The sequence below is a fragment of the Triticum urartu genome, chromosome 1 (genome assembly GCF_003073215.2).
Source record: "Triticum urartu cultivar G1812 chromosome 1, Tu2.1, whole genome shotgun sequence".
In the NCBI taxonomy this organism is placed as follows: Eukaryota; Viridiplantae; Streptophyta; class Magnoliopsida; order Poales; family Poaceae; genus Triticum; species Triticum urartu.
The window spans coordinates 25,770,518-25,842,606 of NC_053022.1; the positions used below are offsets into that span (position 1 = coordinate 25,770,518).

The window sequence follows — 72,089 nt, forward strand, 5'->3', positions numbered from 1 at the left end:
ATTTATTATTCCCTTTATATTCGACGAGAAGCCAGTCGGGACGTTCATACTGAGCAGGCATTCAAAGAAGATTTCTTTCTCTTCTTTCGTAAGAGCGTAACTGGCAGGACCTTCATACTGCTTCGGAGGCATGCCGTCTTTTTCGTGCAAACGTTGCAGGTCCTCCCATACCTCAGGTGTATCTTTTGTCTTCCCATACACGCCCAAGAAGCCTAGCAGGTTCATGCAAAGGTTCTTCGTCACGTGCATCATGTCGATTGAAGAGCGGACCTCTCGGTCTTTCCAGTAGGGTAGGTACCAAAATATAGATTTCTTCTTCCACATGGGTGCGTGTTCCTCAGCGTCATTCGGAACAGCTAGTCCGCCGGGACCCTTTCCAAAGATTACGTGTAAATCATTGACCATAGCAAGTATGTGATCACCGATACGCATGGCGGGCTTCTTCCGGTGATCTGCCTCGCCTTTGAAAAGCTTGCCTTTCTTTCGACATTGATGGTTGGTCGGAAGAAATGGACGATGGCCCAGGTACACATTCTTCCTGAATTTGTCTAGGTATATACTTTCAGTTTCATCTAAACAGTGCGTGCATGCGTGGTATCCCTTGTTTGTCTGTCCTGAAAGGTTACTAAGAGCGGGCCAATCGTTAATGGTTACAAACAGCAACGCGTGCAGGTTAAATTCCTCCTGTTTGTGCTCATCCCATGTACGTACACCATTTTCATTCCACAGCTATAAAAGTTCTTTAACTAATGGCCTTAGGTACACATCAATGTCGTTGCCGGGTTGCTTAGGGCCTTGGATGAGAACTGGCATCATAATGAACTTCCGCTTCATGCACATCCAAGGAGGAAGGTTATACATACATAGAGTCATGGGCTAGGTGCTGTGATTGCTGCTCTGCTCCCCGAAAGGATTAATGCCATCCACGCTTAAACCAAACCATACGTTCCTTGGGTCACTTGCAAACTCAGGCCAGTACTTTCTCTTTATTTTTCTCCACTGCGACCCGTCAGCGGGTGCTCTCAACTTCCTGTCTTTCTTACGGTCCTCACTGTGCCATCGCATCAACTTGGCATGCTCTTCGTTTCTGAACAGACATTTCAACCGCGGTATTATAGGAGCATACCACATCACCTTCGCAGGAACCCTCTTCCTGGGGGGCTCGCTGTCAACATCACCAGGGTCATCTCGTCTGATCTTATACCGCAATGCACCGCATACCGGGCATGCGTTCAGATACTTGTACGCACTGCGGTAGAGGATGCAGTCATTAGGGCATGCATGTATCTTCTGCACCTCCAATCCTAGAGAGCATACGACCTTCTTTGTTGCGTATGTACTATCGGGCAATTCGTTATCCTTTGGAAGCTTCTTCTTCAATATTTTTAGTAGCTTCTCAAATCCTTTGTCAGGCACAGCATTCTCGGCCTTCCACTGCAGGAATTCCAGTACGGTACGGAGCTTTGTGTTGCCATCTTCGCAATTGGGGTACAACCCTTTTTTGTGATCCTATAACATGCGATCGAACTTCAGCTTCTCCTTTTGACTTTCGCATTGTGTCCTTGCATCGACAATGACCCGGCGGAGATCATCATCATCGGGCACATCGTCTGATTCCTCATGATCTTCAGCAGCTTCCCCCGTTGCAGCATCATTGGGCACATTGTCTGGTTCCTCTTGATCTTCAGCAGCTTCCCCCGTTGCAGCATCACCGTATTCAGGGGGCACATAGTTGTCATCATCCTCTTCTTCTTCATCGTCTTCCATCATAACCCCTATTTCTCCGTGCCTCGTCCAAACATTATAGTGTGGCATGAAACCATTGTAAAGCAGGTGGGTGTGAAGGATTTTCCGGTCAGAGTAAGACTTCGTATTCCCACATTTAGGGCATGGACAACACATAAAATCATTCTGCTTGTTTGCCTCAGCCACTTCGAGAAAATCATGCACGCCCTTAATGTACTCGGAGGTGTGTCTGTCACCGTACATCCATTGCCGGTTCATCTGCGTGCATTATATATAATTAAGTGTGTCAAAAACCATTACAAAACATCATGAATAGATAATTAAGTGACCAAATTAATAGAAGTTCATCGTCACATTAAAACCAAAGTACATACATAGTTCTCATCTAACAACATATAGCTCTCCAGAGCATCTAATTAATTAAACCATACATTGAAACTATGTAAAACATTTCAATGCGAAAACAAATGCGATCATAATCGCAACCAAGATAACAATTGATCCAACAGCATAATGATACCAAGCCTCGGTATGAATGGCATATTTTCTAATCTTTCTAATCTTCAATCACATTGCATCCATCTTGATCTTGTGATCATCGACGACATCCGCAACATGCAACTCCAATATCATCTTCTCCTCCTCAATTTGTTTCCTTCAAGTAATTGTTTTCTTCTTCAACTAAATTTAACCTCTCGACAATAGGGTCGGTTGGAATTTCCGGTTCAACTACCTCCTACATAAATAAAATCTATGTCACGTTGGTCGGCATAATTGTCATAAACAATAAATGAACCAAATAGTTATAAAAAGATAATATATACCACATCCGAATCATAGACAGGACGAGGGCCGACAGGGGCGGATACCAAAACCATCGCACTATATATTAACAAGCAATAAAATAGTAAGAAAATTAGACAAGTATCTAACTAAAGTAAGAATTTTTTTCTTTCAGAAAGAAGATAAGAACAAGAGGCTCACCACGATGGTGCCGACGACGAGATCGGCGCGGGCGATCGATGGCGGTGAAGACGGGAATGGGACATGACGGGCTGCTAAACCTAGACAAATCTCGAGGAAAATGGAGCTTTGAGGTCGAGCTTCGAGAGGAGAAGGCTTAACTAGTGTGGCTCGGGCATTTCATCGAACACCTCATGTGCATAGGAGGTGAGCTAGAGCACCACAAAGCCCCCCTCGCCAGCCAGAGAAAAATAGAGCACTGGAATGCTCTGCTCGCGGGCGAGGGGTGTATATAGGCACCTCATTGGTCCCGGTTCGTGACATGAACCGGGACTAAAGGACAGCCTGTGGTCCCGGTTCAAGCCACCAACCGGGACCAATGGTGGTGGGCCAGGAGCGAGGCCCATTGGTCCCGGTTCGTCCCACCAATCGGGATCAAAGGGGCCAGACGAACCAGGACCAATGCCCCCACGAGGCCCGGCACGCCCCTGGCCTCACAAACCGGGACCAATGCCCCCATGGGTCCCGGTTCTGGACTGAACCGGGACTAATGGGCTAACCCGGCCTGAACCAAAGCCCTCTTTTCTACTAGTGATTATTTGAGATTGATTGTCAACATGGCATCATCTTGCAGGATGATAGAATTAAAACCATAAATATTTGGTTTGTGCAAAACTACTCAAATGAGCTATGGGCACTGGAGCATTACATCGAGTTGTCAATGGTAACACATCCATGATAAGTTACATGGTTCTGTCAAAAGGGAGATGTGATACTTCCGTGTAGCGATTTTACCCATATCATTCACCATGACAATGAAGACAATATGATCAAGGAGTTGACATGCGAGTCAAATGATCTCATCATCACTGAATATGACTTACCTTATTTCCGAGAGAAAAAGGACAACGCTCGAGACAGCAGACACACTTTCTCAAAGGTCTCTAAGAAGTTAATCCACATTTTCTTGCTGCGTGCATGCCTCGTTAGTCAGTATTTATATCTTCTAGTGGTGTCACGTGAAAATACCAAAGCAGTCATTATAGATACAACCAATGACCGCTCTATTGAAATTGATGTCACTTAAAGTTTCATAAATAGTGTCATGTGAGTAACCGGAGCAGCCATCATAGATGCAAATGGAGGGAGATGTAATTGCAGTATCAAAGGTTTCAGATAGCCACTCATGATAATGAATTGTGCAATGATTTTGTAGGAAAATAGTATAAGTACATCAAAACCAATCTAAAATTCTTTTGTTTCCAAACGGATTCTAATAGAATGGGGGTAAAATTTTCACTTTCATGCTCGTATGTCCGCCTAACCTATGCAATCTTTTCTATATAATAATCAAATCTAGTCTGCATGACTCACTTGATTTTTGATAAATGAAATACTTGGTTGCTTAAAATACATTGGCTGTAGAAAAGCGAGTTATTTGTTGATGATGCAAAAGCATGGATGGTAGCTCTACGCGATATATATTTTATGTGTGGTTTTGTGATCTCTACTTTATTTGTTATGCCTAATCCTACCTTGTAACTTCATTCCGGTTCTTGTTCTAGCATGGGCTCTATTATAATGAGCAGGGAAAGAACGCGTTCATAAGCATCTTGTTCTCTTTAGACAAGAAAGAAAACGGTATGCTCTGAACATGTTTGAATGCAATTGGAAGACCTACTTATGTGGGGTTTGACCTGGTAACGGAAATCATAGCCTGGAATCCTTTGATCGGTCAAGGATTTTACCAAGAACATATGAACAATTAAACTTGATAATATTTCCACTCATCCAGTCAGTCTTAATTCCAGACTATTATTTTTGTTGATAGTTAGTTTTGATTTTGTTTTAGTTCCATCAACAAGCTTGATGGTTTACTTTAAACCTTATATGGTTTATTTTAACAGAATATATGTTGCAAAGAGTTGGTAATTGCAAGCAATAAGAAAATGAGCCCACGACATGGCGAATCACATGCAAATGTTTTCGTCATGGTTTACCGTCGAAGTCACAACACCATAGTGGCCGCCCGACCAGATAGATAACACATGCAACCTTCAAAAGCCAGCGGTCACAAGGGTAGTATGAATTCTAACCAGATTGTGCAGGAAGAAGACAAAACTGTCAAGGGCTCACACTCATCTCATGTTAAGACTCGGCCAGCCAAGCAAATGGACAATTTTTAGCTTCAGCATAGTGCAGGAAGCTTTCAGCAAAGAATAGCAGGGTGATACCTCCTGCATGTAAGTTCGAGACAGCAGAAGTTCAGACTGGAACAAGATCCAATTTTGATCTAGTTAATCTATCGTGAACTCTGAAATTAAATGTTCTCATCCACCAACAACCTGCGTCGAACAAAATCAAAGGGTTTGAAGAATGAAGACACACCAGAATAAGCTGCTTGGCTGACCTAACACTAAAGGAAGCCCATCCCGCTCCAACAGACAATGTTTGAACTTTGAACAATATTGATTTGACTCCTGAGTCCTGATTCCCCGATGTAAGCACTATGTAGTAGCAAAGTACTCCCTCTATTGTATAATACTTGTCGTGATTTTAGATCAAATTTCAACTAAAACCACGATAAGTATTTTGGAATGGAGGGAGTAACAATTAGTAGTACACTGCAGTAAGATCTCACAAATTTTACAAGCAATGCTCAGATTGGACCTGGCTTTCTTTTCCGATTGGACCTGGATTTAAATTTTACAAGCAATGCTCAGATTGAACATCTCCAAATCCAACACCGGGGATGCTACGAGTGAATAAGATGGTGCCTTCAAGAAGGGGTGCGACATTGTGACGCCACCGCCATCCGATCCGAAGAACAGGACCTAGAGTTTCCCCCCAATGCTTGAAGAGGGGCACAGATAAAAGGCCATGACAGCGCCTCCATGAAGGGAAAGGACACTCACGAGTGCCAGCGCTGCCAGCATCGGCAAGCTGAGCATGGATTTCACCCGACCTGAGTCCGAGCAATCCCATAGCCGCCAACTCAGGATCCGAAGATGAGGAATACAAGCCACCGATCAACCGCCATCCCGGTAGGGAGGTGGTGGGGCTGCACCTGCTGCTGAAAGAACACAAGCTTTGAAAATGACATGCCATGAGCGTGGAGGGTAGGATGGTGGCTGGCGCCACCGACGAGCTGGAGTTGAAAGGGAGAGCAGATCCAAGCTGTCGAAGGCAGAGCCGCCAGAACACCAGCAACCCGAAGACGCTGGAAGGAGACGCAACACCCAAAGTGTCGGGGCCGAAATCACGCCGGTAGGGACGCCAACAAGCAAAAGAATGGCATCATGTAAGACGTTTTAATGTAATAATGTAAGACGTTTTAATGTAATAATGTAAGACATTTTGTTTTTGCACTGCAAAAACATCTTACATTAAGTTAGAGGTTGTAGGATCGATTGCAGCACTATGCTAATTATACTACAAAGTTATGCATTTAGGTTACAATTAATGACGGTCATGGATGATCCATCAGCACACGGAGAAGAAAAAGGGTTGCACAACAAAACAATGGCATCGCCGGTCCTAGAAGACAACAACAGAGTTCGATGGAGTTCTTTTCCTATCAGAAGGGTTGTCAAGAAGCATGCCACCTTCGCTAATTGGCGGTTTACTCCTCTGCGATAACTGAGCATCATTCACTCGTGTTCGACAGTTCCTTGTCGACAAAGCATCAATCAAACTCTCTACCTATGGTCTGAAACAAATTGGCCTCTGCAAACTAGTGTGACCAACTTGCTCTGTTCTGTAATATCCTCTCTACATAGCGTCCAAGCTGAGGCGAGATAGATCCGCAGCACCCTGGACACATTTCTTGTAAGACACGTCTTCAGTGGTGCCGTCGTTCCGCACCAAAATGAAACACCTTGTGCCTGGGCGACTGGGATGATGTCCGATCTGCAAACAGCACACCGTCACTTAATCACAGGGTCACTATTATAAGATGTTTTGGATATTTCAATATAAATTACATACGGACTGAAATAAGTGAACAAACACACTTAAATGTGTCTGTATACATCCGATTCAGAAAAAAGTTGCAACATCTTATAATAGTGAACGGAGGCAGTAGAATTCAAGAGTAGCCATATTGCACTGCAAAATAGTCCAGTTGACTAGCACAGATTAAGTGGACAGCTCATTTGCACATTTGCATGTCACCACCAAGAATATTAGCACGTATACCAAACGAAAAAACAGATGCACACAAAGATGTAAGAAAACTAATCCTGTAATTTTTGGAAACAATAGAAATCCTGTTAATACAGCCATCTGTAGTTGTCCACATTCATATCAGTGGAATTGTAGAATTATGAAGCTATGAGAAAAACAGAAACACATTTATATTACCTTTATATTTCTTATTCCAGCACCAATCTTTTCACGCCCTCTGGGATGAAATCTCAGGGCCTCAATCACATGTGATTTATCTAGCTCCACGGCATATGCATTTAATTGGTACCTTCATGCGAGTAAAACGTGCTATCATATAAGAAAGTAATTAAGATAAAACTTCAAACGGGATAAAAACTAATATACACAATACAATTCCATGGATAGTGATAGGGGGAATTACTTTCATAGCATTTTCTGCAAGCAAGTGTGCATATCAATAATATTGTCCCATATACCAACTGTAGCACCAAGAGAGTTCTGTTCCACAGATATGGTGCTACCATTTAAGACAGCGCCAACCGACACTTCCCGAACTTCAGGGCCATGTAGGAAGTCATAGATGTTCTCATTTGGTATGAGTGCATGCTCCTTGAGAAAAATTTAAACATTAGCATCGAACTGAACATATGTATACATCAAGTATAGTAAGGAGAAAATATATTTTTATCCATTTATCACTTGGCCAAGATTGACTCACTGGTTTCAGAATAATCCAGAGACAGGCTGTTCAAAGCCCACAGCTTTATCTCGGACAAGTATCTGGGAAAATATATGTGGCACTATGCTCTCGTTAACTAAATGCATGACACTAGAAGTGGGGTAGAGGGTGATTTCTATGTGAAGGCCTCAATTTGTTTGAGCTGTTTTTCATTTTTGGGAGTACAAAGAAATGCCTTCAAGAAATTATGTGCCTAAATTTGGCAGCAATTATAATACTCACCTTCCCAGAATACATAATCTTTAAAGGACCCGACGTCCCAGTAGAAGGCTCCTTGCCCCAGGCCATTGCATCTACAGTACCACAGAGATAGTCCACTGAAGATTGCTTTGCAGCATTTATAAAACTATGCGCAGGCCTCTACAGAAAATAACATCAAATGAGAATTTGTTCACCACACTTTAAAAAGACAACTCTTGTAGTAAACAGTCACTCAGAGTAGCATAAATTACTCACGGAAAAACATGCTTCAGAAAATGGAGATGAGATTGCTAATCGAGTCCGCTGTTGCTTTAAACCTTGACTGCTTAGTCCATGTAACTGCCCACTTACAGACAAGCAATCTGCCATGACCAGCAAGTGTTTGCGATGAATGTTCCTTCCAATATCATCAGTTTTTGATCTTAAAGACTGTACAAGGAATGAGGAAACATCAAATGCTAAAGTCGAAATTATCACGGGCAATCAGGCTTAAAAAAATTGACCCAAATGTTTACGGAGAAGTCAAAATCAAAACAGAGAGAAGTAAATATATACTTCAACAAAATATTTCCACGCTGAGTCTGTGCCATATGAGCAGAAAATATCATATACACTCCCTGTCCGGCTCCATTCCCAGTCAATCAACGCCATAATTGCAACGCAAGACTTTTGTAGAGTAGCCCAAAATATCCCACTCTTGTTGCAATGCTCAGACATAACAACTTTCACAACAGGTTCACCGTCTTCATGACACTGGATCTCCACATCCTTAAATTCCAAAAATCCTGCAAAAGAAAACAAGTAGTGCACATCATATATTATCTGCATATTGTTTACTGAAGGAATCAAGGAACTATGTATTCTTTGATAAAAGTCACATAAGGGGTCCTCCGTCCCTGAAACCACCGGCCCCATCCCCCGCGTCCCTTTCCGAGGCGACACGGGGGAACCCTAGCCGCCCCCGCCGCCGGCCTTCAATTCCTCCACCCTCCCCCCCCCTCGCCGCCGCCGAGAGCCACCGCTGGGCAAAGCCCAGGCAGTGCCGGCGGCGGCGGGGCTTCTCCCCTGGCGCGGCTTCCCTTCTTCCTCGCGGCGGCTTAGTCACTCCCGGTGGGCTTGGTGGAGCGGCGCTTCGAAGCTCTGGCGGCGGCTCGCTTTGCGGCAGGTTGGAGGGCTTGTCCTTGTCTGGTGGTGCCGCCTAGACAGCGGCTGCGGCCTAGGGCTCTTGACCCCAGATTGGATCTGGGTGGTGCTCGGGCCTGGCCGTGGTTGCCTGTCAGGCATGGTGGCGGCGAGTCTCGCGACCTCTGGGCATCGTGGAGGTGCCGGCGGCGGCGTGTGCTCAGCCTGGTGATGGCGGCGGCCGTGCACGGGAGTTGGATTCTTCCGAACAGATCTGGGTGAAAACTTGCTTTCGGCTACTGCCAAGGCCGGCGATGGCGGCGCTATCTGCATCGTTCCCTTCTTGAAGGCATCGCCGTGAAGAAGTTCAAGGCCACTCTCTGCTACCTCCGGGGGAAACCCTAGACCGGATGATGGCGGCGCTCTAGTGTCGTTCCCCCCTTCGGGCGTCATTCTTGGAGGTACACACGTGATCGAGGGACCAGAGGAAGGATTCTTTGGTGGAGCGGTGTGTCATCTCACTCATTGATGGCGGCGGATCACGGCGGCATGGTGCTATGGTGACTCGGCGTCCGATGCGCATAGATGGACTCGCGCAGGAGGGTGACGCGGTCTGGCGTCGTGGTGGCGTCGACGGCAACTAGACCGGACAAGGTAGATGCATCAGTACAGCTCTGAAGATGGATTGGTGGTAGGTGGCTGCGGCGGCCTCATACCCGGCAGGCGTCCTGGTTGAGGAGTGTGCCGGACCGGTGGGTGCCCCATACCCGGCAGGCGTCCTGGATGGCTTTAGTCTTATTGTTGTATTACTTTGTAAGGTCTTGTGTGAACAATTAATAAAGTGGCTGCATGCATCGTCCAGATACAGAGGCAGGGGGTCTTCCTCCTTTTCTAAAAAAAACATAAGGGGTCCTCGGATTTGTGATAACATCAGAACTCAGAAGACTGGAATCATACAAGTTGCACCTAAAACAATTTTACATTTGTACCATGAAACATAGAAAAATAAAATTATATAATTTAGAACTTGATCTAGGAATTATTAAGGATTCCATGGCATGAATATATAGAGAACATATTTCGAAAAATCTATCGAACAATAATAACCTTTCACTGGTATGGCCAGGAGGCTTGGAATCACCCTTTTCTTGATACTGTCCAATTGAGACATGGAGTTCGATTCATCCTGTGTTACCACCACAGTGATGCAACAAGTCTGCTTGCTGACGCACGCATTGCCAGCAGAACATTTGCTGCAGGGTAGAAGTATGTTATATGTCAAAATATATATTGCAGAAGCACAAAGGGAAAAGTAAAGTAGGTAATTGCATAATGTACCACACTTAAGACCTAAGCGCTACATAATCTACAATGCATCTCATGTTGCCTTGCCTGATATGTTTATTGAAATACTGATGTGTCAATATCACTTGGGCAGGCAATCCAATAATTGGACATAGCTACTTGAGGCCTTGAGATGAATGAATCAAGCAAAAAGAATTACGATCTATTTGCCATCTACTTTATCCTCCCAATCCCTATTCTAACCCCTCTCCCACACAGCTGCCTGACCATCTTCACAGCGGTATTTACTGTTCATGACAACTATCATTTTTACAAAGAAATGAAGCATGCACTAAAAAATGATGCTGCTGACATGCAATTAAGCATGAGATACACCAAAATGTTTATCCTTATTGGTAAACATCACACATATGTTGCCATGAATATTAGTGATTAGTGATATCTACCTCACTGAGGGAGGGCAAAAAGTACAGAGTTGAGTATTTAAGGAAGAGGGATGATACTGTACGTATCTTCATTTTCAGGTTAGGGAGAACATAGAAGCAGTTGTAGTGTGGTTAGGCAACAGGAAACAGAGAAACATACAGATACTCATTTTAGGCCTCCTTTGGTTCATAGAGTAGGAAAATTATAGAAATAGAAAAATCATAGGAAATGAGATGACATGCATCTCAAATCCTATGAGTAGGAATAGGAAAGGAGATGTCCTTTGTTTCACATCATAGGATTTTTTTCATTGAGTCTAGGCTAATGTTTATTTTCCTATGAAATGTGGAGGATAGGAAGATTTCCTCCATAGGAATAATATTCCATTCCTACAAACCAAAGAGCTCTATAGGATTTTTTTCTTATAAAAATCCTACCCTATGAAATTCCTATAAAATTCCTCCAAACATGACTTTTTTTTACGGGAAGACAAAGTTTCTGTCTTTCTGAACTTACCCCTTTGAGATATAAACATCAGGCATCACATTGTTTGGCTTGTTTCTCGTGGCATTGTATTGTTCTGTAAGCTCTTCTACAACAAGTGCTAGTCCCAATCTTTTTCTCGTCATAAATTCCTGCATGTGCAATTGTGCGTACAAGTTTAAATATTGAAGACATCGGCTTATTTTATCCCTCATAAAATAGGAAATGCGGTCATTTTGCTTCAAAATAATACCGAAAAAGGCTTTCACCCTGCTTTATATTATAAAGCAAATGCCCAAGCCAACATCCAACAAGGTTCAAACACACACACACACACAAGGTCCAGACAGACAAGTAGTCAAAGGGTTAATGCTGAGGGCACAGCTCAACAAGCCCTGAAAAAACACAAAAGAGCGCACGCGCCGGGTGCGACACAGCATCTAGTCGGGCTCCGGGGGTGGCGGAGGGAGCGGAGGCGCCAAGCGGAAGGCCATCGATCGAAGGTCGGCGAGGAGGGTGCTGATGACGTCCCGGTCCTGGGGGCGGCTAAGCTGCCGCCAGAGCTGCAAATAACCACACATTTTAAAAATGGAGTCAGTAGCACACCGAAGAGGCACCTTCTGTATGACAAGCTTATTGCGTATGGTCCATAGCGTCCAGGCAAGGACCCCAATGCAAAGCCATCTAATATGCCTGTAGCGAGGGGGGAGGCCTGAATTTTCGCAAGCAGATCAGGGAAGTTGGTGTTGCACCATTGGCCCCCAACCGTTTCGCGGAAACAGGACCAAAGGAACTGTGCCGTGTAGCACGAGAAGAAGATGTGGTTGGCATCCTCTACCGTGCCGCACATGGGGCACATCCCATCTCCAGGTCCATGACGCTTAAGGACCTCTACGCCGGACGGGAGGCGACCGCGGATCCATTGCCACAGGAAGATCATGATCTTCAGGGGTAGGCGGATGTCCCAGATCAAACTGAAGGGCTCGGGGGCCATCGATGGGGCGATAGCCGCGTAGAGGGATTTGGTGGAGAAGCAGCTGGAGGGTTCCAGACGCCAAGAGATGGTGTCCGGGGTGTCGGTGACGTCCATAGGGAGAAGGGCGATGTCCTGGAGGAGGACATCCCAAGCTGCAACCTCAGGGGGGCCAAAGGGGCGGCGGAAAGCGAGGCGCCCTAAGTCAATAAGGGCCGCCTCGACAGATACCCGAGGGTTAACAGCGATGTCGAAGAGCACTGGAAAACGCGCGGCCAGGGGGGTGTCGCCAAGCCACCTATCAAACCAGAACAGGGTCGAGTACCCAGTGCCCACCGAAATGGATGTGCCAATGCGAAGCACGGGCAGCAGCTGGACGACGGCCTGCCAAAACTAGGAGCCGCCTGAGCGCTGACAGAATGCGAGAGGCTGTCCACGAAGGTACTTGTTCTGGATGATAGTAAGCCAGAGACCTCCCTCTCCATTGGCAATGCGCCAGAGCCAACGGGTCAGGAGGGCAATGTTCATGCGTCGGGAGGACAAGATCCCAAGACCGCCCTGGTCCTTGGGTTTGCAGATATCTGGCCAGCTGACCATGTGGTATTTCTGCTTACCCCCCTCCCCAGCCCAGAAGAATCTGGATTGGTATTTGGCGATCTCCTGGTGAAGGGTTTCATGGAGGCTATAGAAGCTCATGAGGAACCAAAGGAGGCTAGCAAGCGAAGAATTGATAAGGATGACGCGAGCAGCCTTCGACAGCCAGCGCCCTTTCCAGGGCTCAACGCGATGTTGCATACGGGTCACCGTGGGGTGAAGATCGGCCATGGTGAGGCGCGAATCACTAATGGGGATCCCCAGATAGGTCGTGGGGAAAGAACCCAGCCGACAATTTAGTCAGTCAGCAATAGCCTGTGCTTCCTCCAAGGGGTAACCGAGAACCATCACTTCGCTCTTATCGAAGTTGATGGTTAGACCCGACATTTGTTGGAAGCACAGGAGGAGGAACTTCAGGTTAGTAATATCTAGAGCGGATCCCTCCACCATTATAATGGTATCATCCGCATATTGAAGGATGGAGACCCCTTCCCCTCCAACTAGGTGGGGGACTAAGCCGCGGATATGACCAGCGGCCTTGGCCTTATCCAGGATGGATGCCAGGGCATCGACCACCATGTTGAACAAGAACGGCGAGAAAGGGTCACCCTGACGGACCCCACAGAGGGTGGGGAAGTAGGGCCCAATGTCTCCGTTGATGTTCACCGCGGTCCGGCCACAGGAGACAAGCTGCATGATGCAAGTCACCCAACGGTCGTCGAAGCCCTTGCGAAGCAACACTTCCCGCAAGAATGGCCAGTGTACCGTGTCGTATGCTTTGTGAAAGTCTAGCTTTAGGAAGACCGCGCGATGGCGTTTCAGCCGAACCTCGTGGAGGACTTCGTGGAATACTAACACCCCATCAAGAATAAATCAGCCTTGTATGAAGGCGGATTGGTTCGGATGGCTAATCGTGTCAGCGAGGAGGGTCACCCTATTGGCGTACCCTTTGGCCAGGATCCGGAAAATCACATTAATCACTATGATTGGGCGAAACTAGCGAATGTCAGAAGCGCCCGGGACCTTGGGGATGAGGGTCACAATCCCATAATTGAGGCGCCCAAGGTCCATGGAGCCCGAATAAAATTCTCAAACAGGGCCATGACCTCCGGCTTGATGGTAGGCCAGAACGTCTTGAAGAACGTCACGGGCAGGCCATCCGGACCCGGGGCCGAGGAGGGGTTCATCCCCTTAATGGCTGCGAGGACCTCGTCCTCATCAAAAGGGGCGACTAATGCCGCATTGGCCTCAGCCGAGACCAATTGCGTACCCGACCAAGTGTCGGGGGCGAGACTGGTCCCACCCCGCGGGGTGGGGGTGATTAAATAGGGCTTTATAGAAGCCGTCTACATGGGTATGGATGGCCGAGGGGAGAACGATAGGCATGCCGCCATCCCACAGGCAGTGGATGGAATTGCGACGACGCCGGCCGTTCGCCACCGCCTGGAAATAGGCGGTGTTGGCATCACCCCGAAGCACCCACCGTTGGGTACCGCGCAAGTGCCACTAGGCCTCTTCATCGGTGTAGATGGTGGAGAGCTGGTCTTCAAGGTCGTATTGCAACATCCACTCATCTGGGGAGATCCCGGTCGAGTCGGCGCGGGCGTCCAGGGCTTGGATAGCCGACAGTAGGGCCTTTTTGCGATCTCTAAGGTCCCAGCCAAGGTTAGCCCCCCAACCCTTCATGAATTGGCGGGCGAGCTTGGCGCAGAAGTGCCACGAGTCCACAACAGACATGGAGCGATGGGGTGCAGAGCGAGCGGAAATCCAGCGAGCGACGACAGCCTCCCGGAAGCTGGCCTGATTGAGCCAGAAGGGCTCAAACCGGAATCGCGGCGGGGTGGAAGACCGCTCGTCGGCGGTGGAGAGGAGGGGGACATGGTCAGACCCGATCCGGGTGACAGCCCGGAGCGAGGCCAGGGGGCAGCGTAATTCCCATTCCGGGGAAACTAGGACACGATCCAAGATGGATTGTGTCGGGTCAATCTGCCAGTTCGTCCAGGTGAACCTGGCCCCCGTCCGATCAAGCTCGCGGAGCCCCAGCTCTACGATCCAATCATTGAATAACTGCATCCGGGGGAAGTTAATCCGATCATTATTCTTCTCATCCGGGGATCGGATGAGGTTAAAGTCTCCGCCCACGAGAACTAGGAGGAGGGAGTTAGAGATCTTCAGCTGTAGCTCTGCTAAGAAGGCCGGGGAGCGGCGGTGGTCCGCCGGTCCGTATACAATTATGACCTCCCATTAGAAGTTCAGGGCACGCTCGAAGATCTCCATACTAATGAAGAATTTGCCCCGGTCCATGCTACCCACCTCAAAGGTGTTGGGGAACGTTGTAGAAAACAAAAAATTTCCTATGGTTTCACCAAGATCCATCTATGAGTTCATCTAGCAACGAGTGATCAGATTGCATCTACATACCTTTGTAGATCACGCGCGGAAGCGTTCAAAGAACGGGGATGAGGAAGTCGTACTCGACGTGATCCAAATCACCGGAGATCCTAGCGCCGAACGGACGGCACCTCCGCGTTCAACACACGTACGGTCAGCGTGACGTCTCCTCCATCTTGATCCAGCAAGGGGGAAGGAGAGGTTGATGAAGATCCAGCAGCACGACAGCGTGGTGGTGGATGCAGGGGTCACCGCAGCAGGGCTTCGCCGTTCTACTGCGAGAGGGAGAGGTGTAGCAGGGGAGAGGGAGGCGCCAAGACTCAAGGGTGCGGCTGCCCCTCCCTCCCCCCTTTATATAGGCCCCCTAGGGGGTGCGCCGGCCCTAGGGGGGGCGGCGGCCAAGGGGTGGAGCGCCCCCCACCCTAGGGTTCCCAACCCTAGGCGCATGAGGTGGGCCAAGGGGGGCACACCAGCCCACTATGGGCTGGTTCCCCTCCCCACTTAGCCCATGGGGCCCTCCGGGATGGGTGGCCCCACCCGGTGGACCCCCGGGACCCTTCCGGTGGTCCCGGTACAATACCGGTGACCCCTGAAACTCTCCCGATGGCTGAAACTGCACTTCCTATATATAATTCTTCACCCCCGGACCATTCCGGAACTCCTCGTGACGTCCAGGATCTCATCCAGGACTCCGAACAACTTTCGGGTTACTGCATATTCATATCTCTACAACCCTAGCGTCACCGAACCTTAAGTGTGTAGACCCTACGGGTTCGGGAGACATGTAGACATGACCGAGATGGCTCTCCGGTCAATAACCAACAGTGGGATCTGGATACCCATGTTGGCTCCCACATGCTCCTCGATGATCTCATCGGATGAACCACGATGTCAAGGATTCAAGCAACCCCGTATACAATTCCCTTTGTCAATCGGTACGTTACTTGCCCGAGATTCGATCGTCGGTATCCCAATACCTCGTTCAATCTCGTTACCAGCAAGTCACTTTACTCGTACCGTAATGCATGATCCCGTGACCAGACACTTGGTCACTTTGAGCTCATTATGATGATGCATTACCGAGTGGGCCCAGAGATACCTCTTCGTCATACGGAGTGACAAATCCCAGTCTTGATCCGTGTCAACCCAACAGACACTTTCGGAGATACCCGTAGTATACCTTTATAGTCACCCAGTTACGTTGTGACGTTTGGTACACCCAAAGCATTCCTACGGTATCCGGGAGATACATGATCTCATGGTCTAAGGAAAAGATACTTGACATTTGGAAAAACTCTAGCAAACGAACTATACGACCTTGTGCTATGTTTAGGATTGGGTCTTGTCCATCACATCATTCTCCTAATGATGTGATCTCGTTATCAATGACATCCAATGTCCATACTCAGGAAATCATGACTATCTGTTGATCAACGAGCTAGTCAACTAGAGGCTTACTAGGGACATGTTGGTGTCTATGTATTCACACATGTATTACGATTTCCGGATAACACAATTATAGCATGAATAAAAGACAATTATCATGAACAAGGAAATATAATAATAATCCTTTTATTATTTCCTCTAGGGCATATTTCCAACATTCTCCCACTTGCACTAGAGTCAATAATCTAGTTACATTGTGATGAATCGAACACCCATGGAATTCTGGTGTTGATCATGTTTTGCTCTAGGGAGAGGTTTAGTCAACGGATCTGCTACATTCAGGTCCGTATGTACTTTACAAATATCTATGTCTCCATCTTGAACATTTTCACGAATGGAGTTGAAGCGACGCTTGATGTGCCTGGTCTTCTTGTGAAACCTGGGCTCCTTGGCAAGTGCAATAGCTCCAGTGTTGTCACAGAAGAGTTTGATCGGCCCCGACGCATTGGGTATGACTCCTAGGTCGGTGATGAACTCCTTCACCCAAATTGCTTCATGCGCTGCCTCCGAGGCTGCCATGTACTCCGCTTCACATGTAGATCCCGCCACGACGCTCTGCTTGCAACTGCACCAGCTTACTGCCCACCATTCAAAATATACACGTATCCGGTTTGTGACTTAGATTCATCCAGATTTGTGTCGAAGCTAGCGTCGATGTAACCCTTTACGACGAGCTCTTCGTCACCTCCATAAATGAGAAACATTTCCTTAGTCCTTTTCAGGTACTTCAGGATATTCTTGACCGCTGTCCAGTGTTCCTTGCCGGGATTACTTTGGTACCTACCTACCAAACTTACGGCAAGGTTTATATCAGGTCTGGTACACAGCATGGCATACATAATAGAACCTATGGCTGAGGCATAGGGGATGACACTCATCTCTTCTATATCTTCTGCCGTGGTCGGACATTGAGCTGAGCTCAATTTCACACCTTGCAACACAGGCAAGAACCCCTTCTTAGACTGATCCATATTGAACTTCTTCAATATCTTATCAAGGTATGTGCTTTGTGAAAGACCTATGAGGCGTCTTGATCTATCTCTGTAGATCTTGATGCCTAATATATAAGCAGCTTCTCCAAGGTCCTTCATTGAAAAACTCTTATTCAAGTAGGCCTTAATGCTGTCCAAAAGCTCTATATCATTTCCCATCAAAATTATGTCATCTACATATAATATGAGAAATGTTACAGAGCTCTCACTCACTTTCTTGTAAACGCAGGCTTCTCCATAAGTCTGCATAAACCCAAACGCTTTGATCATCTCATCAAAGCGAATGTTCCAACTCCGAGATGCTTGCACCAGCCCATAAATCGAGCGTTGGAGCTTGCACACCTTGTCAGCATTCTTAGGATCGACAAAACCTTCCGGCTGCATTATATACAATTCTTCCTTAAGGAAACCATTAAGGAATGCCGTTTTGACGTCCATTTGCCATATCTCATAATCATAGAATGCGGCAATTGCTAACATGATTCGGACGGACTTCAGCTTCGCTACCGGTGAGAAAGTCTCATCGTAGTCAACCCCTTGAACTTGTCGATAACCCTTAGCGACAAGCCGAGCTTTATAGATGGTCACATTACCATCCGCATCTGTCTTCTTCTTAAAGATCCATTTATTTTCTATGGCTCGCCGCTCAATGGGCAAGTCAGTCAAAGTCCATACTTCGTTTTCATACATGGATCCTATCTCGGATTTCATGGCTTCCAGCCATTTGTCAGAATCCGGGCCCGCCATCGCTTCTTCATAGTTCGAAGGTTCACCGTTGTCTAACAACATGATTTCCAAGACAGGGTTGCCGTACCATTTTGGTGCGGAACGTGTCCTTGTGGACCTTCGAATTTCAGTAGGAGCTTGATCAGAAGTATCTTGATCATCATCATTAACTTCCTCTCTAATTGGTGCAGGCACCACAGGAACATTTTCCTGAGTTGCGCCACTTTCCGGTTCAAGAGGTAATACTTCATCAAGTTTTACTTTCCTCCCACTTACTTCTTTCGAGAGAAACTCCTTCTCTAGAAAGGATCCATTCTTGGCAACAAAGATCTTGCCTTCGGATCTGAGGTAGAAGGTATACCCAATAGTTTTTTTAGGCTATCCTATGAAGACGCATTTTACCCATGAGGCATGGTTCGCACGTGTCAAATGATTCGTAATCAAGAGACTCTAAAAGTCCATCTGCATGGAGCTTCTTCATGTGTTTGACACCTATGTGACCAAGGCGGTAGTGCCACAAGTATGTGGGACTATCATTATCAACCTTACATCTTTTGGTACTCACACTATGAATATGTGTAGCATTACGCTCGAGATTCATTAAGAATAAACCATTCACCATCGGAGCATGACCATAAAACATATCTCTCATATAAATAGAACAACCATTATTCTCGGATTTAAATGAGTATCCATCTCATATTAAACGAGATCCTGATACAATGTTCATGCTCAAACTTGGCACTAAATAACAATTATTGAGGTTCAAAACTAATCCCGTAGGTAAATGTAGAGATAGCGTGCTGACGGCGATCACATCGACCTTGGAACCATTCCCGACGCGCATCGTCACCTCGTCCTTCGCCAGTCTCCGCTTATTCCGCAGCTCCTGCTTTGAATTACAAATGTGAGCAACCGCACCGGTATCAAATAACCAGGAGCTACTACGAGTACTGGTAAGGTACACATCAATTACATGTATATCACATATACCTTTCGTGATGCCGGCCTTCTTGTCCGCTAAGTATTTGGGGCAGTTCCGCTTCCAGTGACCACTTCCCTTGCAATAAAAACACTCAGTCTCGGGCTTGGGTCCATTCTTTGGCTTCTTCCCGGCAGCTTGCTTGCCGGGCGCGGCAACTCCCTTGCCGTCCTTCTTGAAGTTCTTCTTACCCTTGCCTTTCTTGAACTTAGTGGTTTTATTCACCATCAACACTTGATGTTCCTTTTTGACTTCTACCTCTGCTGATTTCAGCATTGCAAATACTTCAGGAATGGTCTTTTCCATCCCCTGCATATTGAAGTTCATCACAAAGCTCTTGTAGCTCGGTGGAAGCGACTGAAGGATTCTGTCAATGACCGCGTCATCCGGGAGATTAACTCCCAGCTGAGTCAAGCGGTTATGTAACCCAGACATAGTGAGTATGTGCTCACTGACAGAACTGTTTTCCTCCATCTTACAGCTGAAGAACTTGTCGGAGACTTCATATCTCTCGACCCGGGCATGAGCTTGAAAAACCATTTTCAGCTCTTCGAACATCTCATATGCTCCGTGTCTCTTAAAACGCTTTTGGAGCCCCGGGTCTAAGCTGTAAAGCATGCCGCACTGAACGAGGGAGTAATCATCGGTACGTGTCTGCCAAGCGTTCATAACGTCTTGTTCTGCAAGGAGAGCAAGTGCTTCACCTAGCGGTGCTTGTAGGACATAATCTTTCTTGGCAGCTATGAGGATGATCCTCAGGTTCCGGACCCAGTCCGTATAGTTGCTGCCATCGTCTTTCAGCTTGGTTTTCTCTAGGAACGCGTTGAAGTTGAGGACAACGTTGGCCATTTGATCTACAATACATGTTGTAAAGATTTTAGACTAAGTTCATGATAATTAAGTTCATCTAAATCAAATTATTCAATGAACTCCCACTCAGATAGACATCCCTCCAGTCATCTAAGTATAACATGATCCGAGTTAACTAGGCCGTGTCCGGTCATCACGTGAGACGGACTAGTCAACATCGGTGAACATCTTCATGTTGATCGTATCTTCTATACGACTCATGCTCGACCTTTCGGTCTTCTGTGTTCCGAGGCCATGTCTGTACATGCTAGGCTCGTCAAGTCAACCTAAGTGTTTGCATGTGTAAATCTGTCTTACACCCGTTGTATGTGAACGTTGGAATCTATCACACCCGATCATCACGTGGTGCTTCGAAACAACGAACTGTCGCAACGGTGCACAGTTAGGGGGAACACTTTCTTGAAATTATTATGAGGGATCATCTTATTTACTACCGTCGTTCTAAGTAAACAAGATGCAAAAACATGATAAACATCACATGCAATCAAATAATAATAGTGACATGATATGGCCAATATCACATAGCTCCTTTGATCTCCATCTTGGGGCTCCATGATCATCTTGTCACCGGCATGACAACATGATTTCCATCATCATGATCTCCATCATCGTGTCTCCATGAAGTTGCTCGCCAACTATTACTTCTACTACTATGGCTAACACATTTAGCAATAAAGTAAAGTAATTTACATGGCGTTTCTCAATGACACGCAGGTCATACACAAATAAAGACAACTCCTATGGCTCCTGCCGGTTGTCATACTCATCGACATGCAAGTTGTGATTCCTATTACAATAGCATGAACATCTCATACATCACATATATATCATTCATCATTCATCACAACTTTGGCCATGTCACATCACAAAACACTTGCTGCAAAAACAAGTTAGACGTCCTCGAATTGTTGTTGCAAGTTTTACGTGGCTGCAATAGGGTTCTAGCAAGAACGTTTTCTTACCTACGTGAAAGCCACAACGTGATTTGTCAACTTCTATTTACCCTTCATAAGGACCCTTTTCATCGAATCCGCTCCAACTAAAGTGGGAGAGACAGACACCCGCCAGCCACCTTATGCAACTAGTGCATGTTAGTCGGTGGAACCGGTCTCACGTAAGCGTACGTGTAAGGTTGGTCCGGGCCGCTTCATCCCACAATACTGCTGAAGCAAAATAAGACTAGTAGCGGCAAGAAAGTTGACAACGTCTACGCCCACAACAAATTGTGTTCTACTCGTGCAAAGAGAACTATGCATAAACCTAGCTCATGATGCCACTGTTGGGGAACGTTGTAGAAAACAAAAATTTTCCTACGGTTTCACCAAGATCCATCTATGAGTTCATCTAGCAACGAGTGATCGGATTGCATCTACATACCTTTGTAGATCACGCGCGGAAGCGTTCAAAGAACGGGGATGAGGAAGTCGTACTCGACGTGATCCAAATCACCGGAGATCCTAGCGCCGAACGGACGGCACCTCCGCGTTCAACACACGTACGGTCAGCGTGACGTCTCCTCCTTCTTGATCCAGCAAGGGGGAAGGAGAGGTTGATGAAGATCCAGCAGCACGACGTCGTGGTGGTGGATGCAGGGGTCACCGCAGCAGAGCTTCGCCGTTCTACTACGAGGGGGAGAGGGGTAGCAGGGGAGAGGGAGGCGCAAAGACTCAAGGGTGCGGCTGCCCCTCCCTCCCCCTTTATATAGGCCCCCTAGGGGGTGCGCCGGCCCTAGGAGATGGGATCTCCTAGGGGGGGCGGCGGCCAAGGGGTGGAGTGCCCCCCAAGCCAGGTGGGACGCCCCCTACCCTAGGGTTCCCAACCCTAGGCGCATGGGGTGGGCCAAGGGGGGCGCACCAGCCCACTATGGGCTGGTTCCCCTCCCCACTTAGCCCATGGGGCCCTCTGGGATGGGTGGCCCCACCCGATGGACCCCCGGGACCCTTCCGGTGGTCCCGGTACAATACCGGCGACCCCCGAAACTCTCCCGATGGCCGAAACTGCACTTCCTATATATAATTCTTCACCTCCGGACCATTTCGGAACTCCTCGTGACGTCCAGGATCTTATCCGGGACTCCGAACAACTTTCGGGTTACTTCATATTCATATCTCTACAACCCTAGCATCACCGAACCTTAAGTGTGTAGACCCTACGGGTTCAGGAGACATGTAGACATGACCGAGATGGCTCTCCGGTCAATAACCAAAAGAGGGATCTGGATACCCATGTTGGCTCCCACATGCTCCTCGATGATCTCATCGGATGAACCACGATGTCGAGGATTCGAGCAACCCCGTATACAATTCCCTTTGTCAATCGGTACGTTACTTGCCCGAGATTCGATCGTCGGTATCCCAATACCTCGTTCAATCTCGTTACCGGCAAGTCACTTTACTCGTACCGTAATGCATGATCCCGTGACCAGACACTTGTTCACTTTGAGCTCATTATGATGATGCATTACCGAGTGGGCCCAGAGATACCTCTCCGTCATACGGAGTGACAAATCCCAGTCTTGATCCGTGTCAACCCAACAGACACTTTCGGAGATACCCGTAGTATACCTTTATAGTCACCCAGTTACGTTGTGACGTTTGGTACACCCAAAGCATTCCTACGGTATCCGGGAGTTACATGATCTCATGGTCTAAGGAAAAGATACTTGATATTTGGAAAAACTCTAGCAAACGAACTATACGATCTTGTGCTATGTTTAGGATTGGGTCTTGTCCATCACATCATTCTCCTAATGATGTGATCTCGTTATCAATGACATCCAATGTCCATAGTCAGGAAACCATGACTATCTGTTGATCAACGAGCTAGTCAACTAGAGGCTTACTAGGGACATGTTGGTGTCTATGTATTCACACATGTATTACGATTTCCGGATAACACAATTATAGCATGAATAAAAGACAATTATCATGAACAAGGAAATATAATAATAATCCTTTTATTATTGCCTCTAGGGCATATTTCCAACAAAAGGTGGCATCCTTTACCCCTGAAAGGATGCCGCCAGAGTGGCCTGAGGTCCCACTAGAAGGGAGCCAGTGCCAAGCGAAGAGGTGGGAGCTAAGACTTTCAAGCTCCTGAAGGGCGAACTCGGTACACAAGGTTTCCTGGATGGCAATGATGTCAATGCGTTCGTCACGAATGTACTCGATGAGTTGGCGGCGACGGCCATCATGGCCGAAACCGCGGATGTTCTAGAAAAGGGCCCACATCTAAGCCCCCATCGGGGGGCTGCTTGACCCCAGGACACGGGAGGCGATTTGAGTGCGAAGAGCCACAGTGCGCGAACGGGTGCGTCCACGGATTATCCTGTCAGCCACCAGAGGGGCCTGAACCACGGGGGTGGCGGTCGATCCCTCGGGGGCCGAAGCAAGCGGGCTCGGGTCTCAGCCAGCTTGCCATCGGGAATCTCACGGGCCCTAATTGCCGCGATCTGTTCTAAGGGGGGACCGACCTCCCCCTGAAGACTATGGCCGAGTCAGTGGCCACCTTGGCGAGGTGGCCAAGCGGAGCGACCTCAAGTGCGGAAAAGGAACAACTAGAAGAACTGGGAAGGTCGGGGTCCGCACCTGACTCGAGGTTCCGGGCTGCCTCCCGGAGCTCAGCGCGCTCGGCGATGGACTGAGCCGGGGAGCCTGCCGGCTGGGTCGCATCGAGGCGGGTGCTGCGGCGGGAGGCTGTCACCGGCGTCGAGGTGGAGCGGGGCCGTCTGGCGTACGCCACCGTCGGAGGAGGGTGCGCGGAGGCTGGGGTGGAGACGCCCACTGCCACCGAAGCGGCCGAGGAGGCAGGTGAGGAGAGGCAGACGCCGGAGGTCACCGGCGAGGGGAGCAGGCCGACGAGCTCCAGGGTGCCACCGGTCGCGGTCCCCGCGGGTGGGGGTGTCGGGGCAGGCGCGTCGGAAGCCTCACACCCGCCGCCACCTGTGGAGGCCGGGGAGGCCGAGCCGGCGGGGGACGGGGGGTCCGGCCCCGACGGAGCGGGGCGAAGGGCGGAGACGGCGTAGGGAGAGCGAGGCGACGAAGCCGGCGCGATGAGCAGACCCACACTGGAGATGTCACTGGCCGACTCCGAGGGAGACCGAGAGGGCATGACTGGCGGGGTGGCCAGGCGGAGGGCCACCGCGAGGTCAGTGGCCGACACTCGAGTGCGCCCCACCCCAGAACCGCCACGACCCGCTGGTGGGTTGGAGGGCTCCCGGGAGGGGGAGCGGGAGTGCTCCGAGCCGTCCTCGTCATCTCCAGGGTCGTCGAGGCGGGAGTGGCGTGAGCGTCTTCGGTGGGAGTCGTCGGCATCGTCTGGGCCACCCCCCAGGTGGCTGTCATCAAAGAAGCGGGGGCAGCCGACTTGGTTCGAAGGCTCGGGGCAGATCTTGAGGTCGTAGCCGTCGTCGTTGAAGAAGACACGGATCGTGGCGTGGAGCTTGGAGGAGTCCAGGCACTTCACCTTGACCCGGACCTCCTCCTCCTTGCGCAGGGAAAGCTCGTCGACCACCACCACCTTGCCTAGGATCTTGGACATACTGCGGATGACCCGCTCAGACCGGGCCACATCTGGCAGGCCGGCGATGAGGAGCCAAGCAGTGTCCAAGACAGCCACGGCCTTGGGATCCCACCTCGGCCCAGAAATGCTCACCACAATGTCGTTGAGGGACAAGGTGATGTTGTTGCTGCGGGTACAGAGTCCCATGCTCATAGCGTCGGGGAAGATCACCGAGAAGGCGTTGGATGCGGTGGGGGTCACCTGCCAATCCCACGAGCACCTGCACAGGTGGTTGAGCTCCGCCTCGATCAGCTCCGGGGTGGCGAGGGCCTCGCCCATGACCGACACAATCGCCAGCAACAAGGGGGAGGGAGGGGGGATCTCTTGGACCTTGATGTGGAAGAAGGCCATGTCCTCGATGCCGTGGCCGTACATCATGATCTCCTCCGTCACCGGGTGGTCCGGACAGAGAATCGCGGGGTGCCCGACATCCTTGCACAGGTAGCACATCGGAGGGTTGGGGCAAGCCACCTGGAAGTGGCCGGTCAAGCCGCAGTTGAAGCACGACGGACCATCGGAAGAGGCGTTGGTGCCCGGAGGAGGAGCCGCGGCGGCGGTGGAGGTGGAAGCCGGGGGGCGCGGGGGGCCCTTCTTCTTCTTCTTCTTGGGGCCCTGGCGTCCCCGATTCCCATTACCACCGTTAGACGGCGGGAACGCCGCCTAGGAGTAGGGAGGCTGGTAACGACGGGTGGCGGGGGCGCTGTTGGTGTTGGCGACGGGCAACGGGCGGGGCGGGGAGGGGGACCGATCCCGGCGACGAGCAGGCGAAGGGGACCGCCGCCGCGTGGACGGCCTAGGCTCCCCGGCCGGCGACCGACCACGGTCCCACGACTCCGCCAGAGGAGAGGGGCGGCGAGCAGGGGAGCGCGAGCGGCGGTCGTCGCGAGTCGGTGAGCGGCGAGATGGACGGGGGGAGGAGCGGCGGGAGTCGCGCGCCGGGGATCGCCTAGCCGGTCGGCAGGCGAGCTACTGCCGCAGGTCGGCCTCGGGCCGTAGGCCATCGAGGGAGGAGCGGGGAGGTTCACGGCGGTCGTCAGCCCGTCGCTTGGGGCGCCCAGCGTCGTCCCCCCACTCCCGAGTCATGGTCGGCGGGGGGTGAGAAGGGGGCGCAGGGAGGTCGGCGACGCCGGCGAGCAGGGGGCGAGGCGGGTCGGCTGGAACCAGGGCGAGACAGGGGGCAGGCGGCGTGGGGGTGGGATTCGGGGGGCGAGGAAACCCTACCAGGGGCCAGATAAATCGCTGGCCTGGGCCAGAGGCCGACTGCGGAAGAGTCTGGGCCGAGCGGGGCGGGACCGGTCCGCTGGGCCAGCCCACCACACCCGCGGTGGCCCGCATCCCACCGGCCGCGCCCGTGGTCAACGCCCCGGGAAGGGGGCTAGCAGCCAGGTCCATATGCCGGCCCAGGAGCACGACGACCTGGTACGAGCGCCCCGGGGTGGCCAAGAGGGGAGCTAGGGTTTCCCCGAGCGCCGCCGGGGGGGCCGCCGGGGGGGGGGGGGGGGGCGGGGACGGCGAGGGGATGGCGGGGCATGAATGCGACCCGGAGGGTGGGGCCCGGAGGGACCGCGAGACGGGAAGAAGGGGCGGAAGGGGGCACGGCGGGAGAGGGCCACAGCAAGCTCGGGCGGGATCGCCGGAGACGATCGGGCCGGAGCAGAGGGGGGCATGGCCGGGGTCGAGGGCTTCCATGAGGCGCGAGCAGGACCACGGTCCGCGCGGCCGGCAACACCCCAGCTGCCGGCACGGCGTTGCCGGGAGGGCACCCCGGACCCCAAGGTCGGACCTTGCGACCCCCGCGATGGAGAGGAGGCCAGAGGGAGGCGCCGGCGTCGAGCTGACCCGCGGGCGGCCGAACTCCCACCCCTGGGAGTAGGGCCACCGGCGAGGTCGGGAAGCGGCAGCCGCGGCGGAGCCTTGGGAGGGACACGATCCCGGCACACGATGGGTCGCCCAGCGGCGACATCGTCGGCCTCGGCGAGGTCAGCCCACACGACCCGCGGCGGACCAGAGGAGGGGGTCGGTGGTGGGACAGGTGCGGCAGACGCCGACGAGGGGGCGGGGCTCGGGGGGGGGGGGGGGGGGGGGGGGGGGGGCGGGGGGACGGGGGGACGGGAGGAGGGGCGGTGGCGGGGCAACCGCGGCGACCGTGTCGCCAGGGGCGCCGCCCGAGCAGTCGCCAGAGCCGTCCATCCGACCACCTCTGGATCACTCGCTTCAAAATAATAAGACCTGGTTTAGATGAAAATGAGTAATCCATGGACTTTCTTTGGTTGACTGGATACCACCTCCCCCATATCTTTAGAACAAAATGCAAAAGTTATTTATTAATTAAACAGTATTAAACGTAAAGTGATAGGAAAAAAGATGGTTCAAATGTACTGACAGAATCATGACGGTGTCAACCAAATCAGAGAACTTCACTGGTTCGAGATGATCCTTGACTTCTAGCGATGCGTACTCCAAATCGTATCTATATTTTTTTACATTCTTCGACAGGAAAAGCAAAACAAAATGATCCCGAGAACTAATACCCTTCTGGCACTTTAATACGTCCTGAAATTGAAGTTAAGGTAGTATCAGAACAAAGAAAAGGGAGATCACAATAATCATGGGCCATGAAATAAAGAAACTAACCTGCAAATTCATGAGAGGGGAGTCCTCTAAGCTGTTCACTGGGTGATCCAAAGCTCCATATGCAGCTTCTGAAATGGAACATGGAGCCCAAGAACCAACAGGGGCACCAGGTTCAGCAGTATCATAAGTAAACCGCACTATTTGCTGCCCGGAAGAACTTCTAACAGTCCCATCATAAGCAACATATACATCCCTCAGGTGACATTAGTTTTCTTGTTAATGTCCCAGGAACATCTGCATTCGCACTGAAGAAATTTTCTCTACCAGATATTGAATGAAGAAGACACTCCAATGGATGGATTTAAACCACCTGCAAAAGAATTCCTTATCACAGCATATAGGTTTTGGCCTCCCAAGCATTCAGCCGTGCTCCCAGCATTCAATGATTTATGTCTATTGCAGCTAGCACACGAGAGTTCTGGAGGAATTCTAAAGGGAAATTTGCTTCCTGGAAGTTGAAGACCGACACATGCAGTTTGTTGCACAAACTTCCACATGCTACCCTTACTTCCGGAATTAATCATCACCATCATTGAATTATCTTTGGACGTGTGTTGATGAACCATCTTTAGGAGATCATTGAACACACTCTTAAACGCCATGATTGAAGATTTAATGATTGATAGATTGTTCTGCATGAACTCAGACTGTTCATAAGCATTTGAGAGATCAGCACAGTCATCATAACACTTCAAATTAAGTATAGAATTTGGACTTAGCAATAGTTGTTCAATATGAAAAGCCTCTTTAGCATCATCCAGTGCCAGATTAACTTCATCGGCAAGTTTTTTCCTTGAGTTATGGTCTGAGTATAGATAGATATCTGAAAGACAGACACTAAAACCCCTCATTGTTAAAAACTCAGAGTATATCCTGAGCAGAAGAAAGGAACTTGAGAGCCGTGTCACCACATTCTTTGAACATGACAGAGGAAAGGCCAGACAAGCCATTCTGTAGCCATAAAGAATCAGATGATCAGGCAAGAACTTCACCATCTATGATGTGTACCTTAGGATCAATACTGAAATTCATATCAGAAGGAAGCAGCATGCTGAACAACTGTTTACCAGTCCACAGTGGACCGTGAGAGCATACAGATTTAAATACTGATGGTGCTGCTGTCAGAGAGAGTGGATGGCATAACATTTGAAATTGTTGAAATTCAGTTTTCTCCAGTAAAACCTCCGAGCTTGTTAATAGATACGCAGCAGCCAGAGAGTCATGTGTTAATGACACCAAACTTCGACCATCTTGCACATTCAACAGTTGGCGTCTTAAGCTAACTAGCTCTCCAAGCTCAGCACTTGATTGTATAAACTGTGTGACATATCCATGCAAAAAATCTCCATCAAAATCTCCCATAAAAGGTGCACAACACAGTGGGTTGATTGAAAGAACTGACTGAACTGGTAATAACTTCGCAGATAGCGCAATAAGTGAGTGTTGATGTAGTGATGGTGGCCTATTGATAAGAATGCAATCACTATCCTGCAATAACTTATGCACAATGTCACCAATTACCAGCTGATTTGCCTCCTTAACAAGGATTCGCTTTCCATTGCGCTTAATTAATAGTTCTTCCTTGGCAAGAAGGTGCAGGTTGCACTTAGAATTTATGTTGTCGAAGTTGTATGAGTTAACATACTCAGAAACGTGCAATTTCGAAGCTAAATCCATAGGGATGCCAATTTCATGTAATCTAATCTTCAGATCACCGACCATAGTACTCCGAAAAGAATTATTGGATCGTTTGCTGAGAATGGAATCCTTCAACCATTTCATTCCATATGTGTCTCTTGATGATTCCTTATCTGTCCTTTTAGAGTGTAACTGCAAATAAATAAAATGTCAATCAAGCAAGTGAAAGCATATGACATAAGCAGTAAGCACAATGTCACCTCAAAGTCTCAACTGCATAGTAATATTAATTTTGTGACAGAATTACCAAGTAGGTTAAAAAACCATTTTATTTTACTTGTTATGAAGTAATAACAAAAAAACAAACAGTTAGATATCAATGATAACTTGTAAGCCATGGAGATAGACCAAATATGTTCTCTTCAGGTAAAAGACTTTTCTTTCACTGAATCTGATACTCATCCTTCAAAATTAACCGAATTAAATCTTAGTGGTTAGCAAGGGACTAGATGAAACAGCTATGTTTTGTCGGTTATGTTTAATCAGTTTACAGAGGGCATCATATCAAGGTGCAGGATTGGTACATGAGATATTCTCCACTACAATCAGGTAAAGTGTTAGAACAATTTGTATATCATATGGTGCAAGTCACATGAGGCCCACTGCTGCAAGGAGCACATCCGTCCCTCGGCGTTGCTTTAGCCGGTGCAATGCGGGGGGTGGGACGCATAGCGCACTGCAATTGGAGGCGCGGTGGGCTGGAGGCACCAGCGCCACATGAGGTTGAGCTGCAACCAGCAGCACAGAGAGCTGGGACCAGCTGATCCAGGAGTTGCAATCAGTGACACCGGAAGCTACGACGGGCAGCGCACTGTAGTCGAAGATTGTTTCTGCCGGCGTTGGTGGTAGCTGGAACCGGCTTCAGTGCATGCTGGAACCAGCGGCGCGATTTTCTGGAACCAGGAGTCGTCGGTGCTGGAAGCAGACTACAACGCCACCGAATGCTGGAACATCACTGCATTTTTGCTGGAACCAGCTCCGCGAATTGCTTGCACCATTGTCCCTCAGAGCTACAACTGTTTGCAGCGGTGCTGTGACGGGGTGTGATTGCGCGGCGGAAATGTTGGAACCAGCTCCGTGATTTGCTGGAACCTGCATTTCCGGGAGCTACAACAGGCATGCGGTGGTGCTGCAAGTGTGGCGGGGAGTGGCGAAAATGCTGGAAGAGGCACCATGATTTGCTGGAACCATTGTCCCCGGAAGCTGCAACGACACAAGACGGTGCTGCGGCGGGCGGGGTGGCACATTGATAAATACTGGAGCTGGCGCGGTCCAGTGCTGCAACCAGCGATGCAAGAAGCTTCGACGTCCCGCGAGGGTGCTCTGATTGGGGCAAGAGGCTGCGGCGAACACGCCAGGGATGACGATTTGCTACAACAGGCTTCAATGCATCTACGACCGCGGTTGACCGATTGAGAGAAGGCGCGACGCCGGTGTGTAGGCCAGCGACAAGGAACAACATGGGGAGATGGGTGAGAATGTGCCCGCTGGCTGCGTCCGTTGGTTATTTTGCTGCCACTGGAGCTGGGGTCCGGCGAGAAGAGCGAGATACGCTCAGCATCTGAGCATGGAGGGGATTTTTTTTCTTCACAAACTGAAGCCAGCAAAACGACGCGCAAGGTGAATCAAACGCTCCTGCTCTCTCGCATCAAACAGCTGCGAGGCGACCGGCCCAAGTTTGGGCTGGCCGAGCAGCGCCTAGCACCGGCCTTCGAGAAAGCATATGATCCGAGCCGAGTTAGTTGGGACTTCTTTGAGGAGATCCTCCATAATAAAGGCTTTGAGGCTAGATGACTAGCTGGATGATGCAGCTGGTTATTAATATCAATGGGGAAGAGGGCCCCTTCTTTAGGAAGTACAGAGGAGCCCATTGTTTAATTTAGTCTCTCATGCCCTAGCTGCAGCGGCGGAGCTTGATCAGAATTATAGGAGGGGCTAATCCATGTAGGAGGGGCTATTCAACCAAGATTGGGCAAAACACCATCATTTCTGTCTAATTATGTGCTAATAATATAAGAAAACTACACAAGCAGGGGGGGCCATGGCCCAGGTTGGCCCTAAGGAAGCTCCGCCACTGCCTAGCTGCCATGTTAGATGACGCGAAGGCAGACAGCCATATCCCTGGGGTGGTTCCTTGTGGCCTCACCCATCTTCAATATGTGGATGATACACTTATCCTCATTAGAAACGCCCCTGTCAACATTGTTTTTTGATAAAGGATGGATTTTATTGACATAAAATGAAGCATCAAGAGGAAACAAACACAATGAGCACACACCTGGTCTTTGCATAGCTAGGATGCATAAGCCAACACCAACGCACACACACAAAATACGCCGGCAAATAGCAAAGTCATATAATACCAAAGCTATGCATAGGGGAAGAAAAAAAAACAAAAGTGATCAAATCTCTGTGCCACTCCATACGGTCTTCTAATGACTTTGTATCGAACCTATTTGCCCTGTTGTAAACCTCTGTCCACCCCAGCGTGAAGAAATTGGTTAATTGGTAAAGATACATGAATTTGGTGCCCCGCCCAAGAAAGAGACCCAAGTCCTAATAATCCCACTAAGTGATGATTCAACATGGATTCTACGTCTTGGAACCAGGCCAATTTGGGAGCGGCTTTGTGATAATGGAACCAACCAGCAAAAAGCATTAACGCTGCAAAAATCAATGGACCCTCAGTTTATGGACCGGCACAAGCTTTATTAGTTTTACCAGCGGCATCATAATAAACTAACATGTCTTTTTACTGGAGTACAACAGAGAAGTGGCACGCGCACAAGTGTGTGTGTGTGTGTGTGGCTGGGGTTATGAAGTGCAGAATTTGGTTTAATTGTTCTTTATTGAAGTATGTACAGATGATACTGTTAAACATCCAATATTATGGGCCGCCAAGAGTACTTGGGCGCCACCTCTAGGAGATAGAGATAGTTTTTCTTTCCTGTTTAAGTTACATCTTATCTCCAATCTTCTGTAAACTCTTCCGGTTAGTCATCTAACCGTATGCTATGTAATCTCCTCGAGAGGCTTTCTCTCGCTATCAATATATAAGCACGCGGGCTCCCGTCCAGGGGGTTGAGACGCTTCGACAATACTTTACATGGTATACAGAGCAGGCCTTTTCCATCGCATCTAGCTCATCTACCTCCATCGATCATCCCCATCGACCTTCATCGATCAACTCCATCGCCGCCATGTCCTCCTCCGGCCTAAACTACAACATCTCCGAGCCTCTCACCAAGACGAACTATGTTCTTTGGCGAGCTCAAGCCCGATCCCAAATACCGGGCGCCGGCTTGTATGGCTACGTCGACAAAACCATAGCTGAGCCTCCCAAGACAATCATCGCCAAGGATAAAGATGGCAAGGATCAGGAGATGCCAAACCCTGCCTATGCCCCTGGCTAGTCCAGGATCAGCAAATCGTTGCCTACCTTCTCCGAAACCTCTCCAAGGAGGTCCTCGTCCAGGTGGCTTCGCTGGAGACCTCGCATGCAATATGGACGGCGCTCTCCAACATGTTTGCTGCGGTCTCCCTCCCTCGCGTCAACAATCTTCGTGCTGCCCTCACTAACGCCCAAAAGGGCACACAATCTGCCTCAACATACTCCGGCTATATGCGTTCCCTCTCTGACGAGCTCGCGGCGGCCGGCAGACCTCTTGGAGAGCCGGAACTCATCTCGTTCATCGTCGCCGGCCTTGATATGGATTACCAGCCACTTATCTCCGCGCTTGATGTCCGCATCGAGCCCATCACGGCCGATCTCCTTTTCTCTCTGGTGGCCAATTTTGATCAGCGGGTCGAACTATACCACGGCAACAACGGTGGCGGGTTCAAATCCTCAGCGAACTCTGCTTCCCGAGGCAGGCAGGGAGGCAGAGGTGGCTATCGTAACCAGAAGAACGGCTCTGGCAACGGATCCCGTGGAGGCCCTAGCAGCGGTGGCCCTCCTGGTGGTGGCGGCAGCTACCAAGGGAGTGGTGGTGGCGGCGGCTACCATAGCAATGGTGGCGGCGGAGGCTACAAAGGCGGCTATCACCATAACAATGGTGGTGGCGGCTATCAGGGTGGTGGTGGCGGCGGCTACTATCACTCCTCCAACAACAATGGCAGCAACAACAATCAACGACCCCTCTCCAACAACAACAGGCGCCCCTTCCAAGGCTATGAGGGCTATGAAGGCAAGTGCCAAATATGTAAGAAAACAAACCACATTGCTAAGGATTGTGATTGGCGCTACGCCGATGACAACTCCCAGAAAAAGAAAATTGCAGCTGCAACAGAAGGATCATATGGTGTCGATACCAATTGGTACATGGACACGGGTGCAACAAACCACATTACTGGAGAGTTGGAGAAGCTGACCATGCATGACAAATATCGTGGCCACGACCAGATCTACACCGCCGCTAATGGTGCAGGTATGGAGATTGATCATATTGGTCAATCAATTATCAAAATCCCACATAAAGATCTTGTCCTAAAAGAAATTTTGCATGTTCCTAATGCTTCCAAAACTCTTCTTTCAGTCCATCGCATTGCTCTTGATAATAATGTCTTTCTAGAATTTCACCCCTATTTCTTTTTGATCAAGGACCAGGCCACGAAGAGAGTTCTCCATAGGGGTGTCTGTATTCAAGGGTTGTATGCATTGCTTCCTCAATACTGCAAGTTTAATAAACAAGTCTATGGTGCCATCAAACTCTCCGCTGAAAGGTGGCACAATCATTTAGGTCATCCGTCCTTTTTCACTGTTCATCAAATTCTTAGTAGAAATAAACTCCCAGTTGTTGGTGAGAGAGATTCAGAAACTATTGTGATTCATGTCAAAGAGCAAAAAGTCATCAATTACCGTACCCTGTTTCCACTAGTATATCTACCAAACCTTTACAACTTATTTTTTCTGATGTATGGGGTCCTGCACCCACTTCGGTTGGTAGACATTCTTACTATGTAAGCTTCATTGATGATTTTAGCAAGTATACCTGGATTTATCTTCTTAAAAAACGCTCGGATGTTTTTGAAGTCTTTCACAATTCCAAGCTCTAGTAGAACGCAAGTTTGATAGCAAAATCATTGCCGTGCAATCTGATTGGGGTGGGGAATATGAGAAGCTGAATTCTTTTTTTTCAAAAGATAGGTATTTCTCATCATGTGTCCTGCCCCCACGCCCATCAGCAAAATGGTTCCGCAGAACGGAAACATAGACACATTGTTGAGGTAGGCCTAGCTCTCCTAGCTGCGGCCTCCATGCCTTTAAAATTTTGGGACGAAGCCTTTCTTAATGTTGTCCATCTTATCAACATGTGGCCTAGTCGCACTATTGCCAATGAAACTCCTACTGAACGTCTTCATGTCACCCCTGATTATACTACACTTCGTGTTTTTGGGTGTGCGTGTTGGCCTAATCTTTGTCCCTACAATGCTCGCAAACTCATGTTCCGCCCACAAAAATGCGTTTTTCTTGGCTATAGTGCTCAACACAAGGGTGTGAAATGTCTAGATATTCCAACTGGTCGTGTGTATATTTCTCGCGATGTTGTTTTTGATGAAACCCAGTTTCCCTTTGAAAAACTACATCCCAATGTCGGTGCCCTTCTACGAAAGGAGATTCTTCTCCTCCCTTCTAATCTATCCGGAGTTGATTGTGTGGGCAGTGATGATTGTATTGATTCAATTACGACTAATTCTTCTAATTTTGCATCTGAGTGTGTTGTTACAGGGGCCAATAGTGGTGAAAACGGTGCACACAATGGTGCAAAAACGGCAGCAAATGGTGCTTCTACACGATCTGCAGCTACCACGGACGATCGGACGCGATCGCCTTCGGGATCTGCGCCTCTGATCGCGCCAGGGTCGACAACATCGGCCTCGGGATTGCCAATCTGCCAAGCGGCCCCGCGCCCTACGCCTGGCCCGCATCCACCTGCGGCTGGGCGCTCGCCAACACCCGGCCTGACCCACTTGTCCGCTGCCACGTCAGGCGCTGGGCCAACGCGGTTTGCCCCTGAGCCCCGCGTCTACATCAGGCGGGGTCCACTCCTGTCAACTGCGCCCGGCGCGTGCGTCCGTGTGGGATCCGACCCCGATTCTGCTGCATCCCCGGGATCTTCTGTGGCTCCTTCCTCATCTCCTGTGCCTCGTTCGGCCACAGACGATCCGGTGGTCATGGAGGCTACAACGGACGATGCAGTCGCCTTCTCGGGATCGGTTCCGAGCCCTGTAGCTGATTTTTCTTCACCTGCGGTCACTGGATCTTCTGTGCCGCAAACTGCTACACCGCCACGCACACGTCTCCAAGCAGGTGTTATTCAACCTGTAAATTACAAAACAAAATTTGGTTTGGCTGCATCCACAGGAGAACCATGCACACATCTTGAGGCTCTTGCTGATCCGAAGTGGAAGGCAGCCATGGATGATGAATTTCAAGCTCTTCAGAAAAATCGTACTTGGCACTTGGTTCCTTCACGACAAGGTAAAAATGTGATTGATTGCAAGTGGGTATTCCGCATAAAACGGAAGTCTGATGGTACAATAGATCATTATAAAGCTAGGCTTGTTGCTAAGGGCTTCAAGCAAAGGTATGGCATAGACTACGAGGATACTTTCAGTCCAGTTGTTAAAGCTGCTACTATTCGTCTTGTATTGTCTATTGTTGTATCTAGAGGATGGAGTCTCAGGCAGCTAGATGTGCAGAATGCGTTTCTTCATGGTGTTCTGGAAGAGGAAGTATATATGAAGCAACCTCTTGGGTTTGAAGACAAGAACAAACCGTATCATGTGTGCAGGCTTGACAAGTCTCTCTATGGGCTGAAGCAAGCTCCTAGAGCATGGTACTCTCGTTTAAGTACAAAATTGCAGCAACTTGGTTTTGTTCCTTCAAAGTCTGATACTTCACTGTTCATCTTCAACAAGTCTCATACATCAATCTTTGTGTTTATTTATGTTGATGATATCATTGTTACAAGTTCTTCCAATGAATCAGTGATAGCTCTTTTGTCAGATTTGAATTCAGAATTTGCTCTCAAGGATCTAGGATATTTGCACTTCTTCCTTGGTATTGAGGTCAAGAAAAACAAGGAAGGTGGTCTTCATCTTTCTCAGGAAAAATGTGCAACTGATCTTTTGAGGATAGTTGGGTTGCAGAATTGTAATCCTTCACCAACACCATTGTCCAGTTCAGAAAGACTCTCTCTTACTGAAGGTGAACCTTTGAGTCAGGAGGATGGCACCAACTATAGAAGCTTGGCAGGTGCACTACAGTATTTGACCCTTACCAGACCTGGCATTGCTTTTTCAGTCAATAAAGTCTGCCAGTTTCTTCATGCACCCACTACTGCCCATTGGACTGCAGCAAAACGTATATTGAGATATGTGAAACACACTTTGAGTGTTGGATTGACCTTCAGCAAGTCCTCATCCACGCTTGTGAGTGCTTTTTCAGACTCTGACTGGGCAGGCTGTTTGGATGACAGACGATCAACAGGAGGGTTTGCAGTTTTCCTTGGTCCTAATTTGATCTCATGGTGTGCAAAGAAACACGCTACAGTTTCAAGGTCAAGTACTGAGACAGAGTATAAGGCATTGGCAAATGCAACATCAGAAGTTATTTGGGTGAAAGCTGTTCTTAAGGAACTTGGTCTTCATCACACATAAACTCCTTGTCTTTGGTGCGACAACCTTGGTGCCACATACTTATCTGCTAACCCTGTGTTTCATGCAAGAACTAAGCATATTGAGATAGATTATCATTTTGTTAGAGAATGAGGAACTGGACATTCGTTTTGTACCCTCAAGAGATCAAGTTGCGGATGGTTTCACGAAAGCTTTGGCCACAAGACCGTTTGAAGAGTTTAAACGTAATCTCAAATTGAGGAGTTTAGATTAAGGGAGGGTGTTAAACATCCAATATTATGGGCCGCCAAGAGTTATTCTTGGGCGCCACTTCTAGGAGATAGAGATAGTTTTTCTTTCCTGTTTAAGTTACATCTATCTCCAATCTTCTGTAAACTCTTCCGGTTAGTCCTCTAACCGTACGCTATGTAATCTCCTCGAGAGGTTTTCTCTCGCTATCAATATATAAGCACGCGGGTTCCCGTCCAGGGGGTTGAGACGCTTCGACAATACTTTACAGATACGACAGGAAAACTTGACCGCAAAACTGCAGGGGAGGCCTTGACATTGTATAATTTTACTGATATACTGAGAAAAATAGGGAAAATTATCAGGATAATTGCATCATGCTATGCAAATATTAGAACAGAAGACATATAATCATGAAACTTGGATACTGTAACAAAAAGAAAATATCAGTTCCCTTGCCTTTGATGATTTAAGGCACTCCATAACTAGGCTTGTGACAAGTAAGTTTGCATGAACACTGAACTGTGGAGGCTGACGCAAGTCATAAATTTTCCTACAGGCATCAACCGTCCTCTTATAAGCTTGTCAGGTCATCATACGTCCAAACAAGAAATGAACAAACATATAAGTTCATAATTAAGACACCAACACATCCCAGATATTCCCTGCAGAAAAAAACAGCCCAGCTATTCATGTGCATCAGACCACAATAAAAACATGCATGCTCGACAAACATATAAGGAAGCCGGAGAGTATTAGACATGTGAGAGTATATTAGACAGAATAGTGATGAATCAATCTATTAACGTAGGAAATGTATATTGTTAGATTAGGTTCTCTCGTTGATTAAATGATTTATGGTCAGATTTTAATCCTTACACCGTACAATGGATCTGGTTGCATTTAACAAAAGTATTTAAGGGGAAATTGTTAGAAAAAGTTGAAGGTATGATACAGAAAATAATCTTGGGTACAAAGTTCGCCAGCGAGATATCACATAGTCACATACATAAACAAAGCGAGTGCCATCTGAGAACTCATAGGGCAACTCTGCCACACGATGGAAGTTAGGAGTCACCAGCAAACAAGACAGATAAATTAGCTCCCGCCTTGAAACAAACCGGCTAATAAGATCAGGATCATCAAGTTGTTTCAATATGTGACGGAACTGCAAACATGATAAGGAAATAAGATTTTAACCATAATAAATAATGTAAAATTATATGGTCAGCTGCTCACCATTTTCTTTTGAAAGAAACTTAGCATAGCAATACCAATGCACTGGCCAACAAGAATATGCATACCACCTTCCAAAAGAAGCTTTGAGAAAATAGCATTGGCCCAGTTGCCCTTATCACTTAAATTATATTTACATCCACATACCATGCACTGAACAAAACTAGAATATACAGCATAATTTCACCGAGAAGTCTTCTCTAAAAAAAATCACTGAGAAGTGGATGAGTTAATTTACAATTTATGAGGGCATTCTGTGTCAGAGTTCGTAATGCACCATAGCTATTTTTTTTACCGGAAAGGTAATGCATCATAAGGATCAGGTGTATTGCCTTAATGATCATGCAAAACTACTTTGCCAAATAATAACACATCATATTACTCGATCTCACAGGATTTGTTGTGTTCTGTTTTCTGTATGTTGTAGATATTCAAAACAACACAAGCAACCCAAAAATCCCTTTTTAAAATTGTCTTATAAGTTATAATTCCACACTTAAAGCGTTGATAAAAGTATGGCAGGGACAAAGTTGATGAATTGTCAGCCAATAATATATAACATTTTATGAAACATGAAAAGATGTTGCAGTAAAACCAGATCTGCTCTGCAAGCCAACTCAGAGCAGACTAACAAACTGAATATATAGAAAATACTTACTTGGGATGGAGATATCAATATCTTGGTCATATTTGATTGAGAGGGGTGGCGATGAGGTAAAAAATCCCAATAGTCCTGGGGTAACTTGTCTGTCACTCTGCCAACAACTTCTGCGGTAACCGAAATTCTGTTCCATAATGGTAGGGTTCTGTTGAAGTTTAGGTTTATTCTTGAACCCTCTTATTCTCGGGCTTGCCAGCGTCTTAAATATTACATCAGGGTATTGTTTAGTGTCATCCTTCTGTTCAGTAAAAAAGGTCGAGGTTTAATACAATATGTAGAAACACAGGCCAAAACGTCTGAACATGCACTTACTGAGCAATACTTGCAAGTTGCTTGACTTGTAGCCCCATCCGACCTCTTCAACAACAAAAATCAACATGTTAGAGGAGTATTTACGCACCAACCAGATATACCAAAAAAGAGAGCCCATATCCACATTTTTTTTTTGCAATGCTTACATATCTTCTTATGTGCTTTTGGGATGTAAATATCTTCTCACAAATTCCAAATGTTCAAACAAACAAAGTGTAAGTAATTAATATAAAGTTTGGTTTCCACATTGCAGCAGTTTGTTTAAGGATACATTATGTATGGAAAAATATACACTAGCTATGACAACAGTACCGATGTTTGTTTTACGGCGTTTTATTTTGTATATGCAGGCCTTTGCACACCGACATTAGTTTAGAAGATCAATAATGATTAAAGAAAATAAATTGCTAAATGAAGATGAAATAGGTTAATTTGGCCATTACAAACCTTTGAATATCTGTTTTTCTTTGGAGTGTGGCAGCCAGGACATATCTGATTCAGTAACTGAACAGCTTCCTCAACCGTATATGGGTTGAACACAATTGTCGGCAGCTTAATGACACTGAAATGACCTAACATTTCGACAAGTCAATTAATTTTGGATTAAGAAGATAAAACAAGATAAATTTGGTGCTGAATGCTTAATATTACTCACTATCGCCATCACACTTGCTGTGCGATCCACAAGTCTCACACTTTTTTGCCCCATTTGGTAATCCCAACTTCGCACTAGTGACATTAGATGCTTTTGCAATGCTCGCGCTGCTATACTTTTTCTGGAAATGCCTGTCAGTTTAACATACTTTCCGCAGGGTAAAAATTGTGGAGGCAAAGTAAATAAAAGATTACCATATCTTTACTGGACATGAGATCGAATTTGATTGCCTTTAGCTCCACCTCCGCGATCAGCGGATCCATTTCAGTAATTGCCTCATCCATCCTGCAGAAACGAACACACATAGAAATATCACACTGACAGAAGTATATGATGGCATACAAAAATGAAAAGAATCTAAATCGTTAATACTCCAGGGATTGCTTTTGGATGGAGTACAAGAAGAAACAGGAAATTTCTACAGGGATTGCTTTGGAACGAGGAATCTCATGTCAATCTCAAGCACTCGTATCGAGCCGAAGCAAACGGGCCATCAGCACAGGAAAAGCGGGAATTAGTCAGTGCAAAAAGGAGGTTAATTAGACATAGGAAACCAAGTAGGGTTTTTATATAGGAAAATGAAGGACCGAAGTCGACAACAGAAAAATAAAGACCTTTTTTGCAACCTGCAACAAAGGGTGGAACAAATCCACGCCTAGCCGGATCGAGGAGCAGTAGAAGGTGGCGGCGCCGGCGCCGGCGCAACAATCTGCCGTGCGAGGAAGAGATGGGGGGAGCACAAGCGCGGTAGCAGCCTGGCCTTTTGGAAATTTGTGGGTCGGGACTCGGGAGCAATCCACCCGGCCGGGAGACGGCTGCAGAGAGAAGCACGCGGCAGGGGTGGGGGCGCCTCGGAGGGGCTGAATGCGGCGGCGCTGCCCGCGCTGCATTCTCGGGAGAGGAAGCGCGCGGGGAGCTGAGACGACAGGGTTGGAGTTTTTGCTTCTCTCCTTTTCTTCCCCCTTCTTTTCTCTTTGAAGGTTTACACTTTTTTTTTGGTCACTAGACTGGATTTCTTCAAAAAGTGCAAATGCGACATTTAATCCCAAAAAGGTGGTATTCTAATGAAGATGCAAAATACAATGTGGTATTTTATCAAATTTCAACTAGTTGCAAAAAGCCTGCTATCTCTACTCCTAGATCGGGAGTTAATAGCCTGGTATCCGGGTTTTTATTGGCCCCCCTCCCCCCACACTTCCACGCTAGTTTTTCACACTTACCAGAAACCTACCGCGCGCAAAGAAAACAGCAAGGTTACCGAATCTTGCCTTCACCCCGCCCAAATTTTTCTCGCCCTTTTCTTCCTTCTCTCGCGAGGAGAGAGCTTCGCGCCTGATGCAGCTAGGTGGTCGTCCCAACCTCCCACTCCTGGTTGTCGGCAACCGACGAGCCACAACCTGCAAGGACGCCGCTGGCCACGCGGTGCTCGCTCCTCCTCCCTACCTCTCCACCATCGCTGCCTGTGTCCATGCCACATACATCTCACGCCCGCCTGAGCCGCGATGGGTTGGCCCATCGCCGCTGCCGCGTGCACCCAACCACCGCCAGCTCGTCACCCGACGTCACCCAGCCGTCGCGCCAGTCCGTCTCCGACCTCCCTTTGCGCTCGTTATCATGTCGAGAAGATGTTGCAGAGGATGCTCCTACTTGGCGGCAACTGGCCATGAGTAGAGGGTGCTCCCCGACTGCAACTGCATGTCTTCCAGGCGACTATAACTTAGTGGTGCTTTGTAGGGGGAGAATGGCAGTTGCAGTGGCGAAGCTAGACAGGATGTTCGGGGCGGAGGGGGTGGGGCTGAGGTAGAAAATATGGTTGTTTAAGGGCTGAGCTAAAATTATATAATCCCCAAAAATTTCTTCAGGTTTTGTAGTGAGGCTGGGGGCATGGCCCCTGCTAGCCCCAACTAAGCTCCGCCGATGGATAGTTGCATGTCCGTCACTAGGCATGCAACTGCAAAAGTTGCCCCCCTCCCTAATTGCAACAGCATGTATTCAATGCGACTGCAACTTGGCAGGGCGAAAGTGGTGTTTTTGTCGAGAGAGACGGTGGTTGCATGTTTGCCACTAGGCACACAACTGCAAGTGCTGCCCTCAACCTCTACTATGTGTTTTCAACATGGCTTCAACATTGATCTTTCCCAAATTACACAATGAAACATTTTTTGAAATACAATTTGAATGTTTCTAAATTATTGGACTAATCTTTTATAAATTATTGAACCTTTTCCCAAATACACATTGTATAATAAATATGTTTCTTAATACAGGATGATTTTTTTCTTTCAAATTGCGTTACATTTTGTATAACAATATCATCAGACTTAAAAACCCACAAAATTTGAGAGGTGTTCATGAAATTTTTAAATTTATGTTACACTTTTTAAAAAGTGCTCACCTATTTAAAAAATGTTTTTGTATTTTTAGTAGATTTTGGTATATCTTTTAACAAGTATTTCTTGAATGAAAGAAAATCAAAATTAGAAAAAAGGAAAAGAAAAGAAAAGCATATGCAGAACAATAAAGAAATAGAAAAAACAATGAAAGGAAAAGAAAATAGAGCAAGTAAAGAAAAAAGAAAAAGAGGAACAACACACAAAATATCGATGTTCTAACTAAATTAAAAAATATTTAGACAACAGGCCACATGTTCAACATTTGTAAAAAAGAAAGGCCCTAAGTATTTCCTATAGCCCAATATGGGATATTTAATTCTGCACAAGAGGGGACAAGAAAACTAGGCCCAACTAAAGCCCATAAAAAGTTCACAACAACACTGGCTAGAGAAACACGTATGAACGATGAAAAATATACAAGACAACACATATTGTATTATAAGATGACATTAGCCGACTGAGACGATTGAGTCCTAGCCAGACCCATTAGTTATAGGTTAATCAGTACCTAGAAGAGAAAGAAGAGAGAAAGGGTGAAGAGAAAGAAGAGAGAAGAGAACATAGAGAGAAGGTAGAAGAGAAAGAGGTGTGAGAGAGAGAAAGAGAAGGGAAAAGAGAAAAGGAGAGAAGGGAAAAAGAGAGATGGATAAAGTTTTTTTTGCTATACATGTCTTTTACTTCGATCCATATTAATTGTCGCTTATCTGTATAAATTTATACTCCCTCCGTATCAAATTGCTTTGCCTACATATAGTCCTCGGCCGGGTCCTCCCCCTGAAAAGGTCTTCCCCCCTCTCTCCCTCTCGTGGGCCCCTCGGGCGACGCGAAAGGAGACCCTAGCCGGCCGCCGCCACAGCTCTCCCCCACCTCTTCCCCTCCCCGGTCACCACCGGAGGGCGCCACCAGGAAAGCCCATACAACATCGGCAATGACAAGGCCTGTTCTCTCTCCCAAGCGCTTCTGATGGGGCGGTGTAGGACGCCAGATCTGGCGGAGGCTCGCGTGAAAGCTAGGTGCACACCTTGGCATCCGCCACGAGCGCGGGGCAGCTCGGGCAGGAGGAGTGGCGCTGACGGTGGTCTAGGCGGAGGTAGCGCGGCTTGAGGGCTTCCCTCCTGTCTGGATTTGCGCCTTTTGTGGGAGCGACGACTCACTTGCCATAGCCACTGCTAGAGGATGGAGGGATCACCGCCCCGTGAAGAGTGGCTGGTGGTGGGATGTATGTGTGTTTCTGGGGGAGGTGGATGGCAGAGTTTGGTGGTGCCACACCTGTCGGCCAGGCTCAAAGCACCGTGGAGGTGGAGGAGCTATGCTTGGTTATGAGGGCGTGGTGGCTGGCGGTTCTGTTCTGGTGGAACTGGCCAGTGCTACTTCTTGAGGTTACGTTGTTTTTTCCCTTGAAGAGGAAAGGGTGACACAGCAAAGTATAGATAAGTATTTCCCTCAGTTTGAGAATCAAGGTATCAATCCAGTAGGAGACAACGCACAAATCACCGAATACCTGCACAAACAATCAAACAACTTGCACCCAACGCGATAAAGGGGTTGTCAAACCCTTCACGGTTACTTGCAAAAGTGAGATCTGATAGAGATAGATAAACGATATGGTAAATATTTTTGGTATTTTTGGTTTATAGATCGGAAAGTAAAAGATTAAAAAATAGTAGATCGGAAACGTATATGATGGAAAATAGACCTGGGGGCCATAGGTTTCACTAGAGGCTTCTCTCAAGATAGCAAATAATACGGTGGGTGAACAAATTAATGCCGAACAATTGATAGACACTAGTAGAAAAAGGGCCTAATGTTCAACTCATTAGTCCCGGTTTGTATTTAAGCCGGCACTGCCTATTCCAATGGCTAGGCGGGCCGCTCTCAGTAGTACCGGTTCGTGGCGAACCTTTAGTACCGGTTCGTGCCACGAACCTAAAGAGGCTATGGCAGGCTGGGCCCCACCAACCCCTTTAGTACCGGTTCATGCCACAAACGGGTATTAAAGTTTTTTAGTTGATTCGCCGCGCATCGGTTTTTTAGCCCCACCTCGCTCGCTAACAGGCTTTTTACCACCTTGAATATGTTACTTCTCAAACTATCACAACCACTTGGTCTTCACTGAACTCTATGTGTAGGATTTGTGACCGCAATAGGAATCTTCGCCGGTTCATAAGACGGGGAAGATTCGTATTAACAATTCAGATTCTACACAAAAAGATCATTGATGATCAATATATTTTTATGTATATTTTTACACGTTTACATGGACGAAAACTCATCTGTTACACTGACACTTCATTTTTTTTAAACTTATTACAACTCCAAATTTTTTTGTGTTCAGTATGCACCATTCAAAGCCGCGTCATTAACTTTCAACCCTTTCTGACATTATTTGCTATTTTTCATGCATTTACTGATTTTTTAGCTAAATGACCCTGAAATCGAAAAGCAATACAAATGAACTCTGAAAAGGTTGAAACTTGGCATGGTATCATCATTTCACCCACATAGCATGTGCAAAAAACTAGAGATGGTTATGGCAAAAACTGGATGCACTTCGTGTACAAACTGAACAATCTCTTTCGAAGTATTAGGGTTTCGGACGAAAACTCATCTGTTACGCCGACACTTCGTTTTTTAAACTTATTACAACTCCAGACTTTTTTGCGTTCAGTATGCATCATTCAAAGCCACGTCATCAACTCTCAACCCTTTCTGACATCATTTGCTATTTTTCATGCATTTACTGATTTGTTTTGAGCTAAATGACCCTGAAATTGAAAATCACTACAAATGAACACTGAAAAGTTTGAAACTTGGCATGGTATCATCATTTCACCCACATAGCATGTGCAAAAAACTAAAGAGGATATGCACCATTCAAAGCCACATTATCAATTTTGAAAACTACTCGCACTAACAGAAAGTTTGTAATTTTTTGTACCTAAAGCAAAAATATTAATAAAGAAACTCTAAATACAGCAAAAAACTACTCAGAATAAAATAAAAGAAAATAAATAAAGAAGAAAACAAAAAACTATATATATAAAAAAATATTTGTGCGCTGCCCAGTGGGCCTGCTCGGCCTTGGGCGTGGATGCAGGCCCATAAGGCCTAGCAGGCTCACAGGGCAGTGCGACAAAGTTAGGCTAGAAGGCTAATTTAGAGAGGAGTTTGAAAGAGCAGCCGCGGCTGGGTTTATAAACCAGTGCGACTACCCTTCGCTCGGCGAGGTGGGACTAAACTTTGTGCACCGCGGGTGGCAGCGCAACCCCTTTAGTACCAGTTCGTGGATCCAACCGGTACTAAAGGAGGGGGGGGGGCTTTGGTATCGGTTGGAGCCACCAACCGGTACTAAACAGACCTTTAGTACCGGTTGGTGGCTCTAACCGATACTAATGGCCCCTTCTATATATATAACACTTACGAAAAATTCAGTTAGTTTCTTCTTCATCTGCTTCTTCGTCGTCGCGCCCGTCCCCCGTCACCGCCCCCGTCCCCGTCGCCGTCGCCGTCCCCGTCGCCGCCCCATCGCGCGCGCCCGTCCCCGCCCACGTCGCCGCGCGCGCCTGTACGTCCCCGTCGTGGATCGCGCGCTCATCCCAGGCCTGTCCATGTACGTCGCCGCCCCGGCCCGTCCCCGTCGCCGCCCCCCGTCGCCTTGCATCGCCGGCCGTCGCCCCGCAACTGTAAGATCGACCGCCCCGACCGCCCTGCAGCGCCATGGCCGGCCGGCGGCCCTCACACACAGTACACAAACAGAGACAGATTTTTCTTAATTATTTTCTGTTTTCTATTTTTTAGTTTTTTATACTTTTAGTTTATATAAATGTTAGATTAATGTCAATTGTTAGATCGATGATTATATATATGTGTAGAAATGTTAGATATTAATATCAAATGTTAGATGAACTAGATAGAAATGTTAGATATTAATGTCAAATGTTAGATGAATTAGATGAATTAGCGCTAGATATTAATGTTAGATGAGTTAGTTTTTTATGCTTTTAGTTATAGATGAATTAGATATATTAATGTTAGATGAATTAGATATATTAAATTTAGGTATATCAGATTTGATCATCTAATTAATTAAAACTTTACTATATAGCACTGGTGCAGAACCGGGCTTTAGCACCGGTTCGTAAGGGCCTTTAGTGCCGGTTCTACAACCGGCACTACAGATTGGGGACTAAAGCCCCCCCCCCCCCTTTAGTACCGGTTCGGCACGAACCGGCGCTAAAGTGCCACCACGTGGCACGAGCCAGGCACGGGTGCTGGTAGACCATTAGTACTAGTTGGTAACACCAACCGGTACTAAATATTTTGGGGGGGGGGGTGGTTTTATTTTTTATTTTCCATGAATTTTGTGTTTTCCATTTAATTCTTTTTTGTTTGCTGGTATTTTACGATACTACATCGAATGTCTCACAAACACCATTAATTATTCACACATACACATGTATATATATATATATATACAAATTCTCCTACATGTTGCATTGATGCCTTCGGAGCACGATGACAAGTGGTTCATGGGGGCGGTAGCGGGTAATAGTATTCTCTTTTGGGATCTATGACCTGGTCGAGTAAAAATCCCGCTATTTCCTCTTGAAGTGCTAGTATGCGCTCTGTTTCTAGGAGCTTCTCCCGCACCTCTTTGAACTGTTAAGAAGGAGATCAATATGCATGTGTATTAGTTGTGTGACTAGATATCGATTATGATGTAAATATTGTGAATAGTGTTTTGGCAAACGTACCCACTTCTGCCTATCAGATTTGCTCCTTTCGGACACCATCATGCGAATGTTCTCGCAAACGTAGTATGCACACAGATTAGTCCTCGAAGCCTGCTTCAGAGCCTTTACGAGAATATAATTTAATCAGATAATGATTAATCAAGCATAATAATTAATTAATGGTATTGAAACAAGAATTAAAGAGATGGTAAGCTAGCTAGTAATACTTAATTACTTACCTTGGGTCGAAACCAAAACAGCTTATTTCGCCATTTGCCTGGAGTCACCTTGATGAACTTTGCCCAAGCCCTGCCCGCCAGCAAAGAAAATGAATAAAGGGGTTATTAAATAGTTGATATCAGAAAATGACGAACTAATTAAATCGGCCGAGATATAGTTAATAATGATTGAAATTACCTGCCGACTATCCCCTTCACGATGGCGAAGTCACTTTCTTCCTTAAGTAGTGAGTCCAGTACTTCAACTGTTCCTTTATCAACTTTAATGACTAACAAGATCCAGTGGAAACTGCATGCGCACACGTTTGCATGTCTTAACTAAGCGGGCATGTGCACAACACTAATCAACTAGCCTAAACCCTATACACTTAATTATTAACATCTAGCTAGCTAGTAAGCAAAAACAGAATTTATAGTACAAGACAGTGTGACTCACAGGAAGTTGTAAGGAAGTAGTATATCTTCATTGGTATTGAGGCGCTTGAAGAACTCTAGCATGCTTTCCTATAAACTTTCTCGACAACTTGGAATATTCCATGTGTACTCATTAACTGTATTTGGGTCAATGAAACCAATGCCATAGTGTCCATATTTTTTCATTTCATACATCTTCATCCTGCATAATACCACATAAAAGAATATAGTGAGAATAATTACAGGTAATGATTGATCAAAATGATCACTACAGCTAGCTTGAGACTTAAACTATAGAAAGAAATCACTTACAGACAATAGCATCTGATGAGAGATTTTTCGAGTGCGTCTTGATTGTATAACTGAAATAGTTCTGAATACTCAACAGACAGAGCTTTCTCATGGAAGTAATGCTCCTCCTTGACATTCACCATGAGGGACACTCGATTGGAAATCTTGGTAATGTTCATGTACCACTGATGCAGTTCATACATTCTCGTTGGGAGGTTCTTGACCTCTTCGGGCTTGACCAAAGGTTCGCCCCGGACATATTTCTGTTTTATTTCCTCCTCTCTAAGAGGAGACATGGGCTCAATCTCGAGGAGTTGTCCAACACTGATATTGAGCATTTTAGCCTGGCTTATATGCTCCTCGGTTATTACCAGATTGTTCAGCTGGGGAACGGTTTACCCACAATAATATAGGGCGCGCGTACTCTCATGTGTTGTTGGCACAACAAGAGGGGGGTCGATTGCGCCGCCTGTTCTTCCAACTGGGGAACGGTTTTCCCGCATTTTTTGCCAGCTGCTTGTTGGATCGAGCTCGAGCTCGCTTACTTCTGTAGTCGTGCTCGATGTGACTTCCTGATTTTGTGCTCATAGTCCGAGTCAACAGGCTTGGGAGCTGGTGGTCTAGCCATACGAATGAAGTGGTCAATCTTTTCCTCAGACACTTTCTGCCTTGGTGGCGGTGCCGGTTTCGGTCCAAAATGGGCATCCACTTGGGCCTGCACTATGGCTGTGTTTTGCTCCTCGGTCATGTCATAAGGCCTCAGAGGAAGAGGAGCGAGGCTACTTGGACCATATTTATATCGCTTGCCTCTGCCTGTACCTCCTATACTACCTCGACTCGTACCGCTACGCACCATAGCTGCGGCGTGTCTCTTCTACGATTGCTGAGGCGGCGGAGGCGGCTGACGTGGCTGAGTTGGAGTAGGAGTCTGCTCATGCATTGGTGGACTTGAAGGAGCGGGAGTCTGCTGACATGGTGTCGGACTTCGAGGAGGAGTCAGCTCACGCGTTCGTGGACTTGGAGGAGCGGGAGTCTGATGACACGGTGGTAGACTTCGAGGAGGAGTCGGCTCACACGTTCATGGACTTGGAGGAGCGGGAGTCTGCTGACTCGATGGCGGACTTCGAGGAGGAGTCGGCTGACGCGGTGTCGGTGGCCTTGGAAAGATGATGCAATCCTTTCTCCATAGGATGATACGATGTCTGGCCTCTCCCAGTGTGTGCTCGTCGTCACCTCCAGGAATGTCAAGCTCTAGCCCCGAATATTGGTCCACCACCTCATCAACCAAGACACGAGCATAACCCACTGGAATCGGGGTGCAATGGAAGGTTGCTTTGGGGGTATTTGTAAAAGCAACGACGTCCTCCACCTTCATGGATATGTTCTTCATTTTGAAGTGTAGCTCACAGTTAGTGTTCTCTATGATGTCATCCACAGGGTATGTATCCAGCAGTGTGTCGCCCGAGGCGGAACCAACGCTGCTTCTCGGCATGGATGGGACGGTGCTATCCAATGCTGGATCATCTGCTTGCTGCTGCCGCTGCTGAGACCCCTTTTCCTGGCTAAGTGAGTCGATCTGCTACTGCAGCCGTTGGAATTTGAGTGCCAAGTCCGCGTGCCTTGCTTCAAGGCCTTGAAGGCGTTCTGCTTCCTGCTTTCTCTCCTCCTCCTCCAGCTTCCTCTTCTTCTCCTCCTCCATCTTCTTTCTTGCACGGCTCCTGTAGTCGTCGTTCCATTACGAAAAGCCCTCATACCAGGGAATAACGCCCTTGCCTTGTGTTCTTCCCGGGTGTTCAGGATTTCCCAGGGCGCGCGTAAGCTCGTCGTTCTCTGTGTTGGGCGTGAACACCCCCTTTCGAGCATCTTCTATTGCGTCAAGTAACTTCTATTCGGCTCCTTTTAGACTTGCCTTCTTTGAAACCACGCCTGTCTTCGGGTCCAACGCCCCCCATGCGCATAGAACCAAGTTCTGCACCTGGGGGCCAGCTCCTAGTAACCGGAGTGACCCCTGCATCCTCCATCTCTTGCTCAGACTTATCCCACTTAGGCATTGCCACCGCGTAGCCACCTGGCCCCAGCCTATGGAACTGCGTCTTTTTTGCGGCATTGGCCTTGTTTTTTCTCGACCGTTCCTTAGATAATTCTGATTCCTTGAATTCCACGAAAGCGGGTTAGTGTTCTCTTTGCTTCTCGAGTGTTCCCTTGAATTCTGGAGTCTTCCTTTCTACAGCGATGTAGTTGGCCCATACAATTTTCTTGTGGGTGTTGAATGCAATTGCCATCTTCTTGAGAGTAGCGTCCTTGACTTTCTGCACATCTGCATCGGTGAAATAATCTGGTAGGGTGAAATGTTCCATCAGAGATTCCCAAAGATTTTCTTTTGCTCTGTCATCGACCCAAGTAACATCTGGACGTTTAGTTTTTGGCTCTTTCCATTCTTGAATGGAGATCGGGAGTTGGTCCTTCACAAGAACTCCGCACTGACGAACAAACTTGTTCGCAATGTTCTTAGGCATGAGGGGTTCGCGACTAGCTTTGATGGAATCGATGTTGTACTTTACACCGTCCTTCAACTTTTTGCCCGGGCCTCGCTTTGTCCTGCTGTCTGTAGAAGCAGATTTGCTCGATCCGGAGGGCTGAAAGAAGAAAGATCGATTCGTTAATATATCTTCAAATAAAAAAAAACATGCGATGATCACTAGATTCCTGCTTATATAAATATACCTTGCCGGTAGTCTTTGTTATTTCAAGATCAACATTGTATGCGTCATCCTAGTCATAATCATAGTTCATGACTTCATCAGCTCTGTCGTCGAGATCGAATATCTTATCATCACCCTCCCCGGTATTGCTTAGATATTGGGAGCCGTCATCTGCTTCATTCAGATTATCTGGCCTGCGAGGGCTGCGTATGATCTCCAACATGGCCTCTTCTCCCTCTCTGCCGGTATTGTCGCCATAGCTTTTATTTATCTAATCCATAAGAAATATAAAACAATTTAGTATTCAAATTACAATGCATGGATGCAATCAATAAGGAAAAACTGAATCATATAGTAAATAATATGCATCGTCTCGAATAATATATAATCTCGAATACATCGTCTCGATTAATATATAATCTTGAATACATCGTCTCTAATAATATATATAATCTCGAATACATCGTCTCGAATATTATATATAGAATACATCACTGGCTAGGTAGCTAATAAAGATTGAATACTACAGAAGAATCTACGGGCGGGCGGTGGACACCCAAAGAGAAGGAACTATCACAGGATATATATCTCCGGTCATCTGCCCAAAGAACCTGCCAGGTATTGGAGAACCTGACGTCCATAGCAGCCATGTAGCGATGGACGTGCTTGTCCTCCTCCCTGACACGACGACGCACCACCTCCGGCGGGGCTGGCTCCCTCTGCACCGAATGTGGCCCACGCGAACGCCACCAAAGGCGATCAAGGTCGACGACGGGACCCGAGGCCGGGTTCCTCACCAAGCGGCGCCCCCTGCAGGTAGCACCTCCCAGTGCCAGCCCGGCGGAGCCCAGTCCCGGACATGGGTTAGCCGGACGTCGTCGCGAACCCGTCGATGGCGAGGATGCGGGCCGGGCATCGTCAAGAACAAATACTATATAAAGTAACATTTTTTAAATGATTGGATTGTGATAACTAAAATTCTATATGCAAATTCTAATTTTTTCTATAACTAAAATTATACGAAAGTAAAAAAACCATCGATTATCATCTAACAATTTGACATTAATCTAATTCATCTAGCTAAAACTAATTCTAAAATTTCTAACATTTCTATATAACTAACATTTCTAATATTTCTATAACTAAAAAACAGAAAAATTGCTAACATTTCTATAAATATTTCTATAACTACAAAACAGAAAAATTTATAACATTTCTATATAACTAACATTTCTATAACATTTCTAATATTTCTATAAATAAAAAACAGAAAAATTTCAAACATTTCTATAAATATTTCTATAACTAAAAAACAGAAAAATTTCTATAACTAAAATTTATAACTAAAAAACTAAAAAACAATGTGTGTGTGTGGACATGGCGGTCGAGGCATGCAGGAGCGCTCACCGCGACGAGGCGAGGCGACGGGGGCCAGCGACGGGGACGGCGACGGGCGGCGCCGACGGGGATGGGGACGGGGCGGCGACGACGGCAACGGGGCCGGGCCGGGCGGGGACGACGGGGCGGGGCGCGGCGACGGGGACGACGGGGATGACCGGGGCGGCGACGACAGGGACGGGAACGGGTTGGTGATGGGGGCGTCGACGAGGGTGTAACGCCCTCGATGCGGCTATAGCTCCCACGTGTCGAGGCACGACTTAGAGACATAACCGCATTGAAAGCAATGTCGCAAGTTAGGCAATCTTCACAACATCCCATGTAATATAGATAATAAAAGGGGAGATACATAGTTGGCTTACACTCGCCACGTCAATCAAAGTACATAAATAGCATTACAACATTCAAACACTCATGGCCCGACTACGACGCCAAAATAAAAGATAACCCAACATGCGACACGGTCCCGATCACCCCAACTGGGCACCACTACTGATCATCAGGGAAAGACACGTAGTAACGGCGTGAGTCCTCGTCGAACTCCCACTTGAGCTCAAGCGCGTCATCTGGAACAGAATCATCAGGCCCTGCATCTGGTTTGGAGGTAATCTGTGAGCCACAGGGACTCAGCAATCTCGCACCCTCGCGATCAAGACTATTTAAGCTTATAGGTAAGGCAAGGTAAAATATGTGGACCTGCAGCAAGCGACTAGCATATATGGTGGCTAACCTGTTCGCAAAAGAGAGCGGGAAGAGGAGGCAAAGCGCGAACGAGAAACTAGAGAGCAACCTGCGGCAAGCATTACTCCAACACCGTGTTCACTTCCCGGACTCCGCCGAGAAGAGACCATCACGGTAACTCACACTGTTGATTCATTTTAATTAAGTTAAGGTTCAAGTTATCTACAACCGGACATTAACAAATTCCCATCTGCCCATAACCGCGGGCACGGCTTTCGAAAGTTCAAATCCCTGCAGGGGAGTCCCAACTTAGCCCATGACAAGCTCTGACGGTCAACGAAGGAATAGACCTCGTCCCGAGACATTCCGATCAGGCTCGGTATCTCGGTTCTACAAGACACTTCGACAAGTTAAAACAAATCCAGCAACACCGCCCGAATGTGCCGACAAATCCCGATAGGAGCTGCACATATCTCGTTCTCAGGGCACACTCAGATGAGACTAGCTACGAGTAAAACCAACCCTAAAGTTGCCCCGAGGTGGCCCCGCAGGCAGCTCAGTCGGACCAACACTCAGAGGAGCACTGGCTCGGGGGGGTGTAAATAAGATGACCCTCGGGCTCCGGAAACCCAAGGGAAAAAGAGGCTAGGTGGCAAATGGTAAAACCAAGGTTGGGCATTGCTGGAAAAGCTTTAATCAAGGCGAACTATCAAGGGGTTCCCATTATCACCCAACTGCGTAAGGAACGCAAAATCCGGGAACATAACACCGATATGACGGAAACTAGGGCGGCAAGAGTGGAACAAAACACTAGGTGAGAGGCCGAGCCTTCCACCCTTTACCAAGTATATAGATGCATTAAGATAAAAGATAATATAATGATATCCCAACAAATAAATAATGTTCCAACAAGGAACGGTCTCCAATCTTCACCTGCAACTAGCAACGCTATAAGAGGGGATGAGCAAAGCGGTAACATAGCCAATCAACGGTTTGCTAGGACATGGTGGGTTAGAGGTTTGACATGGCAATTTGGGAGGCATGAAAAGTAAGTGGTAGGCATCGTAGCATAGGCATAGCAAAAGAGCGAGCATCTAGCAAAGCAAAGATAGTAGTGATTTCGAGGGTATGATCCTGTAAAGTTGTCAGAGTTGACTGGATCCTCGAAAGCAAACTCAACGGGCTCCTCGTTAGCGAACTCGTCTCCCGGCTCTACCCAAACAAGACAAACAAGCAACAAGGACACAATCAACCACGTGCAAACTCAAACAACATGAGGCAAACATGGTATGCTATGCGGGATGCAATATGCGATGCATATGCAAGACTTGACGAGGAATTAATGAACCTGGCCTCAACATGGAAATCCAAGTGTGCCACTGGAAAGATGAGATTAAATCGCTTGAAAACTATATAAAGAACGCCGGAAACGGAGTTACGCTTTGAAAATGGCAAGCGATTCAAATATGGCCACGTTCTGTGATTTACAGCAAGTAGCCATCTAAATGCCACAAGATGAACATGCTAAAGCTCCAAAACATGGCATCAAAATACATGGAAGGGATCCATACATGATGCTTAAAAAAAGACTAGCACTGATCTACGGCCAATTCATCCATTAACAGGTTCAAACAAGCATGGAAAAAATGCATTTGGTAAACATATTTCAGACTTAGTGAAATTAACACTTGTCTGGAATTTCAGATCAGATAGCACACTTTGGAGCATGAAAACTATATGCTACAGGACCTGAAAATGGCAAAGTAAAGCATGTCATGGAGCTACTCAAAGAGCTTAACAAAAGTCCCTTAGTGACCTTGAGCCAAAAGGGATCAGAAAATACATTTGCAAGCATGTGAACATGGCAAAAACATAATCAGTTCTCAGACTTAGTGAAAACTGGAGCATGCTGAAACAGATATCAAGTAGGCATGTTTACGAGCTCGATGCACTCACTACAGAGCAATGCATGACAATCTAAGAATACACCCATCAAGAATACACAAAATACAAGCTAGACATGGCAATAACAATAACATAGCATGCACGGATCAACTACAACATCGTCGGCAAAATTGCTAACAAGTAGACAATCTGCCCAGATTCATGAAATGACAAAAGTAGAGGTCGATTGACTCAAGCTAGGGTGCTCCATGATTGCAAACAAATACATGGATGGATAGAGCACTACAAGATTAACAAAACATCCTTACTGATCATCCTCAAAAGAGGCACGGATAACTAGGAAACAACATGAACATATGGCATATTGAGATAAACAGCTCAAGGACTATGTGGAAATGCTAAGTCCCTGAAATCAGCATTAACGAATGCACCACTTTGCAAGCATGTGCTAGTCACCACACACATCACAAAAATACATGGGTTGCACCTCTGGATAGATGGCAAAACATATAACAAAACTCATGTAGAGCTCAGGGGCATATCATGCACACAATAATCATGGCAAAAATGACAAATATCTATTTGGAGCAGCAGATCTGACAATTATCTCAAATAGCACTCTTCCAACAGCATTTCGGGCATCAAGATGAACTCAAATGAAAATGATGCAATGAGATGAAATGATGTACTCTCTGAGGCGAAAATTTCGATATGCTATATACCCAAAACGGAGCTACGGATGCGGAGATATAGCATGATGAAATATGCAAAAAAAATACTGGAAACGGGGCAAAAGTCAACCCTAGGGTTAGGATCCGGATCTGGATCGGATCGAACTGTTCATGCGCGCGCCTCCCGAGGACTCCGGCGAGCAGGTCGGGCTCCGGCGAGGTGGGCGAGGTCGGCCGGCGAGCGGGCGGAGGGAGTCGTCGGCGAGGGGCAACGGCGGCGGCTCGGCGATGCACGGGCGGCGGAGCTGCTCCCTGGCCGCGGCGGCCGGCGAGGTGGCGAGCAGTGTGTCCGGTGCGGTCCGGACAATGTCCGGCACGCGGAGAAACGGATCTAGGGTTTCGGGGAGAAGAAGGAGATTTTCGGGAGGATCTTTAAATAGGCATAGGAGGAGCTAGGAGAGTCCAAATGAGGTGCGCTTTTCGGCCACGCGATTGTGATCGAACGCTCTAGATGATGGAGAGGGTTTTGGTGGGTTTTGGGCCAAAATGGAGGGGTGTTGGGCTGCAACACACACGAGGCCTTTTCGGTCCCTCGGTTAACCGTTGGAGCATCAAACGAAGTCCAAATGGTACGAAACTTGACAGGCGGTCTACCGGTAGTAAACCAAGGCCGCTTGGAAAGTCTCGGTCCAATCCGGAAATGTTTAATCCCCATACACAAAAGAAAGGTAGAAATAATCACCGGAGGAGAACGGAGCGCCAGAATGCAAAACGGACAACGGGGAAAATGCTCGAATGCATGAGATGAACACGTATGCAAATGCAATGCACATGATGACATGATATGAGATGCATGACAACGACAACAACACACGGAGACAAAAACCTGAACCCGAGAAAATAAAATAACTCAAGGCCGGAAACGGCAAGAGTTGGAGTACATATTGGGTAAATTATATCCCGGGTGTTACAACACTCCACCACTACGAAAGGATCTCGTCCCGAGATCTAGGACTGAAAGAACGCCGGGTATTCAGAACGGAGGTGATCCTCGCGTTCCCAGGTAGCTTCACGGTCGGAATGATGTGACCACTTGACTTTGAGGAATTTGATTGACTTGTTGCGAGTCTTGCGTTCAGTCTCTTCAAGAATAGCAACGGGGTGCTCACGATAAGAGAGATCTTCTTGGAGCTCAATGTCCTCGAAGTTGATGGTGCGGTCAGGAGTCTTGAAGCACTTTCGGAGCTGAGAGACATGGAACACGTCATGAACATTTGCAAAGTTTGAAGGAAGCTCGAGTTGATAGGCGAGATCGCCTCTCTTGCTGACGATCTTGAAAGGTCCCACGTATCTAGGTGCAAGCTTCCCTTTGATACCGAAGCGACGAGTACCTTTCATAGGAGAGACGCGGAGGTAAACATGATCTCCGATCTCGAAAGCCAAATCCCGGTGCTTACTATCATAGTAGCTCTTCTGGCGTGATTGGGCTGCTTTGAGGTTATCTCGAATGACTTTGCACATTTCGTCTGCCTCTGTGATTAAGTCATTACCCAAAAGCTGACGTTCACCGGTTTCAGACCAGTTGAGAGGGGTACGACACTTCCTGCCATACAGAATTTCAAATGGGGCCTTGCCCGAACTTGCTTGAAAACTGTTGTTGTAGGAGAATTCAGCATAAGGAAGACAATCCTCCCACTTCATGCCGAAGGAGATCACACAAGCCCTGAGCATATCTTCAAGAATCTGATTGACATGCTCGACTTGACCGCTAGTTTGAGGATGGAAAGCTGTACTGAAGCGGATGTTGGTGCCCATGGCCTTCCGAAAAGAATCCCAAAACTTAGAGGTAAAGATGCTGCCACGGTCTGAAGAGATCACTTGTGGAATACCGTGCAGCGAGACAATTCGAGAGGTATAGAGTTCCGCCAATTGAGCTGGAGTGATTGACTCTTTGATAGGCAGAAAGTGAGCCACTTTAGTGAGTTTGTCGATGACAACGAATATAGCATCATTGCCACGCTTGGACTTTGGAAACCCAGTCACGAAGTCCATCTCAATGTGGTCAAACTTCCATTCTGGAATGGCAAGAGGTTGGAGGAGACCCGCTGGCCTTTGGTGTTCTGCCTTCACTCTTCTGCAGAAATCACATTCATTCACGAATTGAGCAATCTCGCGCTTCATCCGAGTCCACCAATAAGCCTTCTTAAGGTCCTGATACATCTTCGTGCTCCCAGGGTGGATGGAGAGGAGAGAATTGTGAGCCTCCTTCATGATCACTTTACGAAGGTCACCTTTGGGCACAACAATACGATCCTCGAAGAAGAGAGTATCCTTGTCATCAAGGCAGTAGCACTTGTACTTGGGTTGACTCTTGGCAATCCCAATCTTCACCTTTTTCACCATAGCATCGAGAAGCTGAGCTTGGCGAATCTGGTCTTCCAAGGTAGGAGAGACTTGGAGGTTGGCGAGGAAACCTTGAGGAGCAACTTGCAGATTAAGTTTACGGAAAGCTTCACAAAGCTCGGGTTGATAAGGCTTGAGAATCAGACTGTTGCAATAAGCCTTCCTGCTGAATGCGTCAGCAATCACATTGGCCTTGCCTGGAGTATACTCGATACTCGGATTATACTCTTGAATCATTTCAACCCATCGAGTTTGCCTGAGGTTGAGATTAGGCTGAGTGAAGATGTACTTGAGACTCTTGTGGTCAGTGAAGATGTCCACTTTTCTTCCCAATAAGAGATGTCTCCAAGTCAAAACAGCATGCACAACTGCCGCCAACTCGAGATCATGAGTGGGGTAGTTCTTCTCATTGGGCTTCAACTGGCGAGAGGTATAAGCCACAACTTTCTTCTCTTGCATCAATACTGCGCCAAGACCATGGAGAGAGGCATCACAAAATACCTCGTACGGCTTGGATTCATCAGGCGGAGTCAGAACTGGAGCAGTGACCAATTTCTCTTTCAAAGTGTTGAAAACAAAGTCACACTCCGGAGACCAAACATACTTGACGTGCTTCTGGAGAAGATTTGAGAGAGGCTTCGCGATCTTTGAAAAGTTTTAAACGAATCTTCGACAGTAGCTTGCGAGACCGAGGAAGCTACGGAGTTGCTTCACGTTCTGAGGTGGTTCCCAATTCACAATTGAAGACACCTTCTCAGGATTCACCACAATGCCCTTGGCAGAGATGATATGACCAAGATAAAGAACCTCATCGAGCCAAAATTCGCACTTGGAGAACTTGGCGTAGAACTTGTGTTCTCTGAGCTTGTCGAGTACCAAACGCAAGTGCTTGGCATGATCTTCCTTGTTCTTCGAAAAGACCAGAATGTCGTCGAGATAGACCAAAACAAAGTCATTGGTGTAGGCGTTGAAGATGAAGTTCATCATGCGAGAGAAAGTCGGAGGAGCGTTGACGAGGCCAAAAGACATGACAGTGTATTCATATGAACCAAAACTTGTCCTGAAAGTCGTCTTGGGAATATCTTGCTCACGGATTCGAATCTGATGGTAACCCATACGGAGATCAAGCTTGGAGAATACTTGGGCACCTTTGAGTTGTTCGAACAGCTCGTTGATGTTGGGAAGTGGGTACTTGTTCTTGATGGTCTTCTTGTTCAATGGACGGTAATCAACACAAAGTCGGTCCGTTCCATCCTTCTTCTTCACAAAAAGAACACCACAACCCCACGGAGAAGAACTAGGCCAGATGAGACCCATTCTCTCTTGAACATCGAGTTGCTTCTTCAGCTCCTTCAACTCTTCAGGTCCGAGCTTGTAAGGACGCTTGCAAACCGGTTCCGTGCCAGGCTCAAGATCGATGACGAATTCAACTGGCCGGTGCAGAGGCATTTCGGGAACTCTTCTGGAAAGATGTCTTGATATTCACAAACGACTGGAATTTGCGAGATAGCATCCAGTTCACCCTTCTCATTGAGAGAAAACAGACGGATTGTATTATCCCGAGCGGCAAAGACAATTACATCCTCAGACGAATGAGTCAATTGAATCTGCCTGGCTGCACAATGAAGCTGAGCCTTGTGCTTAGAAAGCCAATCCATCCCGAGAATAAGATCAATATCCGAGTTACCAAGAACCATTGGAGAAGCCAAAAACTTGAAATCACCCATCATGATAGAAATATCCGGAAGCATCATACTAGAACTCAGACGCTTAGCCGGAGAGACGACTTGCATAGCTCTAGGTAATGCCTTAGTACTAAAATTGTTCTCCGATGCAAATGGAAATGACATGAAGGAATGCGATGCACCAGAGTCAAAAAGTACTTTTGCGGGAATATCATTAACAGGAAGGTTACCCATGATGACATCTGACGAGTCCTCTGCCTGAGCTGCATTCATCAAGTTGACCTTGGCGTGCTTGGGGTTATGCTTGACCACAGCTGTACTTGCCGATCTCACAGGAGGAGGAGGAGGGAGACGCCTCTGATTGAAGCATTTGTTGGCATAGAGACCCTTCTGTTGGCACTTGTTGCACGTGACCTCTGAAAGCGGACGGTGATACGGAGCACTCAATCTTGGAGCTTGAGACGAAGTCTTGTTCTGAAAGCCAGGGTTGGGTGGGTGGGAAGATCCACTGCCACCTTTGCTCTTCTGCTGATACGGCTGACGGAATGGAGGAGGAGGAAGCCAATACTTCTGCTGCTTGGCCACTTGAGTAGAGGAAGAAGGAGTAGCATCTCTGACTCGCTTCTTGGAAGCATCACACCTCAGTTGAGCGGCCTCTTGCTTCAATGCCATGTTGTAGAACTCATCGTACCTCAAGGGCTCAAAGAGAACAAGAGCTAGCTGAATTTCTTCCCTGAGACCACCCCTGAACTGGTATATCATGCTCTTCTCGTCAGGGACGTCCTGCTTAGCCAAGCGGGCGAGCTTCTGAAACAACTTGTTGTAGTCATAGACAAACAAAGAGCCTTGCTTCAGGTTGCGGAATTCCTCACACTTGCTTTCAACCACGCTCTAAGGAATATGATGAGCTTTGAAGTCTTGACGGAATTCATCCCAGGTAATCACACGGCCTCCTCTGGAATCCTTGTACTGCTGGAACCATTCTGCAGCTTGGTCTTTGAGTTGGAAGGAAGCGAACTTGACAAAGTCCTCAGGCCTGACGTTACTGCACTCAAAATGCTTGCACAGATCCACGAGCCAATCGTCAGCATCAGTTGCCTCAACACAATTGCTGAAAGTCTTTGGCCCGTTAGCAAGGAACTGGTTGAGTGTAGCAAAGTGATTCCGATTGTTGCCTTGGTTGCCTTGGTTCGCTTGATTGCGCTCTTGAAGAATTTGCATGATCAACTGTGTGTTTGCATTGGTTGCGGCCATCACGGCTTGCCATGCCTCCGGAGGAGGTGGAGGTGGTGGCGGATCCTGATTCTGATTCTGATTGATGCTCTTAGTGGGAGCCATCCTGAAGAGGTTGACCACCGTTAGCACATTGACAGATAAAATGAAGCTGAATCAAACGGGTTGAAATTGGAACATAAAGTCTTCACATCCGAACATAAGAACGAATGCATTCCACTTGAAATGGTCACATATCCATAAATTGAGAAGCCACTTAGAATTTAGGTAGAGGAATAAATCAACAAGGTACGGATCAAGAATAAATACTCGGTAAGAAATCCCAATCTCAAACCAAATATCCGTGGAAGAAGAACTAGAGCTACAAGAATTCCCATCTATGAAACTCCCGAACCTTTCCGGTTATGCAATCAGGTGTTGGGGATACAGGGGAAGCATAATATCTCACCCAAATCTAGCAAATCCTACATCCAGCTATATCCATCCTTCAACACATAACCAAGAAAACTTCGGAAATCATCTACCTCAACCTTCGAAAAGCATCCGTTATACAAGTAATGGCAATACTCCCGAACTCCCGCCCCAGTACTGGGTGGCGTCGAGGTTATCTCACCAACGAACTGCACAAAAGAGATTTTCGATGTCGGCGTACTAAACTCAGGTATTCCAGAACTGCAACGATAAAATTGTGACGAAAACACCTCGGAGCTCAACTCCCCGGGACACTGCCACAACCCCTAAAGACAGGAGGCACCAAGAACAATGTTCTCGTCACAAAACCATCAGAACGACTCCAAGATACCCGCGTGATCCTAATTTTTTTTTGTGAAATTTGAGAAGAGAAGAGTCAAAATTCTACGCCAGGATGCCTTACCAGAGCGATGAGGAGACTGGGAAGTAAAAAGAATTCCTAAACTCTCCGATATATAATTCCTAAATGACTAAAAACATTTCTCTAGACTCAACTCGGCCGCTAAAAACGATCAAGCAATGGGGCTCCTAAGGTCGGGGAAGGCTCTGATTACCAACTTGTAACACCCTCGATGCGGCTATAGCTCCCACGTGTCGAGGCACGACTTAGAGACATAACCGCATTGAAAGCAATGTCGCAAGTTAGGCAATCTTCACAACATCCCATGTAATATAGATAATAAAAGGGGATATACATAGTTGGCTTACACTCGCCACGTCAATCAAAGTACATAAATAGCATTACAACATTCAAACACTCATGGCCCGACTACGGCGCCAAAATAAAAGATAACCCAACATGCGACACGGTCCCGATCACCCCAACTGGGCACTACTACTGATCATCAGGGAAAGACACGTAGTAACGGCGTGAGTCCTTGTCGAACTCCCACTTGAGCTCAAGCGCGTCATCTGGAACGGAATCATCAGGCCCTGCATTTGGTTTGGAAGTAATCTGTGAGCCACCGGGACTCAGCAATCTCGCACCCTCGCGATCAAGACTATTTAAGCTTATAGGTAAGGCAAGGTAAAATATGTGGAGCTGCAGCAAGCGACTAGCATATATGGTGGCTAACTTGTTCGCAAAAGAGAGCGGGAAGAGGAGGCAAAGCGTGAACGAGAAACTAGAGAGAAACCTGCGGCAAGCATTACTCCAACACCGTGTTCACTTCCCGGACTCCACCGAGAAGAGACCATCACGGTAACTCACACTGTTGATTCATTTTTAATTAAGTTAAGGTTCAAGTTATCTACAACCGGACATTAACAAATTCCCATCTGCCCATAACCGCGGGCACGGCTTTCGAAAGTTCAAATCCCTGCAGGGGAGTCCCAACTTAGCCCATGACAAGCTCTCACGGTCAACGAAGGAATAGACCTCGTCCCGAGACATTCCGATCAGGCTCGGTATCTCGGTTCTACAAGACACTTCGACAAGTTAAAACAAATCCAGCAACACCACCCAAATGTGCCGACAAATCCCGATAGGAGCTGCACATATATCGTTCTCAGGGCACACTCAGATGAGACTACCTACGAGTAAAACCAACCCTCAAGTTGCCCCGAGGTGGCCCCGCGGGCAGCTCAGTCGGACCAACACTCAGAGGAGCACTGGCCCGCGGGGGGGGGGGGGGGGGGGGGTTAAATAAGATGACCCTCGGGCTCCGGAAACCCAAGGGAAAAAGAGGCTAGGTGGCAAATGGTAAAACCAAGGTTGGGCATTGCTGGAAAAGCTTTAATCAAGGCGAACTATCAAGGGGTTCCCATTATCAACCGCGTAAGGAACGCAAAATCCGGGAACATAACACCGATATGACGGAAACTAGGGCGGCAAGAGTGGAACAAAACACTAGGCGAGAGGCCGAGCCTTCCACCCTTTACCAAGTATATAGATGCATTAAGATAACAAGATAATATAATGATATCCCTCCCAACAAGTAAATAATGTTCCAACAAGGAACGGTCTCCAATCTTCACCTGCAACTAGCAACGCTATAAGAGGGGCTGAGCAAAGCGGTAACATAGCCAATCAACGGTTTGCTAGGACATGGTGGGTTAGAGGTTTGACATGGCAATTTGGGAGGCATGAAAAGCAAGTGGTAGGCATCGTAGCATAGGCATAGCAAAAGAGCGAGCATCTAGCAAAGCAAAGATAGTAGTGATTTCGAGGGTATAATTATCTTGCCTACAAAGTTGTCAGAGTTGACTGGATCCTCGAAAGCAAACTCAACGGGCTCCTCGATAGCAAACTCATCTCCCGGCTCTACCCTAACAAGAAAAACAAGCAACAAGGACACAATCAACCACGTGCAAACTCAAACAACATGAGGCAAACATGGTATGCTATGCGGGATGCAATATGCGATGCATATACAAGACTTGACGAGGAATGAATGAACCTGGCCTCAACATGGAAATCCAAGTGTGCCACTGGAAATATGAGATGAAATCGCTTGAAAACGATATAAAGAACGCCGGAAACGGAGTTACGGTTTGGAAATGGCAAGCGATTCAAATATGGCCACGTTCTGCGATTTACAGCAAGTAGCCATCTAAATGCAACAAGATGAACATGCTACAGCTCCCAAACATGGCATCAAAATACATGGCAGGGATCCATACATGATGCTTAACAAAAGACTAGCACTGAGCTACGGCCAATTCATTCATTAATAGGTTCAAACAAGCATGGCAAAAATGCATTTGGTAAACAGATTTCAGACTTTGTGAAATTAACACTTGTCTGGAATTTCAGATCAGATAGCACACTTTGGAGCATGAAAACTATATGCTACAGGACCTGAACATGGCAAAGTAAAGCATGGCATGGAGCTACTCAAAGATCTTAACAAAATTCCCTTAGTGACCTTGAGCCAAAAGGGATCAGAAAATACATTTGCAAGCATGTGAACATGGCAAAAACATAATCAGTTTTCAGACTTGGTGAAAACTGGAGCATGCTGAAACAGATATCAAGTAGGCATGTTTACCAGCTCGATGCACTCACTACAGAGCAAGGCATGACAATCTAAGCATACACCCATCAAGAATACAAAAAATACAAACTAGACATGGCAATAACAATAACATAGCATGCACGGATCAACTACAACATCCTCGGCAAAATTGCTAACAAGTAGACAATCTGCCCAGATTCACGAAATGACAAAAGTAGAGCTCAATTGACTCAAGCTAGGGTGCTCCATAATTGCAAACAAAGACATGGATGGATAGAGCACTACAAGATTAACAAAACATCCTTACTGATCATCCTCAAAAGTGGCACGGATCACTAGTAAACGACATGAACATATGGCATATTGAGATAAACAGCTCAAGGACTTAGTGGAAATGCTAAGTCCCTGAAATCAGCATTAACGAATGCATCACTTTGCAAGCTTGTGCTAGTCACCACACACATCACAAAAATACATGGGTTGCACCTCTGGATAGATGGCAAAACATATAACAAAACTCATGTAGAGCTCAGGGGCATATCATGCACACAATAATCATGGCAAAAATGACAAATATCTATTTGGAGCAGCAGATCTGACAATTATCTCAAATAGCACTCTTCCAACAGCATTTCAGGCATCAAGATGAACTCAAATGAAAATGATGCAATGAGACGAAATTATGTACTCTCTGAGACGAACATTTCGTTATGCTATATGCCCAAAACGGAGCTACGGATGCGGAGATATAGCATGATGAAATATTCAAAAAAATACTGGAAATGGGGCAAAAGTCAACCCTAGGGTTAGGATCCGGATCGGGATCGGATCGACACTGTTCATGCGCATGCCTCCCGAGGACTCCGGCGAGCAGGTCGGGCTCCGGCGAGGTGGGCGAGGTCGGCCGGCGAGCGGGCGGAGGGAGTCGCCGGCGAGGGGCAACGGCGGCGGCTCGGCGATGCACGGGCGGCGGAGCTGCTCCCTAGCCGCGGCGGCCGGCGAGGTGGCGAGCGGCGTGTCCGGCGCGGTCCGGACAATGTCCGGCGCGTGGAGAAACGGATCTAGGGTTTCGGGGAGAAGAAGAAGGAGATTTTCGAGGGGATCTCTAAATAGGCATAGGAGGAGCTAGGAGAGTCCAAATGAGGTGCGGTTTTCGGCCACGCGGTCGTGATCGAATGCTCTAGATGATGGAGAGGGTTTTGGTGGGTTTTGGGCCAAAATGGAGGGGTGTTGGGCTGCAACACACACGAGGCCTTTTTGGTCCCTCGGTTAACCGTTGGAGCATCAAACGAAGTCCAAATGGTACGAAACTTGACAGGCGGTATACCGGTAGTAAACCAAGGCCGCTTGGCAAGTATCGGTCCAATCCGGAAATGTTTAATCCCCACACATGAAAGAAAGGTAGAAATGACCACCGGAGGAGAACGCAGCGCCGGAATGCAAAACGGACAACGGGGAAAATGCTCGAATGCATGAGATGAACACGTATGCAAATGCAATGCACATGATGACATGGTATGAGATGCATGACAACGACAACAACACACGGAGACAAAAACCCGAACCCGAGAAAATAAAATAACTTAAGGCCGGAAATGGCAAGAGTTGGAGTACATATTGGGTAAATCATATCCGGGGTGTTACAGAGGGGTGGCGACGAGGGCGTCGACGGGGGCAGCGACGAGGGTGCGCGGTGACGGGGGGCGGGGGCGGCGGGCGACGGGGCGGAGGAGAAGAAGCAGATGAGAAACACAATTTTTTGAAGTGTTTTCTTATATAGGATGGGTCTTTTGTACCGGTTGGAGCCACCAACCGGTACTAAAGGTCAATTTTGGCCAGGCCAAGCGGCGGGAAGCGCCCCCCCTTTAGTACCGGGTGGTGGCTCCAACCGGTACTAAAGACCCCCCCTTTAATACCGGTTGGAGCCACGACCCAGTACTAAAGGGGGTGCGCTGGCGCAGGTGCGGTGCGGCAAGTTTAGTCCCACCTTGCTAGCCGAGGGGCGTCCGCACTGGTTTATAAGCCCCAGTGCGGCAGCTCTCTCAAGCTCCTCTCCAAAGCAGGCCTACTAGGCCTACCTGTTCTGTGCTGCCCTGTGGGCCTACTGGGCCTTTGCGGGCCTGCATCCAGGCCCAATAACACGTTGGGTTTCTAGTCGTATGCAGGCCGCTCTGGCCGAGTAGGCGGGCTTTTTTTCTTTATTTATTTTTGCTTTATTTATTTTTTAGTTGTTTTTTGCTGTATTTAGAGTTTCTTTGTGAATATTTTGCTTTAGGTACAAAAAGTTACAAACTTTATGTTAGTGCCGGTAGTTTTCAAATTTGAATACTTATAATTTTGAATTATTTGAAATTTGTGTGAATCACTAGTTTATGAATAACTTAACTTTCAAAATAGATTTTTAGTGATTATTTTTTTCTTATGTTTAATATTAGTGTGTTTTATCATTATATTCAATTTGGTAATGCTTAGGTTATTTAAAAAATGAAATGCCTTTGTAACAGATGAGTTTTCATCCGAAACCCTGATACTTCGAAAGAGATTGTCCATTTTGTACACGAAGTGCATCCAGCTTTTGCGGTAACCCTCTATACTTTTTTGCACATGCTATGTGGGTGGAATTATGATACCATGCCAACCTTTGCTGAGTTCATTTGAAGTGCTTTTCAATTTCAGGGTCATTTAGCTGAAAAAATCAGTAAATGCATGAAAGAATTTGTTTGCACATAAAATTTCTTCGCGTTTCAAATGCCAAAACACATAACTACCCTAACTATTACAGAGATTCCCTCCTGGGTGTGAAACACAGAAGAAAGTGATGATAGTGGAGCCGATCACATCCCAGATCTTTGGGTGTGAAACTTTTTCTTCGCGTGTGTCCCTTTGCGCCGTAGCTATGAAAAATATTCATCATTTAACGGGATGCTTGGGTCAATATTCACTGTGAATGGAGCAATTTCATCAAACTTTTCATAATCTTCTGACATGTCTGTCTTCTCATCCACTCCCACGATGTTTCTCTTCCCTAGAAACAACTATGTGGCGCTTTGGCTCATCGTATGATGCATTCGCTTCCTTATATTTTCCTTTTCTCGGCTTGGTAGACATGTCCTTCACATAGAAAACATGTGCCACATCATTGGCTAGGACGAATGGTTCGTCTGCATACGGAAGATTGTTGAGATCCACTATTGTCATTCCGTACTGCGGGTCTTTCGTTACCCTGCCTCGTGTCATATTGACCCATTTGCACCGAAACAAAGGGACCTTCAAACCACGTCCATAGTCAAGCTCCCATATGTCCTCTATGTAACCATAATACGTTTCCTTTCCCGTCTTGGTTGTTGCATCAAAGTGGACACCACTGTTTTGGTTGGTGCTCTTCTTATCTTGGGCGATCGTGTAAAATGTATTACCATTTATCTCGTACCCTTGAAAGTCATTACATTCGAAGATGGTAACTGGGTCAGCGAGTACAGGTCATCTTCAGTAGAGGCGTCATGCATGGTACGTGTCTGCAACCAGCCGGCGAAACTCCTAGTTTGTTCACGTGTAATCCAGTCATCAGACCGCTCCGGGTGTTTGGAGCGTAGAAAATTCTTGTGTTCATCCATATACGAAGCCACCAAGGAGGAATTCTATAGAACTGTGTAGTGTGCTTCAGTGAGAGAATGTTCGTCCATACATATTATTTGATTCCCTCCTAGGGTGCCTTTTCCATCCAGTCTGCCCTTATGCCATGATTCAGGAACACCAATCGGCTTAAGGTTAGGAATAAAGTCAATACAAAACTCAATGACCTCCTCATTTTCATGGCCCTTGGAGATGCTTCCTTCTGTCCTAGCACGGTTATGAACATATTTCTTTAAGACTCCCATGAACCTCTCAAAGGGGAACATATTGTGTAGAAATACAGGACCCAAAACGTTAATCTCTTCGCATAGGTGAACTAGGACGTGCGTCATGATGTTGAAGAAGGATGGTGGGAACCCCAACTCGAAACTGACAAGACATTGCACCAAATCATTCTCTAAACTTGGTATAATTTCTGGATTGATTACCTTCTGAGAGATTGCATTGAGGAATGCACATAGCTTCACAATGGCTAATCGAACGTTATCCGGTAGAAGCCCTCTCAATGCAACCGGAAGCAGTTGCGTCATAGTCACGTGGCAGTCATGAGACTTGAGGTTCTGGAACTTTTTGTCTACCATGTTTATTATTCCCTTATATTCGACGAGAAGCCAGACGGTACCTTAATACTGAGCAGGCATTCAAAGAAGATTTCCTTCTCTTCTTTGGTAAGAGCGTAGCTGGCATGACCCTGATGTATGCCATCTTTTCCGTGCATATGTTGCTGGTCCTCCCGTGCCTCAGGTGTATCTTTTGTCTTCCCATACACGCCCAAGAAGCCAAGCAAGGTCATGCAAAGATTCTTCGTCACGTGCATCACGTCGATTGCGGAGCGGACCTCTAGGTCTTTCCGATAGGGCAGGTCCCAGAATATAGATTTCTTCTTCCACATGGGTGCGCGTCCGTCAGCATCATTCGGAACAGGTTGTCCGCTAGGACCCTTTCCAAAGACTACCTTCAAATCCTTGACCATATCATGTACATCAGCACCAGTACGGTGGCGAGGCTTCGTCCGGTGATCCGCCTCACCTTTGAAATGCTTGCCTTTGTTTCTTACGGGATGCCTGCTCGGAAGAAATAGACGATGTCCCGGGTACACATTCTTCCTACAATTATCCAAATATATACTGTCGGTATCATTCAAACAGTGCGTGCATGTGCGGTATCCCTTGTTTGTCTATCCCGAAAGGTTACTGAGAGCAGGCCAATCATTGATGGTCACGAACAGCAACGCCTTTAGGTCAAATTGTTCCCTCATGTGCTCATCCCATGCACGTACACCTATTCCATTCCACAGCTGTAAGAGTTCTTCAACTAATGGCCTTATGTACACATCAATGTCGTTGCCGGGTTACTTCGGGCCTTGGATGAGCACTGGCATCATAATGAACTTCCGCTTCATGCACAACCAAGGAGGAAGGTTATACAAACATAGAGTCACAGGCCAGGTGCTATGGTTGCTGCTCTGCTCCCCAAAAGGATTAATGCCATCTGCGCTTAGACCAAACCATATGTTCCTTGCGTCACCTGCAAACTCCTTCCTGTACTTTCTCTCGATTTTTCTCCACTGCGACCCGTCAGCGGGTACTCTCAAATTTCCGTCTTTCTTACGGTCTTCTCTGTGCTATCGCATTGCCTCGGCGTACTCTTTGTTTTGGAACAAACATTTCAACCGTGGTATTATAGGAGCATACCACATCACCTTGGCAGGAATCCACTTCCTGGGGCGCTCGCCCTCGACATCACCAGGGTCATCATGGCTGATCTTATAGCGCAATGCACCACATACCGGGCAAGCGTTGAAATCCTCATACTGATCACCGCGGTAGAGGATGCAGTCATTAGGGCATGCATGTATCTTCTGCACTTCTAACCCTAGAGGGCAGACATCCTTCTTTGCTTCGTACGTACTCTCGGGTAATTCGTTGTCCTTTGGAAGCATATTCTTTATCATTACCAGCAAATTTCCAAATCCCTTGTCAGATACACCATTCTCAATTCCATTGCAGCAATTCCATTGCAGCAATTCCAGTGTGGTGCCCAACTTTTTCTTGTCAGCTTCGCAATTCGGGTACAACAATTTCTTGTGATCCTCTAACATGCGCTGCAACTTCTTCTTCTTCTCCAAATCACTTGCGCGGTTTCTCTTTGCATCGGCAATGCCCCGACCTAGATCATCAGCGGGCTCATCTGATGCCTCTTCTTCATCTTCTTCCCGCATTTCCGGCTCAGCTTCTTCCCCCATTGTTGTATCATCGTATTCAGGGAACCCATCATGGCCAGGATAGCTGTTGTCGTCCTCTTCTTCTTCATTGTCTTCCATCATAACCCCTCTTTCTCCATGCTTGGTCCAAACATTATAGTGGGGCATGAAACTGGACTCAAACAGGTGGACGTGAATGGTTCTTGACTTAGAGTAATTGTTATCATTCTTACAGCCAGCACATGGACAAGGCATAAAACCATCCGCCCGCTTGTTTGCCTCAGCCGCAAGCAGAAAAGTTTGCACGCCATTAATGAAATTGGGAGAGCATCGGTCATCGTACATCCATTGTCGGCTCATCTTCATTACACAACATCGAAAATACCAAATTAATACAAGTTCACACATAAAGTTCATACAACACTTAAATGCAACAAACAAATAACTCTCTAGCTAAAGAATTTAAATGCAACAACAAATGCGATCAAAATCGTAACTAAGGTATCAATTGATCCAACAGCATAATGATACCAAGGCTCACTCTGAATGGCATATTTTCTAATCTTTCAAATCTTCAAGCGCATTTTCTCCATCTTAATCTTGTGATCATCGACGACATCGGCAACATGCAAATCCAATTCCATCTTCTCCCCCTCAATTCTTTTCAATTTTTCTTTCAAATACTCGTTTTCTCTTTCAACAAAATTTAACCTCTCGACAATAGGGTTTTTTTGGAATTTCTGGTTCACATACCTCCTACATTCAAATATCTATGTTAGCAATTGATGGGCATAATTTTTCATAAACACGAAATGCAATGAATAGTTTTAAAAGAGAATATACCACATCCGAATCATAACCCGGACGAGGGCCGACGGGGACGGATATCAAAACCATGGCACTATGTATAACAAACAACGTATGGGTAAGATAATTATACGAGTAACTATATATCCAAATCACACAAACATCAATTTTTTATATAAAACTTCATGAACAAGAGGCTCACCACAAGGTGGTGCCGGCGACGGGACGTTGCGGGCGATCGACGGTGGTTACGACAGAGATTTAGAAGGCACTAAGTAAACCACACCTACATATGCAAACTAAGTGTTATTTTTGACCTCAAATTACATATAAATAAAATACTAGCACATATATATAATTCCTCCCAAATTACTAAACTCACAAATCAATCACTATATAAAGCATTGCAAGAGCTAATCTAGCAATGAGAGATGAAAGGACAAAGTTTCTAACCTTTGTGATCATTTGAATGGATGGGGGCCTTTAAATCTTGACAAATTTTGGGCAAAATGTGTGATGAGCTTGAGAGGAAGAGGGGAAGAACAGAGAGGAGAGGGGAAAGGGGAAGAACATAGCGAGCTCGGGTGGACGAAGGGTGTATGTAGGACGACGTTTAGTACCGGTTCGTGATACGACCCGGTACTAAAGGTGTTGGAGGGGCACTGGACTAACAACATCCTGTCACCACTCACTTTAGTACCGGTTCGTGGCACGAACCGGTGCTAAAGGTTCGCCACAAACCGGTACTAATGAGAGCGACCGGCTAGCCGTTAGAACCGGCACTAATGCACACATTAGTGTCGGCTCAAAACCAAACCGGCACTAATGTGCTTCACATTTGACCCTTTTTTCTACTAGTGTAGAACTAGCTACTTTATTTTTAGTAAGAAAATTAATAGAACTAGCTTATTTTTATTAAGTGCTTAGTTGAATTAATAGAACTAGTTGAATTAGCTGAATTAATAGAACGAATAAGTGTTTATCAATTAATGTTTCAACTATGAACGCAGGAAATGTCGTCTGACGACAAAAACGATTTCGGTATGTGTGAATACTGCGAAGACGAGCGCGGCCTATGCGACAGAAATTTCCTAGTTGATGATAGGCGCTTCAGCATCAAGCTGGATGAGACCTTCGAAGTGGATCCATTAAGTCACAATGACAAGTCTTTTTTCGTAATTAAGCATGACTTATGCTTCATTTTCTTCAACTTATAAATTGAAAATTTTACTATTCTACTAGTGTATCCCCTGCCATGCAAGAATTTTTTTGTCTTGGATAAGATAGGTTTCAATCCTAAGAAAACTACGGAGGTAAAGAGAGTTTACTTAAAGACTGAGCATGGTTTTACTTTCGACGTAAATTTATACAATGCAGACACCTACACCTATTTTGAATGCAAAACTTGGCAAGCACTATGCAAGGATTATGCATTTGAGCCTGATATGGTTATCACCTTTGATATTCGTCCGGAAGATGATATTGAAGGTAATAGAGACATTTGGGTCGATGTGCACAC

The 72,089-nt window shown here is 47.0% G+C and overlaps 1 pseudogene; it reads right to left on the reverse strand.

Annotated features, from left to right (window-relative positions):
* Positions 1 to 6,442: 6,442 nt before the first annotated feature.
* Positions 6,443 to 41,416, reverse strand: LOC125532625 (annotated as a pseudogene).
* Positions 41,417 to 72,089: the final 30,673 nt, after the last annotated feature.